We start from the raw sequence: 72,089 nt of genomic DNA on the forward strand, positions 1-72,089 counted from the left end.
TATTCACAACTGAAATACTTGAAATCCTATGTAAGAAAATAATTTACTTTGTCGTCTTCAAGTTGTCCACAAAAAATTATCAAGAACTTTTTTATTGTCATACTATTCAAAACCTGCATAAAAAAGATGCGTATATGTTATTTATGAAAACACAGTTACGAAATCAACGTGAAGAGAAGACGAAACAGAGGAAAACAGGTAAAGCTAATTTAATGATATGGATGATGAGAAGTGAAAGAGATGGAAGCAACTTCTCTAGGGGAAAAATGTGAGATGGAAGCCCTGTTGTTCACCTGATTTGGTGCAAAAGTCACTGGCCGAGAGGAGCCATCACTCTACTATTAGTCCACCATAACAGACTGCAATTTCAGGTCTCTTGCCAGTCGCAGTCCGTGCTGTTTATGAGACAGATCAGAGGAAAAGAGTTCCCAATTTTTCATGACGTGCAGCATATAGCAGCAGGTGTGGCTTTCAATCTGCGGAATGTTTGGTTGTTGGTGCATTCAGTAAGAACGCAGTCGTCCGATGATCGGAAGAGAATGAATCGAGGGGGAGCAGGAAGCAGATCAGGTCATGAGCTTTTTTGCTCATGCCAACATCGTGGCCGTCCGTTTTGTATTTTGAAAAGTTAAAATGCTGCGTGGCATTTAGGGGTGGCAAAATCTGACACGACCCGCCAACCCGATTCTTAGCCGGGTTTGGGTTTGGGTTTGGCTTAAACAGGTTCGTGTCATAAACAGGTCAACCGCCTAACCCGTTTATTAAACGGGTCGGGTTTGTGTTAGGGGTATGCGAACCCGCCAACCTGGCTGACCCGTTTAATAAACGGGTTAGGCGGGCGGGTCAACCCGTTTACCTGACCCCGACCCACCAACCCGCCCACCAACCCGTTTACCCGACCCGCCCGCCAACCCGTTTACCCGACCCAACCCGTTTATTAAAAGGGTTAACCGTGTCGTGTCGGGTTACCCGTTTAATAAATGGGTCGGGTTCGTGTTTGCCACAGCCGACCCGTTTCGGGTTCGTGTTGAGGTATGCTGACCCGCCAACCCGACCCGATTGCCACCCCTAGTGGCATTCATCCAAAATGCAAACAGACGGCCACGATGTTGGCATGAGCAAAAAAGCTCATGTTCAGCATGACCTGATCTGCTTCCATCATATCATGCATGTAACTTTCTTGCATGAGAGGTGGGCCTGTCTCTCCTGCACACATGGATACCAGACCGTTGAGCCAGCCTTCTCTCAATGGATCCTTCCTTAACGAGAGGATCATGCCTTTTATGGTCACATATCTTAGGTAAAGTGGAAATCAAAGAAAAAGTAAGAAAGAAAAATAAAAAAATTAAAGAAAGAAAAAGTGAATCGAGTGACCGGATATGTTGTTGAGTGCATCTAGTCACTTAGTGGTCCATAATAGCATTTGAATCTAAATGGTTCCAGTGACTTAGTAATTCATAATCATATTTGGATATGGTAAATAGATGATATATGGACCAATATGGCTTTGGATTAGATTTGGTTACTTAAGCCATAATGGATATGTAGTATGGATCTATAAATGAGGTGAGTCTGGCTTAGATCATACCCATTGATATGAATCAAATAGCTCTAGAGTGAGTCAAACTATTAGATTGGGTCAACTTGAATTTGATTTAAATGTTTGAATAGATCTACTTAAATCTGTTTGAATCCCGTCAAACGGGATTGAATTCAAGCATTAGCATTCAAGCTCACTAGTCTCAAATATTCAAGTGAACTGGATGGGATTTAATTGACTAGGTAGATTCATTTGAACTAGTGGGACCAGAGCTAAAACTAAACCAATGATTGATGCAGGATCCATGGATGGGATGATAGACTACTGCTTTTATGATATCAAGGTAAGTAGTCAACCTTTATTTATTTGACAACTTGGATTTATGTTAATAGGTCAAACATATGAATTTGTGGGCATTTTTTTCGTGAGATATGGTAACTTAATATTCGATCCGGATATTGAGATTTAACTTTAGAATTGTTTTGACACAAAACTCAAATTATACTTTAGATCTAGTTATGGTTTGATTGGATCGTTACTTGTTATGGGTGAGTTTGAATTCAAACTAACAATACGAGGATGCATGATTATTTAGTTTGAGTGACTATAGACATCTTAATGCATGTCCCCATTAGATGCCTTTATGGTATGGACTTGGTATTGATCTAAGTTTTAAATTTTATGATTAAAATATGATATAACTCTTGAAAATGCGTAAATTTTATTTGGTTGATGTTTAGTTATATATGCTAAGAAAAGATAAACTCTTAATTGATTATTTATCTTTGTTGAACATGGTAGTAGATCCATTGATGAAGCTAGTTTCAGAAGATGTCTTTGTAAGACATGTGAATCAAATATGACTCAAGTAAGCATAAATGAACATGAGTGGATAATCCACTTGATGTGTGAGAAATCCTAGTAATGTTAATGTTCACCCCAACCAAGTGAGATGTGTTGGATATGACTATAGGGTCTCTCACAAGAGAAATTTCAAGAGTCATTATATGGTGGACTCATTATGAATTATAATTCATTCAGTTAAGTAGGATTAATATAGATATTAATCTTGATTTAATGATTGAATGCATAACATACATGATAATTGCAAGGGTTATTCTGATTAATGAAGCACTATCTCTAAGTTAGTAGTGGAATAAATCCAATTCTCCATGGTTGCTTATATAAAATCATGGTCATGGCAGGGAAATGAGAAAAAAGCAACCATGAAGCTCTTTTGGATGATTGTGAAGAAACCCACACTTAGAGATGGGATGGAATAGCTCATTTTGGTAGTGTATGATTTCACGAGGTTGGAGGTTCTACTCCTCCTATTAGCACTTGCTCCATTATATGGTAACCCTCCACCATATTTTGGGTATGGGATCTATAAACTTTATACATTGGTGAGTGAATATGCGTATGTGAGAGTGAGAGAAAGTGTGTGTGTGTGTGATCAACGGGGGGCTCCGCTTGTATGAAGTTAGTGCACTTCACCTTGTGTTGAGATGTTGCAAGTTTGAATCCCAATGGTATGATTGTATAACTGGTAGGGGTCTGCCTTACCCCGGCTTTCTATGTCGAAAAAGAGAGACAGAATGGGATGTTTTTTATAACATTTTTGAAAAGGATTAAGAAGTAAATGACAATTATTGCCATATTTGGTGGGAGGGTAGGGAAAGGGTGAAGAGAAGCCAAGTTAGGGCACGTTTGGAAGAGAAAAAACTCTCATGGAAAAAAAAAGTTATGCCTAAGAGAGTTTTTGATATGAGAAGTTTTTCGCTTGTTTGTATAGCATGAGAAAGGCAGAGTGGGAAAATGTGAAAAAATGAGAGAGAGGACGAAGGTGGTGGTGGTATGTAGTGAGATGGGTGGAATGGAGTGTAAAAAAAAGAAATTCTCTCGGTAGGAAACATTCCTCCAACGCCCCCCCCCCCCCCCCAAATCCCATGGAGGAATGTTTCTTAAAAGTGTACTTTTTTTAAAAACTCTCAGCGAAAAAGTCTGTTGTTTGGAAGGTCGGAAAATCAGTACGGATTTTCTATTTTGCATCACTTTTCCAAAATCTTTCTCGCTTTCAAATGTGCCCTCAAGGAGATAAAGTGGAGGGAGTAATATGAAAAAAATTAGAAAAAGAGGTTTGGGTATATAATCGGTTCAGGTATGAAACGGGTTTGGGTCAGTTCGGTTTTACATTATGTGGAAACATTTGGGTCAAGTTTGAAAAACGGGTCAGGTCTAAATGGGTTTTCACTCACTGTATGTTAGAATCATGGTCCTCTCATGTATCAACCAAAATAAAAGCAACTCAACTAATACAAGAGATGCTGAACTACAAAACTCTGTTCTAGGGTAAGACTCATATATCAATAAGCAAATTCACTTCAGAGTCAGCCAATCAAATGTCAAAGAAACAACAATACGCTAAACGCCGTGGTTGCCACACGGGATCAATCTAACAGCCACTGTTTTCTATCATAACCAAAACTGATATTCTGAGGGGCAAATGCTACTGGTCGACCTTTCACTTCATGATCAAATGCCAGTTAACAGACTGACGTTTCACTTTCACCCAGTTTATTACCTAGACACACTTGCACAAATAAATTTCATTAAATTTAAGAGAAATTGTGGAAATGAAGACAGATCTTACTCCCATTAATGAAGTAATTTACACAGAAAAGAATGAAAGAAAAAATATTCTGCTTGCCCGGAAAGCACACTATGGGTCTATAGATCATCTACTGATTGTGAATCCCCAATAATAGCTTCAACTGGTGGCCTGGAAGGCTGATTTCTTCCAAGAGGGAAGTTCCAAAATGAATCGGAATTCTCAAAAAACACATAAAACACCAAAGCAGAAGCCAGGAAGAGTCCCAACAGCAGTAAATATATCTGCCATTCTGCAGAAATACACAAGTTTTGCACCAGCAATTACTCATTTAAGAACACAACTAAATGGACGTGCATGTGTGCCTGCATGAGAGAGAGAGAGAGAGAGAACCTTTCCAGTCTGCTGGAACATTAAGCCTAGTGATAACTGCTTCCGATTCCTTTGACGTGGAAAGCATCACCCTGCAACCCAACATTCTCTACTTGGTTAATTACATCCCAGTGAAGACCCTCTAAATGGATAATATCTGCATGCATATACACAAGCACACACTGCAAATGCACATTCACCCTTTTCTAGCCTATTTTGGCATCAGCAATGTCAGAAATGAATAGAACTGCCATCTTTCAAGCTTCAACAAAGATAAACATGTTCCTACCATTTGACTCCACTGCCATGGCAAGAATTGGAACAACTCCTTCCCCAAGTTCCATTATAAATAGAGTGGGTTCATGCTTTGGACTAAATTTTGGTACTTCTTTGGTGTCAGTGAACCAGAATACTTTATGGATCATATCATCCAATACCAGATCATGCAACCCATGACAGAAACCATCCAAAAAGCTTTAGAAATTGAGAGAGCTTCATACAAACTCCAAAATATGCACATTACGTATGTATAAGTCTAGATTCCAGTTAGAGTTGAATGCAAGCCTCGAAAAAACTGCCCAATTGGTAATAATTTGAAGAAATTTTATGTTGAAACAAGGGACAATTGTCACTTCATAAATGTGACTGTCCCACATGAGCACACACACACTCTCATGCACACAGACACATGAAAAATACCAAAAACGCTAGGCACTTACCCAATCTAAAATTTTGTCCCTTCTGAATACATGCACAATCTTTCACTCCAAAGTAAATTTCACTTGAAATAAATTTTAAATTATGCTTTTGCAAAAAAAAATCTTAGGAGCAAAGGTGCTATGTTGAGCCCAGTTCCTATTCGGAGCAACCAGTTTAGCAGAAAAAATAGAATATAAAACAGAAAAGAAATAAAAAGACTTGTGTAGAATGCTTCCATCATCTTCTATTCCTCATGACTTCTAACTTCTAAGCTAAGACTACTCTTTCTACTGGCCTATCTTCATCTCCTTGCCGAATTCATTTTTCAGTTTTTGCTTACTTAGAAAGGAATACCTTCGTTGTATCCAACTTATCACTTACTAGAAGTAGATGTTATAGAAAAGTTTTTGTATGACAAATCAGGGTCTATTCAGCTTATCTAAAAGAAATTTTCTTTTATAGGCAAGCAGGGGAATAACCTCTGGGGGAATCAAAACTTTAACCCCTTGGTTATGATGGTGTGACCTGACCATTCAGCTACCTCCATTGATTCCTTGTCTACAAGAAACTACAAAATATCTTGTAGAATGCCCTATAAGTGGGTCCTGGTTGCTTATGGATGTTCAAATATCATCATATGATGAGTTTTCACTGCTATAGAGAGGAAGTTCCAAAGTTGATCTCAAGAAATATGCATCGGGAAGGCATCCAATCCAATAAGCAAGCAACATAGAGGGAGAAGGAAACAGTGCAACTGGTGCTGTGTCCCTTCATAGTGTGTTATTATCAAGAACATTACTATCAAACAAATTAAAAAATAATGGCATTAAAGAGATAAGCATGAATGTATCGTTATTCAAAAAAACTCACTGAAGTTACATTTACCTTTCAGTTGGGCAAAACTCTAGGGATGATACGTGCCTTCCAAGATAAACCCTTTTAACCCATTGGCATAGCTCCATCTTCTTCACATCAACAATACCAATGTCTCCGTCATGGCTTCCCCTGTAAAACAGTAAAAGTTAATAATATGGAATATGCCAAGAAAGTTAACTGTAGATTATTTGCAGACTAAAATCCATATTTTGATAAATCACTTAAAGTAGAATAATGATATTCAAGAGTAGTAACCAAAAAAAGAGGCCAAAAGCTCATAGCTAATGTTTTTTTTTGGTGCATTCACTTTATTACTTGGATTCCAGTGCATGTTCATATTCCTCCAATCAACTACTTGTATCTTCTTTATAAGAATACTTTAGTCATCAAAAGCTTTTCATAGGCTTCTATTTGAGCTAGATCAAAGTTTTATTACAAATTGGTAATAGTTCAAGTTAAGTTAAGTTTGATTTCTGCAGTCAAAACTAGTTTTTCTATTTATGTATGAACAGAAAAAACAATGAAAGAAAACTTTGCATATTTGATTGCAAAGTTATTGGCGTTGTTGCTTGAACTGCCCATTGGTAAAGTAAAAAAGATATGTTAAGTGTATTTAACATTATGGTATGATAAGGTGTAACAGCCATCTCTGCTTTTTTTAGGCAAACTTTATCATTGATAGTAGTTCAACTAAGTTGGGACTACACCCAAAAGGGCTTTGCACACCTTGCCAAGTGGGTGAGCTTAAGGCGTTCAAGTTGAAGGATGTCAACAGTCAATACCTGGGGTGTGTTACCTTGCCACAAGGCCAAAGCCAACAGGAAACTATCCCCAGCGGGAGAGAGTACTCAGGGACTGTGGATACCAAAACAGGTCCACAGTCACCATGGCACCTCTCGGCCAATAAGGGGACATGCAAACCAAAGCAATGGTTCCCCATCTTATTTAAAAGAGAAATTTTCAAAAAGGCACCTAAAGTTTGGGCATTAATCAAAAGGCAAGTTTTTGAAAATTTTAAAAGCGCACCTTAAAAAAAATTGTGGTTAATTAAAAAGACCCAGGAGTTTACTACTGTCAAGTTTGATGTTAAATGTGTGGGATTACCATTTTACCCTCAACATCATATTTTTCAAAAAATGCACCTAAAAAAGAGGAAAGGAGTCTTTGAAGGGTTAACTAGTAAATTAACTCTCTTAACCCATATTGGGTTAGCGAAAACCTAAGTTAAATGGATGGAAGTTTGTTTTTTATTAGTGCAAAATTAGGTGCCTTTTTAAAATTTTCCAAAACTTCAGGTGCGTGTCTGAAAATTTCCCTATTTTAAAAACGTGTCAGGACTACTGCGATCAATACTCTCTCTCTCTCTTGATATATGCATAAAGAAAGCATAGAAGAAGATTCCTTATGCTTAATTGCCAAGCTATCTGGAAGGTGCTGCTTGAGTGAGTCATTGGTAAAATGAAAAAGAAAAAATATCAAATATATTGATCTCATGCAAGGATAAGATCAACCATCTCTATATTCTGTGTTTCATATCACTATCAACAATGCCCATGATCTTTGTGTTATCTTTTAAGTATACCCATCAACATTGACTTAGGCAGATGCAGCAATTACTGAGATTTTTTTTCATTTTTCTATACATCAGAGGAAAATCTTGGCAAAAATAGCACAATACTGAAATCAGCTTCAAAACTTAGTTTGTATGGCACATTTGAAGGAGGGAAAATAGGTGGAATCAAATATGCACTCATTTCAATGAAAGAGCTTATGATTACAAAAGTTGCACTAGAAAAACTACAAAAGTTGCACTAGAAAGGATATGCTTAAGTTGGACCTTTTAAGATCTTTCAGTAGCTGAATTCACAAATGAGTACCAAAAATCTCCTTTGAATAATTCAGCATGCAATATTAAATAACCAGACAACATGATTTAAAGGTTCTATTACTCACAGTGCAAGATATTTTCCATCATGACGGATAGAAAATGCAGAGACGGGCTTCTTAGATAGACTTTTGTGCCCAAGTTTATTCCATGTAATGATATCCCATACTGCAATAACCACTTTGCCACCTGCATTTTTTGAGATCAAAAGAATATAAATTCAAGATCTGCAAAATGAACGCAAAGAGATGGAATCATTGACAATGTTTATATATTTGCCAAGCCATCACAGTATGTTCTCAAAAGTAAGATAGGATACGAATTATTACAGTACCACGTTGAACAGTGCAAAAGAGAAATGGTTTAGTTCCGTCCTTGGAAAATCGACAAAATTCAATCTTCTCATCCTTTATTAAAGACATAAAAATATAAAAATTAAATCAATGCAAATTACAAGAAAAAACCAGCTAAAATAGCTGCGAAAAAAATTGATCTTTACTGAGTCACGAGTCAAGGAATGCAATGGAACACCATCAGTTGATTTCCATACTTGAGCAGAGCCATCAGTGGATGTTGAAGCTAGAAACTCAGAGTCCAAACTGGAGGGTCACAAGAATAAAACAAATAAATATTTGTGTCAATCGAAGTCAATTTTTCACATATGAATGTATCTTAAGACATAAGACAACGTACCAGAATATTTCTTGCACTTGAGAATAATGTAATACATAAATGTGTATGCACAATCATGATTTGCATTATCATAGCATGACAATATGTATGAATTATCTAGGTACATATAGCATGTTATGTAATTCAACATGGTGTCTAATGGAATTACCTAAAATCCATATCTCTGAAGGACTTGTGAGCTTTTGGTTCATCCAAAAGAATGCGAAGAGTTGGCCACTCGAATATCCTAAGATGCCCATCCTATAGATATACACATACACCCAAAAAAATACAAGGAATCAATTCACAGAGTTTATGCTGGCCAAATGCAGAAGCCACAACCAATTGGAACCGAGATAGCCTTGTTCCACAAAGAAAGATACCCTGATTATTTACTTGAGAAATTTAATTGGCAATTTGGCATGATATACATCACACGTAATGGAGACAAGTTACAGTGGCAAGTTGTTTGAAACTATTACAAATAGAAAGGCTCAGTGAATCTCAAAAATTAAGTCCACTGCATCCAAAACCATACCTCCCCGCCAGTGGCAAATTTAGATCCATCAGTACTAAATGCAAGGCATTTCTGAGGGCCCACACCTTGAAGATCTCGGAGGTCTTTTGCAACAAATTTTATACTCGGCTCCCTAGAAGACACATCAAGCAATCTGTTTTCCAATAAGTGGACGGCTTCAATGCAGTTACATTCATATAACATTTTACCTAGTAATAGTAACTCAAGATAGAATATTGATATTTTTTTAAGAAAATTATCTCCAAGATAGCATGATAAAAGAAATCATCATTAACATCCACTACCAGACACTCACATTAGCAACACATAACCACAAACCTCATGCTTGTAGCATCTAATAATGCAGTATTGGTGGCACTATTACTCATGATAATTCAAGACAATTTGTTCCTATTACTGAAGCATCAAGAAATTCTCTAAAATTTTCAAAATAATAATGCTTTGAATTTCATGATATAGAAGTTTTGTAAGAAATTCAAAATATCACAATAATGGTGACCATTAATGCACCACAATGGTAACTAAAAAGACGTGTTAGATCAAAATAGTTTTGGTGAAGTTAATCAGATATTGACAAATAATATAATGTTTAAGTGGCCTCAAAATATCAAACATTATGGATATAAAACTTTGTTTCAACTCCATTACAAGATATAACGTGGTGAGAGGTGTTTATCATTACAATTAGAAACAAGAAACATAAACACCCTCACATGTAGCTAGGCACACAACAAACCCTAACCCTCTCCCTGAACTCAAGATGGATCTGGACATGGCTGCCAACGAGTTGGATTTGGGGAAGACCTTGTCAGTTCCAGACCTGTAGCCAAGCTTAAGCCACCATTACCAGGTCCAGGTCTTGTCTAGACAGATAAGAATGATAGTCATCCTAATCAGGTAAATCCTTGCTAACCAGTTGAATTTTATTCAGACATCATGGGGGATCCGGATATGGTTTACAAACACTAAAATTAGGTCCATGTCCAACTAGTATTCTGACCTTGCAGGCCTGACAAGATAGACATATTCAATCTGCTTTGTGGCTCCAAGTCCGATTAAGCTGAAAATCCACATTTGATAGGTTCAACAACCCATATTTTGGACAGACCAACCAGCCTGTTGACAGTAGGGGTGGCAATCGGGTCGGGTTGGAGGGTTGGCGTGTCAGCATACCTCAACCCGAACCCGACCCGTTTATTAAACGGGTTGGCTGTGGCAAACACGAACCCGACCCGTTTAATAAACGGATAACCCGACACGACCCGCCAACCCATTTAATAAATGGGTTGGGTCGGGTAAACGGGTTTTCAGGTTCGCGGGTCAGGTTGGCGGGTCGGGTTGGCGGGTTGACGGATCGGGTTGGCAGGTAGGCAGGTTGGCGGGTCGGGTTGACGGGTTGACGGGTCGGGCAGACGGGTTGGCGGGTTGACACACCCGCCTAACCCGTTTATTAAACGGGTCAGCCGGGTTGGTGGGTTGGCATACCCCCAACCCGAACCCGACCTGTTTAATAAACGGGTTACACGGGTCGACCCGTTTATTAAACGGGTTGGCTTAAGCCCAACCCGAACCCGCCTAAGAGGCGGGTTGGCGGGTCGGGTTGGCGGGTCGTGTCAGAAATTGCCACCCCTAGTTGACAGGGCTGGGCCTAGGGCCAATTGGGGCCAGGCCCATGGGTGGATGCCTAGCCAATGACCTACTCATTAGGCCCATGGGCCTAATTGGGCAGGGCGGGAAAGAAAGATGCATTGTCCATAAAAAATTCATGAATCAACAACTTGTACAATGAAGGTAACTTGGAGACAGGAGACTGCACTATATACAAGGCTTCCAATCAAATGGCTATAGATAATAGTATTCTCCAGGGCTCTCCTACTTGAGATTGCGAGAGAAGGGAAAGGGGTTAAAGACATAACTAATATTCAAAAGGAAAATAATCTCTCCTAGTAGTCACCTATTGGATATTAAATAACAATAGCATTCCCAGTCGAATAATACTCATCTACTAGGCCATTTTGTTAATCCAATTAAGCATTAACTCTTTCATTATTTCACTTAAAATGGACAATTAAAACAAAAAACAAGATAAAGTTCTTACTGGGTTTTGGTTAAGCTTGACTGCATGTTCTAGTTTGTGCCTCAAACCTAGCTCACTATTAGGAAAAATTACCTAAATGACTCTCTCCCGGTTGAAATAGATCTATCCTCGGTTCACTACCATGGTGCTTGAACAGATATGTCCCTATTGTGACAAAAATTCATCCTGCGTGAAGCACCACCACATGATAACTTCAATCCCTGTGGTTTGGGAGTAGTTTTCTCCCTCATTGAGTCTCGCTACTTTCTCACAGGGTGTCAGTCTTGGACTGCTTCTATAACCAGAATTCCTTCTTTGCACATATCTTCTCAGTGGTAGCCATAGTTTCCAATAGGGATAGGCTAGAACTAGGGAACCAGGGTCTCTAGGCCTCACTGTGGTTTGAACACAAATCTTCTCGAATTAGCTATTTGTGACTCCAAAATACAGACTCAGCTACTTATCGCTCGTAAATAGGTCAGAAAATACAAAAACATCTTCACAACCATGCACATTGGTCACTCAAAGCTAAAAACATATTCAATTCTCACGGCATAAGCCATCAGTCAACACCCCTCAAAAAATTCATTCACAAACTGATACTACCACCAAGGCACCAACCTCGCAAATCACAATATTTAGGACAACCAACATCACTAAAACCACCATAAATGATGAAAAACACAAATCAACAAGAGACCATTGAACGATTTATGCAATTAAAAAAATAAGAAAATAAGAAGAGTTTCTTCTTACCTCACACCATTCCGCATCGAACAAACGATCTCGTCTCCGTTGGGATGAACAGCGACGCAAATGGGGTCTCCATTCTCGCACACATACTCGGCCTACAGAACCAAAGAAACATGACCACCATCATCTTCTTGTTTCTACTCTGTTTCTCTCATCGAAAAACTGGGATTGAATCAATGAAGAAGAGGACCAAGTAAAAGGGTACCTTGGGAGAGAGGGAGAGAGCCGTAGGATCGAAGGAAGAGATTTGCAGGATTGGCGGCAACAACCCATGTCCAGACTTGCAAAGGAGAGCGTAAATCTCGTCCCCGCGGCGAATCCACGCCGCACACTTGACGGCACCTCGATGAACCCGATCACCGTCCATCGAAAACACACCTCTTTCCTCCCTTTCTCCTTCCTCCCAACGATCGGTCCCTCTGAATTTCTAGAGAGAGAAAGAGAGGCTTTATTGAACTGGTTGATTTGATTGATGAACCAGGCTGTGTCGTAGTTAACATGGACTTAGTCAACACTCGGTGTGAAGGATATTCCCCTCAAATCACTTCAACGCGTTGACCACACATGTCACAAAGATACGGACACGTACGGGGGACTCGATTCTGGTACGATACGCTAATTGGTATTAAAAGTGTGCATCATTAAAAATATTATTAAAGTAATACAAAATTAAAAATAATATAATTTTGTTCATACGCATTATGACATGTTATCTGGTGGCTTCACGGCTCATGCATATCTCCTAAACACAGAACCCTAAACGGCGTGTCCCTGTGAAATAGGAATAAGCGGAACTGGGTTCCAGATGAGATCCATGTGCCTGCCCCTTTAACGGGTCCAGGTCTAGTGAGAATCGCGAGCACATATCTGAACTCATTTAATCAAATTCGGCAGAAATATATGGCATTCAGTTGATAATTGGATCCAGATTTGGTATTCATTTTTACATCTGAATTCGAGTCTGAGCAGAATCCAAGTCCGATAGGTAATCCAAATCCAAATACATATAATATGTATCCAAATAGCAGTTTAGGCTAGGTCAAGGGAAAAATACTTATCACAGACCGCGCATGGGCAAGCCTCCGGTTGTGGAGGTCCATCTTCTACAAATCATGCCCCCACACTGTCCTGCTGTCTGCTAAATCCATATTTGACAAAAACAATAGGCAGAGAAAAACTGTATGCCTGCATACTAGAGATCAAGGTTGTTAAATGCGATGAGGCGAAGCGAGGCGTTGAGCATGTTATGAAGCCAGGCGTAAGCCTCGAGGCATTGAAGCGTAATTCATGATCAAAATAATAAAATATATAATATTAATAAAATAGCACTGGTAAATGGTTTTTTAATATAAATATACATATATGAGTTTGTTATATACATATATGAGTTTGTTTGATGGTTGATTTAGTAAATATAAGTTTTTTGAAGGACTTGAAAAATAAATAGCTTCCAATTTTTTTAAATTACAACCTTGAATTTGTTTTCATCAAAAACGGCCTAAACAAAAAAAATTCTTACATATCAAATGCATACATACAATAGAACTATCATGAAACTATAGTTTTTCATCAATGCACTTTTGCGTACATCTCTTACTTATATACAGGTATATGTAAATTTAAGTTAGTTATACTAATGCAAGATTTTTAGTGGTTTACCACCACGCAATTAATCGGGAGATATTAATGCTATTGAAACTTGCATCAAACATTTAGCTGAAATCATAGTGAGGGCAATCCAAACAGTGTTATATTTGAAATTATTTTAGATAATTATGTATTCAAAGCAATTCCATAATGCTTCAGGTACTGAGGGTGCGCCTCAGTACCTTGAGTGTGTGCCTCGCCTGTGAGGTGTACGCTTCAAGTACTGAGGCGTACGCCTCTCACAACACTGCTAGAGATAACAATGAATCAGATTTTATATGATATCCGACCCAGTTTTATTCAATTTAGTTTCATTTGGTAATCGGATGCAGACATGGTTTTGATTTTTTCTATCGAATATAACAGGTATCTGAATCCATTTACACCTAAAAAGGCAGATTTGGTACTTATGAGCTTTTCACCATCTGAATCCAAATCCGTTTAGCCAACATCCAATTAGTCAAATATGGTATTGGTCACATCCTATCCGGATTCAAATTGTTTACATCCTTGCTTCATATGGATACACATCCTTTTGTGTTGTCTGATGTAGAGACAATCATTTGTATGAAATTTTCAATATGACTAGTATATAAGAAGATATAGAATTAACACCAACACAAAGTACCGTACCAATTGGTCTAAATGTCCCATAGATGACAATATAATCAAGAAGGCCCGATTGCTACTTCATGGGTCGTTTGAAATGCAGGATAAAACTTGCCCGCGGACAATACGATCCCTGCAGGTGGGTTGTCTCGTGTTTGGGATGCCCTGCCCCAGGGACAAAGCAGCCCCAATGGTGGTTGTTTTGTCTCAAAAAATGAGGACACACGGGCTAGACTCCCCAGGGTCCGACTCGTGTCCTGGGCATCAAACGTGCCCTCAATGGTGGGAACTTGGGAACCCTCAAGAATGGCCGCTCAAATAGGTACAATCATGCATACACTCACATTACCATGCACCTTGTTGCAGTCAAATTTAAACGGGAAATTAAAAGAATTCATTATCAAACCTCTCAGATACCAAAGGTCACACTGACTTCAGAAAATCCTCTTGCTCATGAATCAGGTTGCAAGTGTTGCAATCACACCACATCAAGGCAACTATGTTACATAGGTGCGGGTGAGGATGTGGGTGCGCGGGTATGGGTGTGGATGTGGCACTTTAAAAAAACTTGGGTGCGAGGGTGCAGGGAGAATATATATATATATATATAATTTTTAACAGTTTTAAGTTAACACTACGTGTATTTGTGTGCATTTATGTATTTATATATATAATATAGATAAAAATGGACTTTATTAGAATTAATTGAATCTACTTTTGGATAGAAATGGACTTCACCTAACACAAAGGAAGTTGTGTCCAAGTGTCACACCTACCTGGGTGCGGGTGCAGTGTCATGTTAAAAGAGTCTGTGTGACATAGCAAGGCAATATAACGAAGACAAATGAAGTTCGAATAAAAATTTATTTTCCCTTTAACCAGTAGTTGTAGTGGTTGATAGCAGAGAAATATCAGTATGCGGTTTTATCACATTCTTAACGTGTCATAAAATCCTTCATGCAATTATATTTTACAGAAAATCCTTTAAATAAGCTCATATAAAGCCACGACTGTCAACAATCAGAAAACCACTAAAATAGCTAATATAATGCACACGAACATAAACATACGAAGCAAGTTATATGTCCCCCCCCGAACAGGGCATCTCATGCTCGAGGGTCCCAAAAAACACCACGTATTTAAACATGTGTGTCTCGTATCCCCATGTTTGTCAGCATTAATTAGCGTTGGAGTTTGATGCGATTGCAAAGACTTAAGTATCCTCTCTTCCATTGGTGCCAAAAAAAATGACGGTTCTAAAAAAAGAGTGGTTGTAAAAACTTAAGTGCCCCAAAGGTGATTATTTAAGACCAAGCCTCTGCACTGCAGGATTATCCGATAAAGAAATCTCCCTTGGAGGAGGCCATGAACATCAACCCTCTCACACTCTCTCTCCCTTCTCTTTCTGCTTCTGTGCACATCCAACATAAGATCCTACATTGCTCCATCAAGCACCGACTAACCTGCACATTGACTGTTGTGGAGTCTGATTCAGAGTTTTTACCCTTACAGAAGAAGGGTTTGGGGGCTCCTCCCAGCGTGAGTAGCATTATTCAACTTGAAGAGTTGTGGTGCCTGATTCAGAGTTTTTACCCTTACAGAATAAGGGTTTGGGGGCTTCTCCCAGCGTGAGTAGCATTATTCAACTTGAAGAGTTATGGTGCCTGATTCAGAGTTTTTACCCTTACAGAAGGAGGGTCTGAGGGCTCCTCTCAGCGTGGGTAGAATCATTCAACTTGATGAGTTGTGGAGCCTGATTCAGAGTTCTTGCCCTTACAGGGGGGGGGGGGTTGGGGGCTCCTTCCAGCGTGGGTAGCATCGTCAACTTGATGAGTTGTGAAGCCTGATTCATAGTTTTTGCCCTTACAGGAGGGGGTTTGGGGGATCCTCTCAGCGTGGGGTAGCATCATTCAACTTGATGAGTTATGGAGCCTGATTTAGAGTTTTTGCCCTTACAGAAGCAGGGTCCGGGGGCTTCCCCCCGGCGTGGGTCCTGCTGTGCGGTCAGCGGGTGGGGGTTCGGGGGGGGGGGGGGGGGGGGCAGTGCCCCCCGGACCAAATTTTCTTGGGGGCCTTGTATGATTTTTTCCCTCTTTTAACTATCGAAAAAGAGCAATAAAGTGTTTTGTTTAATCGTGGGGCTCATGTTTTCTTCGGTTGTTTCTTGCTCGAAGTTTTTGTAACACCCCTTCCCACGTTTTTTCTATTTTTCTTTTTCTGTTTTTTTTTTTATGATTTTTTTAATGACTTTCCTACAACGATTTTTAGTGTTGTCGGGTCTCCAACGAGGTCTACAACAATTTGTAGTATTGTCGGGCCCTCCTATAGCAATTTGTAGCATTTTTGGGTCTCCAACCAGCTCCACAATGATTTATAGTGTTATCCAGCCTTTCAACAACGATTTGTAGTATTGTCGGGCTTTCCTATAGCGATTTGTAGTGTTATCCGGTCTCCAACGAGCCCTACAATGATTTATAGTGTCATCCGGTCTTCCAACAACGATTTGTAGTATTGTCGGGTTTTTTCTACAACGATTTATAATGTTTTGGGGTCTCCAACGAGCCTCACAATGATTTATAGTGTTATCCGGTCTTCCAATAGTGATTTGTAGTATTGTCGGGCTTTCCTATAGCGATTTATAGTGTTTTCGAGTCTTTTTTGCATTTACAGAAAGAAATAATACATAATTAGGAGAAGAGCAGAATAATGATACCCAATGAGAAGGTTTAATATCTGAAGCTCTTTTCTGAAGTAATAGTGATCTCCAAAAGAATAAACAATCTGCCTCGAAGAATTTGGTTCCCCTCAACACTGCTGGATTTCAGCATTACCCGAAGTAGAAGCCATTTTAATAGGATTCAATGATAAAAGCCATGAGTCTATGAAAGAGACCTGCTTGCATGTGAAAGTTTCAATGATGAATGAGAAACAAACATAACAATTCAGATGAAGAGGAAATATAAAAGTCAAAGAACCATGAAGTATGTACCGAGTGATCAAAGTCATAATCATTTTGAGTATTCATGTTGCTTAATCAGTTCAATATTTTGAAATCGGACCACAAGCAGGTAAGTCAAAGGCATCTATAACCTTGGTGTCATTCTTGGGAGGGAATGGAGTAGTCATATTCCCACACTCTCGATGCAAGTGTTTCGGTAATCTTCACAAGGTTTAAAATTCAATGAATTATAACATAAGGGTGTATGATTGCAAGCATACCATTTAATCAAAAGTAACTAAATGGGTAAGCTATATAAATCATTTATGCATCCAGGTAAGACATGCATACGCATAAGTTGTGAATTTACCTAAGTTTTACACCCAGATGAAAGTTTGATCATTTAATGAGTTAAATTGACCTAAGTCCTAATTAAAAGATTGAATATTTATGCTTACATGGCGAACTGGAGTCGGTGTCGCATCGTATCCGTGCCATTGCGACTCACGTCCCCGCAAGCGTTCCTAGGGTTTAAAATGCGTTGCCGAACGGTAGTGAGAGTCTTCTCTTTTATACCGAAAGAGGAGAGACGATCTCTCTGTAGAGAGAGAGAGAGAGAGAGGGCGGGGGGTTTGAAGTCTTCTTCCTTTGATTCAGATACCGTAAGTACGCGTCCCATCGTATCGTTCTCCTTTTCCCCCTTTCGTCCTCGATCTACAGTCCTTCGTTTCTAGGGTTTTTTTCTATTTCTTCGAACTCTTTGGGGGGTTTTCTTCTTTTTGTTTTCTCATTCCTCCTAAAGCCCTGGTTTTTATCTTTTCCCACTTTATCCTGTTTTATTTTCAGGGAAGAAGATGGCGGGGAAGGAAGATATGCGCGTCTTCGTGGGGGGTTTGGCGTGGGAGACTACCGATCGGCAGCTCGTCGACACGTTCAGCCGTTTCGGCAAGGTTCTCGACGCCCAGGTACGGTCGGGATTAGGGTTAGTTTTTTCTTATCGTTCGGTATCGTTTGTTATCTCTTAGGGTTTGTCGGATTCTTTCAGTTTCTTTGTTCGTTTTAGTCTGAATATGCCCCCTTTGAGTTGCCATTGTTAGTAGCATATTTTCTTTTTTTTTCCGAAGATTTTTCTTTTCTTTTGAAAGTTTGCCATTTATTTACAGGGTTAGGTTTTGCAATTGAAGTCTTTTTAGTTTCCTCTTTTTTTTTTGCATCAATTAACTTTTTTTTTTCTTTTTTTTTGCCTGTTTGGGGTTGGAATTCTGGAACGGTCTGGTGAGGTTGATTAATTGGCTAGTGTGCTGGTGGGAACTCTACTGTTGGGTTGCTTGCGTCAGCCTTTTTTTAAACTGGATTCTGCTCTGCTTGTAGATCTTTCTCTGTGGATCTGCCTGTTTTTAGTTTCTGGGAGAGGATCGGAACGGAACTGAGAGTGCAGAGTATGTGTGCTCAGACTATGTAATCTTTAGCTTTTGTATTCTCTTGACCTTGATGCATCTCGCGGAGAGAGGGGTTGTCCTGAGGACTGTCTTATCGATTTGCGCACGTTCTCGCAGAGATTGCTTAGGTTAGTTTCTGTGTTAGATGTTCTTCGAGTTGCGGAACCGTTGTTTGTGTTGGCAGAGACAGTCATCGTCTAGCTGATGTGATCATGTTTAGTTGTATCAGAGATCGGTATGCAGAGGAGATCAGCATCTGATGTTCCTGCCATAGGATTTTGCCTTTTGGTTGTAGATTTAAAAGAGTTTGATTATGACCACCGCCATCAATCTGAACTAGAAATCGAAAACACATGGAACGGAACCTATAGACCAGATACATGTGTCAGATGGTCTTTTCTGTTTCTTTTGTTTTATATGGAAATGGCTGTGAGTAACCTTGCAGGAGGATGTGCAGCCGATAGTACTTTCAATATTTCAGAACATACAAGAACTTTCAGTGTGGCTCCGCTGTGATGTTCTTGTCATGGATAGTGTAAATTTGATTCCAAAACTTTTGGGTCATGCCTTGCAGAACGAGTCATGCCACTGTTATCCTGTCTTGCAGTCGGCCTTACCAAAAAGTTTTATTGTCTTTGATTTTTGGGTTCATTAAGATAGAAAGATACTGTGACTACAGATGCGACAGTGAAGGTAATTTGTCGAATGTTGCATGGTTGGCATGACAAGAAAGTCTTGTTTCACGGTCTAGAGCTTAGTTTGCTTTTCCGAGAGTCTCAGATCCGAGCATGCTGATGCTATTACTGTTCCACCATACTACAGTTCTGTGAACATATGTTGTAAAAAACAAGATCAATCATTGCTTTTATGGCTATGGAATCCTTTGGAAGAAGCTATTTGTACCTTGAAAGTCGAAATCATCTTGAGTTTTTGCTTATGAGTCACCAAGTTCTATTCATAAAAGTGTTGCACTGTGTACAATTCACTGTGTACAATTGTGAAGCATTTTGAAGCTACAGGCACCTTGTCACCATGACCAATCTAAGTTCTTTCTCTTCCTATTGAAGCATATTGATGACAACGTTGTCAAAGAATCAAATGCCGATCAGTATCTTCAGTGCTGCTTCTATCTTTGGTATGTGGCAGAAGAATGCAGTGGCTCATTCTACTGCATCGTGTTACACATCATATCCAATCAGTTTGAGAGAATGTTATGTGTTGCAGTTATCAAGGAAATGATGGGTGAGAACAACATTTGAATAAAAAACTGTAGTCTTAAAATCCATCAATATCGTGTTCACTTTTGTGGAGGTACTAGTTTTGTGTAATGTAATGCTCTATGGAATGTCCTTGTTAGTGACAGGAAATCCTCATAGCTTGTGATTGGCCACTGACTTTGTGTAGAGTCCCTCTTCTTTTCTATCTTTGTTGGGAAGAAAATAATATTATCTTTTCCCCTGGACACCACCTGCAGTTAGAGTCTGAAAGTGGAACACAAGCGCGACATAACTCATAAGAGAGAAAGGGAGAATTTTTTATAGTTTTGCCAAAGTTTGACAGTGCTCGGCTGTGGAAGTTGATGTTGTACTTGACCTGCTATTGTGGTTTCCGTTTCACCTTGAATGTTTGTGCGTCGATGTTGGCTTTTGCCAGAAGGTGCTGTCTCTACTTGCAGTTTGATGATGGAAAAAATGTTACATAGAGGAAGAAAGCTATTTGCTTCAGTAGAAAACTCATCTTCCACAACATTTTCTGCTTACTCATGCTAGTTTTAGTCAGTCCTGTGAAAATTTGAAGATGTTATATTTGAAGGTTGAACTTTCTGGATAATCTGCATCATTTGAGGTTGGCAAAATGCTATATTGTTCTTTCTGTTGTTTGTGTTGTGGTTTGGGGATGACACTGAATTGAAAGGAAACGAGATTTCCCACAAGTTCAGGAGCTGCTGCCTTGAGTAAGAACTCGTACTGATGATTAATAAACTCTGTCAAGCATGATTTTTGTTTACTCAAGTGGTTTCTATAATTGAACTTATTGATTAGATTGGATACTCTTTATTCAAGTTGCTGGTGGACTCATGATGGATACCCCTTTTGGAGGTTTTGCCTGATTATTGTTGGACATCGTAATCCAATAGTTGTCTTGTCATTTAACTAAGGCAGCAAGCTCTTGCTATTTCATATTTTAGCTGTGCTTCATACACTGTTAAACTCACAATTAGATGCTGCAATGCTTTCAATAAATAGTTGCTTGAAATGTTTGGTTTTCTATGATGTTTTTTAGAGAATAGTTGCATTTGTGTAGATGATTGGTTGAATATTTCTTGTTAGGAATTATGGTAACCATGTGTATTTCATCCCTGCATGCCAAGGTTACCGGACTTGGAAGCGGAACTGGGAATCGATACGAGAAGAGGAAGTGAGAAGCAATGCATTTTAAAATGTATAGGAAGCGGGAAGCGAGGAATAAAAAAAGAAATATAAGAATTGAATGAAAATCAAAATAAAACACAAATAAAAACTAAAATAAAAGTGACTAATATTAAATTTCATGATTTTTAGTGTAAGAATTAAATTTTTAACAAAATCTAAAAATGATGACTACCAATTTAGAGAAAGCACATGGATGTTAGTGAGGAGAGTGAGAGAAAACACATAAAAAACATGAAAAGTTGAGTAAGAGAACATATAAGAAGAATAGATAAAGCGTGTTGAAAGCATAGGAGAAGTGTGAGGGAATCAAGGTTCTCATCAAGTTTCGGAAGCAAGGAGTATCACCCCCTCCGAAGCGAGCTTCCCACCCATCTAAGAAGCTTCTCGTAACTTTGCTGCATGCATGGTTGCATGTGTGTGCCTGTTTATTTGAGCATGAGAAGAAAAGAAAGTTGTCAAGGTGTCTCCTGCAAATATTTAGAACAAATAGTCTAATGTTAGTGAGTGCAGTGATAAGCTCTTCACAAAAGAAACAATCCAGTTGTTATTTTAGCCATCAGCATATTAGTTGTTTATAACTTTATATCGGGGTGTTGCCTATGATAATATTTATTTTTTCACAGTTCAACTGGTGAGTTAGTTTCTTAATTTCCTGTGGTTTCGAACGTAGTGTGGTATCAGAGCACAGTTATTATAATTCTAGCAACATTTTATGTTAAAGACATTGTGATTGTGGTTTGGTCTGAATGAATCTGGGGCTGCTCTCTCCTCTGTTTGGTGATGCTAAAGTTTGGATGGTCTTGCATTGGCCTGGATCTTGATAATCCATCATATTCATAAGTTTTTTTTCCTTAATTACTGTGGTGGTCCTTCATGGACAATTGTCCTCTGTGCTGTAACTATAGCAGCAACACAATGAAAGTTAATTGCAGGTCCAAGTATAACCTCATTAACATGCATTTACTGTAAGGGGATGAGAATGAATTTTATATAAAGTTGATCATTATGATTTGGGTAATGAAAACTGTTTTGAGCATGATTAGGTTATCCTTGTTGTGCATATGAGACTTTATTCATTCTGTCTTGATTCTTTTTCTTCTGCCTTCACCAAGAATGATCGTTGAAATTACGTTCTATCCTCAATCCACTACTATGGCTCACCAAATAATTTCACATTTAGAGAATTTCAGCAAAACACAGTTGTGAAATGTATACAAGGGAGATTTTGTATTCTATTGCACCCATAGCAAATGTCTCTTTAAACATATGCCTTCGAAGCTTTCTGTGCTTCAAATGCTTTTGTTACTTTCAGATGATGAATTGTTATTTTGCTGTCCGGCTCGCTAGCTCGGGCTTCACCAGCTCAGCAGTTTAAAGTTCAACATTATTGACAAATCATAAAAGAAATAGTAATTTTCAGGAAGCTATGCATATGCTACACGATAAAGAGTGGGAAAGCATAAGTTTTAGTAGGATTATACCTGAATCAAAGAACTGTAAAATCGTTGGCATTGGTATCTGGAAACTATTTTTGTAATGTTGATGGCTCCAACCATGACAAATAGACTTGAATGACCAAGCCAACTTGAATTTTTGTCTGTTCTTCAGAACAAGAGGTCTTTAAATTCTCCCAGTCACATTAAGGGCATGTTTGCATTTCCCTGTGATTCTTGGATTTTCTTATGACCTGTGATTGTAAATCACAATCACAACACTTTCTCAAGGTTAGTGAAACATGAAAATATATAAGTTATGATTGTAGTTGCCAGCTAAGATTGCTTTTGCCTTGAATCTTGTGAAAGTTGATCACTGGATTGACCTTGTGACCAACAATCACAGCTTCTACTTTCTCAGCTGTTATTGTTGACCTGTGACCAAAGCATAAGATATGGTCCTTTCTAGAATGTGGTATTATTGTCTGTTTCCTTTCAATGATTGGTACAAATATTCAAAAGTATAAGATTAGATCCTTATTATCTACCCTAGGAAAAATGAATAATGGTTGCATTGTCTGGTGACTAGGTCTTCCAATGAATAGAGCATCAATTTTCAGTAAGGTAGCTTCTAAGGGCTTAAGGTATTGCTGAACATCAAGGTATCACAGGGTATAGGTAAATGCCAATTAGCGTGTACTGTCTTTTTGAATCAAGGCATGATTTTGTTGTTGTTCTTTTTGGTTTCGTAGCATAGGTTCTAATTCTGATAAAGAATAGAGCGTGATGTTAAACTATGAGTTCCATATGTTTTGTGGGTCTTGACTGAATTCCTTCTCTCCATGCGTGAAGAGTGGAGCAAAGAAATCAGTTGTTTGCTTGTCTCCCACTATGAATCATCGTCCTTTTAATTCTAGTCTTTTCCCATTGATTGCTGAGTAGTTGTCCAAACATGTATATTAGATTTTTCTTTTCTTTCCTTTCTCCTTGATGCTATGACTTGTTGCAAACAGCATTGTGGATGAAACATTTGGTGTGTTGGAATCACAGAATTTATTTTAATAATGTACTGATATTGCAACGGTTTCTGCTTGAAAGTTTAGCTTGTAGATCTTGTTGATGGGATGATACTATGCTCGTCATTCTTTTTGTGTGGATTGGTAGATAAACATGATCTACTTTGCAGGTCATGCTGGAAAGGGGTACAAATCGCCCACGTGGGTTTGGGTTCGTGACGTTTGCAGATCGGCAGGGGATGGAAGCAGCCATCGATGACCTGCATGGCAGGGAACTGAATGGGCGAATTATCTCTGTGAATCGGGCTGAGCCCAAGCTTGGGGATAATGGCTCAGGATATGGTGGTGGGGGCCGTGGAAGCTATGGAGGGGGAGATAGGGGTGATAGGGGCTCTGTTGGACGTTCCGAGTGCTTCAAGTGTGGTCGCTCTGGCCATTGGGCCCGTGAATGCCCCTCTGCTGTTGGTGGTGACGACGGACGCTTCTCATCCAGATCAAGGTATCCTGGAGGCCGTGGTGACCGCTTTGGAGGCGACCGCTATAGTGACAATCACTATGATGGTGGCCGCTATGGTGATAGAGACCGTATAGATGGTAGAGATAGCAGATATGGAGGCCGTGAGGCTCGTGACCGCTATCCAAGTGACAGATACCCAACTGGTGGTGACCGTCTTGGTGTCGATCGCTATGGTGGTTCGGATAGATATCCGCAGAATGGATATAACAAGGACAAGAGCTATGAAAGGGATGGTGGGAGAGGCTCAGATCGTTTTGGTAGTGGAGGCCCTGCACGCTATGAAGGAGGAAGCTATAGAGACAGGCCAGGTCCCTACGACCGCCCTGCACGTGGGCGACCACCATCCTTTGAGGATCGTTACTGAAGATGATGGCCTTCCTCTCTGCAGAGGCCTACATTTCTATTTGATTTGCCGTTACTAGATGCTAGTCTATATGCGTATCAGAAGCTTGACTATTTCTCTGGGCATAAATATAAGGATAGTGAGTGGTGGTGGAGGGTTAGTGTGGTTGTTTCTGTTATATTTACAGAACCTTCTGTTTGCTAGTTTTTCCTGACAACAAAAACTTTGTTACCTTGCTGCACTGTTGAAGTAATGAGCACAACCATGTCTTTGTTTCTTTTAACTCGTGTCACTGTTTAGGACCTGGAAGTAAGACTGTCAAGAACTACTCAGAATTGGAAATGGTCTCGTGAGAAACTGTGGCGGTAAGTAACATGCCATTACTAATATAAAGATAATGGATGGCCAGTAAGGGCTCCACCTTTCTGGTTAGGGGCCACCCTGGTTTGTCATCCGACATAGGACAATCAATGGTTCAAAACTCAGAGTGCGAAGCCAGGTGTACTTGGTGATCAGAGGGGAGGGTTTTACCAATTGAAGGCCAGCCATTTTGTGGTCGATGATTGAGGGGTTTTCCCTTGGTCTAGCCAGAAAAAAAAAAGATTAGTATGCATAATGTTTTAGTACCAAGGACACTGAAAACACCGGTGATGGCGAGTATCATGCAATTTAAGCTCTGTCTGGAAGCTGGTGTTGGAATGGAGATGGGAGGGGTGATGGACGTGGAGAAGAAAATGGGAGATGAGGCTGGAGTTGCCAACTACATCCATCCTTGTGAGGATGTAGTTGAAAATGGTCCATCTCCTACCCTATCTCCATTCGGAACACCATTCTCATCTCCCAAAACAGTATTTCCAAACACCAGTGTGAATAGGCGATATTAATTACACCTTCGTTACCCATCTCAGGCCCCTAAACAGAGCCTTGAAGAATTTTGAGTCAAAGGGGCCATAACTCATGGCTTCCAAGTCCATGCCATTGTAACAGACCTGAACTCAAGGTCAAGAACTCCCTTTCCTACAAAAGGAATTCATAGATCCTCAAAGAGCAGATATTCGTGGATTTCCCATTTTGAACTCCCTTTCCTACCAAACCGCACCAAGCAAGTCTTTTTCATGTATTAATTTGATTGGTTTATTTACAAAATAAACTTGCACACTTTATATAAGTAACAATTGTGAAGAAAAGGTTGTTTGGATGGAAAATGGTTTATAACTTGAAATAAAAAGCATGTTTGGATGTTGACAGATTGATCGATGATCAGCAGATCTAAACATACTTAAGACGGTCCAGGACTGTCCCAAAATGTTCTTGGATCTAAACTTGCTTAGAGTTGAGCTTATAGTTTCAAACATATTTTCGGTTAAATTGCTTTAGCTTTACACACATCGGTACCACAGTTTGATGCAGCTCTTGCTAAAAAGTGATTGGGTTATTTCACTAAACTCATCCAACCAACTCCAATACTTTAATCGATTTCACAAATTCATTTTCACTTAATTCTTGACTTTTAGATCTAGATCTGGATCCAAGTCCAACTCTAACTGACCATAGGTAATCAAGCTTGGTTTGGTTTAGAGATGCGGATCAACCGTGAAAGAAAAGCAGTTAGATCTTGGGAATCTGTCACGGACAGTCAAGAACATTAATTTGTGTGTGTGCATGCATGCATACATGTGTTTGTAAGATCAGGCGATTCATTGTCAAGTTCAATTACTCGTTCTCTTTGAAGTTCTAAGAGAGCCCCACGCATTCCACAGGGGGCATTTGTTCTTTTTCTCCTTCAGTGATTTCTTGAGGTTGCAGTAGTATCTCATTCTCTTCCTTGTTTACAAGATACTTCCCCTGCAATTGGAAGGCTTTCCATGAACACAATAATGAAATAGCACAAAATATGCTGTTCTTTCTTTCTTTCTTTTTAGGCAGACCCCTACCATGTAACATTGGGATTCGAACTTCCAACGGACGTGCATTACCTGCTCCTGCTATCTTTTTTTACAACGAGGAACCCTTGCCGAAGCGAAGATGCAATGACCAGGCCTAATATTGAATAGGGTCTAAAACTTAAACTCAAACTCAAACCCAAACCAGCATAATTGGGTATACTTTATGCCTCAGCTTCAATATGCTGACCATCCATCTTAACATTTCTCGAGGTGGATACCCAACACATCATAAAGCATGTTGAGATGGACAGTTGTCTAGAAGGTCGCCAACATCCGGTGACACTGCATATAATGCGCAGTCTATTATTTATTTTGGAACCACAATGGGTTGCCGTGTTTGGGTATAGACCTGTCTAATGTTATGGTCCAGAATATGACAATAGATTTAAATCTAATACCCCGGATCTAGATGCCACCTCTAGAGCCCTATGAAGGTCGACCAACACAGTGTGGGTCTCAGGTTGATGACATAGCAGCATGACTTCTCTAATGGATGACAAGTCAAAGATCAAGAGTTCAAAGCAAGAAAATAAAAAATAAGGCACATATCAAGCATAAGAGGCAAGCCAATTAAGAAGCGGGGTTCACCTAGGAGCTGTCATGTTGGAGAGTCCTAAGGGACGTCCCTTAGTTTTAGAAGCTGATTAGATTCATTAGTTTAGTTAATTAATTATAGAGTCATTAGTTGATTTGTTCTTATGAGGAGTCCTTATTAGAGGAGTCTTGTTAGAAGAAGGATACAAGAATCTTTGTTCAGTCTTTATTTTTTAATCGGATTCTTTATGCCTTAGGATAGGTGATTGAGTAGGGATTCTATCTCAGGCATCTTGTCTATAAATAAATGATATAAGGTTTTCTTTTATGAATTATTGATTAATGAAATTTAGTTATTAGAACTCTCTTTAACATATTTCTCTCTTTTCTTTCTTTCTTGTTTTTCTCTCTACTCTCACACCTTTCTGGTCCTCCCTAATTATCAACATACCAGGCTTCTTAGGGTGGAAGTATAGACTCTTTCAGGAGCCTCAGCTCTCTCAATGTCCTAAATCATGTGTTTTTGCTATCCAAGTGAGTCGAGTGATGTTTTTCGTATTGCAGATCATGTGTCAAAATTTTAAAACATGAAAAACTCCATCTCAGCTTGGTAAACACCTCCAATATACCTCTACAACCCTTCCTTAACCTTATAATAACTTTTGTTGATTTTTTAAACCCAAAACCCAAAACAATATCTTGTTGGGTACCCGAAATACCTGAATTTACTAATTCGATAACCCCTGACTTTCAATAGTTTTTTCTTATGTTTAGAACATATCTCAGACCTTTACACGTGTCTCTAGGTGACCCTAGAAGCTCTAGATCAAGTCATTTCAGTTTTGGACCGAAAATGCACTCGAAACGATTACCGAGTCCAAATTGCACCTACCTGATTTAGTCATTTAACCTTGTTTTTTCTGTTTTGCCCAATCCACAACCAGGGGCGTAGCTAGGGGGGGGCAGGACTGGGCTGCCTCCCCAAACAGTTAATTTTTTTTTTTAAAAGCCCAGTCCTAGCCCTGCCCTGATTTCATATGAAATAGATTTTTATCCATTTTTTAGCCCAGCCCTTACTGCAGCAAATAGTTTGATTTGTCCATATGAAATAGATTTTTATTAATAATTGTAGCCATTTTTTATTTTATCTCAAAAAAAAAAATTTTTCGGGAGGCGCTGCCCCCGAACCCCCGACTATCACACAATTTTTTTTCTTTCTACACCCTGTTTGCCCCCCCCCCCCCCTCACATGAATCCTAGCTACGCCCCTGTCCACAACGATGAGATACTTGTCTTTTTTCTCACCATCTCCAGTAGGGTTCTTCACCCCTGATATGTGTACAACATGTCCCACGATCAGAGAATCACATGTTTGATCCTCTTGAGTCCATTGAAATCAAACTGAAATTCTCGTCCATCAAAAAATCCTGACCTACCTTATGAGCTTTCCTGCAAACTACCTGTTTCTGAAATTCCGAAAAGTCTAACATCTAAGCACGTGACATAAAGTAAAACAAGGTTGTTAAGAAGAGGGTAGATGAGGTAAACCACTTTATGTAACGCTTAGAGTATAAATTTGTGGTAGTTGATGAACTCCTACCACAAAAAGACTGAAAAACCTTTTGTTTTCATTGCTTTTTTTTTGGTTGGATAACCGGAAAAGAACCATCTCGTTCACTGAATTCATTGACATAGAACCCTAGGCCTCTGCCCACCAAGGAGTATACCCAGCTTCAGCCTCACAGCAAAAAACACGGACCCATGGGTTTCAAACTCCAACTTGGTGAGGTTCACAAGTCACTAGGGGAGACCTTTTGGAAAAAGATTGAAAAGTTTACTTCTCCTAAGTGTGTAACTGGATCAAATAAACCCTATCCAAACTGTGAAAATGAACAGTTTAGATTGGACCCAATCAATCTTAATAGATTCATGGGTCAAGTTGGGTTCAAAACTTGGACCCATTTCCAAAGCGAGTTGCTTCTTGGGTATCATGAAAATCTACAACTTGAACTCATTTGTACCCACTATGTCTCTGATCCCGGGGGTGGTTTCTCCGTTCTTCATGGGAAAAACCCATTTCTATACCCGATCCATTAGTTTTGCACAATTATATGCATTCAAACTAACCTGAGTTTGAACCCGAACCCGAACCCGAACCAAATGTATAGTCAAGCTCAGTTTGTACCTGATCCAATATATACTTGTTCACATAACAACCTGAACCAGCTAGAACTACCCAAACTGATTTAAACAAAAATGGATCGAAAACTAAATAATTTGCACCAAAACTTATTTAAACCTTAAGGGGATACGTTTTATTCTAGATTAGTTGCACTTGAATTTATGAAGCTTTATAGACAAGTTCAACCTTCTTAACCCAGTTCAAGCTCAACTCAATTTCCAACTTAGCGAAGCCGAACACAAATTGCTTATAGACCCCAACCAATCAGAACCCACACTGTATACTCATAACCCAGTTTATTTCCAGACCGAACCTAGTCTGTCTTCTTTAAGGCTCTACTAGGTATATATCTAACCAACCTGTTTATACTTGACCTTATGGAGGAGAAGATGCTAGGGATGCCTGTGAAAGGGCAATACATCCTTTCCTTCTTACTGACTCCAGTAAGCTGGAAGATCTATGTCTCAAGGACATGTCTAAAAGGACACAGGACACACCTTTTCTTGTATGACTTACTTTCCATCTTTCTCATGATCAGGGTGGGAGAGCCACTTACATTAGCCAATAAAGACTTGAAACTTATAAAAACCTATCCATGCATCGGAATCAAATGATCCAAGAACTGATTCGTATAAAAAACAAGTGTATAGATCACATCTGTACCATAGGAATTTTGAAAAAACAAACAAAAAATCTTATAAAACGTCCATTGAAGAGGTTTGAGAGGGTTTTTCATTGAGGAGGTTTTCATTTCCCCTTAGCATACATAATAAAATGATTGGAGGATATTAATGCATAAATTGTCCATGTTACTTTAAAACTTATTCTTTGTTATGAAATGGTTAGTGTATGCTTTTGTGTGGGGCCACCGCTGAGACTACTTCCCTTTCTTCCAGGCCCTTGCCATCCGGGAATAGTCTTTCGCAAGGGACCCGATTCTACTTCCTAAGTTCAGTTCGCAGAGTAGCAGGTGGTTCTTTATTTGGAGGTGTTGGCTGTTCACAGACTAGTGGGTCATATGGAATGAACATATGCCAGAATTTTTTAGGGCAGGTCCCCGAGGGTGGGTGTGTTGATCAAGCACATCTTGACTGACATTAAGGCAAGCTGGGGTTAGGCAGAACCCTACCAGTTATACAACTATACCTTGGGGTTTTGAACCTGCAACGTCCCAACACACAGTGTGGTGACGTGCACCAGCTGCTCCTACCAGACAAGCGGAGCCCCGGTTGATGTAACTAGTTTGCCTTGACAAAATTATTTTGCTCATCTTTCAAAAAAAAAAAATGAATAACATCTACCAAAGGCCATGGAAGTTAACATACCTCTCTCTCTCTTTCTCTCTTAGTTATTATAAGTTCTAATGATGGTGAAGTTTTACGCCACCGACATGAGCCAGCCCGACCAGGTCTTCGCGCCAGGTGCGGTTTCTTTGGGTTGTAAATTGAAAAAACAAAAAATTATGGTGGATTGGAGTAAGAGATTTATCATCCCTTAGGCCGGCCAAATCACCTGCAAACTGCACAATCTTACAAGAAGATCAAGCTGGTACACCCCAACTGCATTTTTAGGGTTATCCTTATGTTTCCATATACTATTTGATCTTGACCAATGGCATGGATGTTGGATGAGTTCCATAATGAAGCTCCTTAAAAATCTAAAGTAAAGTGTATGACCTTTCTTGTGGGGCATTTCATGCATGAAATATGAATAATTAATTAAGATCCATGCGTGCACTTTAATTAAGGACTAGAAAAGGCTAAAAAGGCCAATAATGTGAAAGAACCTTAACCATGCAGTCTTACTCTTAGCATGACCAGACAAGAGAGAGAGAGAAAAGCAGACCATACAACTTTTCAATTGAAAAGATGAGAAAAAAAAAGCAAAGAAAATAGGCACTTTGTTGTTTTTTTGGTGGTGTTCTCATTGAATTATTGGACATTCTCTTTCTCTTTGTGTTGGGCAGAAAAAAGGGTTGCAGTGCATAAGGCGCAAAACCTAATTAAGGCAGAAAGGAGATCTTTGTGGAATGCCTCTTTCGGAAAGTACATTCGAGTAATATATATATTTGAAAAGACTATGGATGATACAAGTGGATAAGTTGTGCACGACTTATGTTTAGCTCCACTTTACTCCTCAATGTTGTTAGAATCTATGGTGATATAGAAATTATTTTAATCAAATCCGAAGCAAGAGTTTCATTCATTGTCTTTTGAAGATTCATGAATTAGACGAGTGTTCTCATATTTGTTATAGATTAAATTGTCTCATTTCAATCATAAACCTATATAAATATGGGACTTGAGAGATTGAATAAAATGAAAAAGAAAAAAGCGTGTTCTTATGTAAAAGTAGGCATTTGGCCAAACCACATATACGTGGTTATTTTCTCTTTTTATTTTCTATTTTTTTTAATTTAGTCAATTCTATATTTTTCATAGACGTAGGTAATGAGACCTTATCTTCTTAGCATGATTTCATAAGCAGTTTTATTTCACTCACATAACAGTCTGGTTCAGTTCATTTTAAACTACAACAAGAGATAGATAAAGACACATAATAGGAGCAATTTCTAATCCTATACAAATAGTTAATAGTTTGTCATTACCTATGTTTTGTATCCTCATTAACTATCCCTCACCCTACTTAAAAATAAAATATCATTAACAATCAGTTAATGCCATTAGATATGTCATATTATCCACTACAAGCCGCTGGCTGTAGTTAAAGATTATTTACTATAATTTTTTCAGCATTAACTAGGACCATCAGCCGTAATTAATAGTACAAAATTTTGTAGTGAGAAAGAAATTGCAACAAAAAACCATCCACATTTCTGTCATTGCATGGAGAATAGGAGTAACATAATCTCTTAGATGAGTTGAAGTCTAAAAAATATGTAAGAGAAGGAATTGTTTGTTTATGAACAATTTTTTTTTGGATATTTAGGAAGACAAACTATCCTCAGGATCAAAGACCTAGCCGCACTGGCTCTGCTTGCCATACTTACCAGTTTTTTGATATATTAGATCTCAAAGAGAAGAAAATAAGCATAAATACCAATAGCCATATTGGGCAAAATGCTACATGTCCAAAGAAATATTTGCCATGATCTAGAATCCTCTTGATTCTACAAGGCAATGCACTCAATTAGGTTTGTGAAAAGCACTCCTCGCCCGGTAGTGATCCTATTGCTTCGGCCTTCTCTCGCAAGGGACACACACCACAGGTATTGAACTCTCCACATAGATTGACAAGCAATTGATGAGTCTATTTTATGACATTGTTATATTTAATAAGGTAAGTTTGTGCAGGATCTCTAGCTTGGTGAAGAACTTTTCTTGAGCTTGTGTTGAGTCAAAATGAACCAAGCTTAGTCATTCCACATTTCCACTTGTTTAATTCTTTTGATTTAATTGGTCATTATAATTAATTCACTTGATTAAACTGAAAGAAGGAGGACCATGAACATCTCACCGTCCTAACTCTTTCACTTTGTGTGTTATCTTGTCAGTACATAAGGCATTTATTTCCCCCCCCCCCAATCAAGATTAAGTACAATGTGAAGCACGCAAAATCTTTGACTGACCCCCCCCCCCAAAAAAAAAAAAAAAAAAAATTCAATATATTAGTACAATGTGTATACCCATGTTGATTCTTATTGCCACCAACTTTGTTATATATATATATATATATATATATATATATATATATATATATATATATATATATATATATATATATATATATATATATATATATAGTTGTATCCCCCATACTCATATTTTTTGAAACTATCTTTCCGTATACTCTGTGCTCACGCCCGCACCCAAGTGACATAGGGTTTAAAGGCACTAAGGTTTTTCAAATCAATCTAAAGTAGGCAAATGATTATGAAGCCCCCAATTTTAGAAAAAGGTGTTGCCAACAATGGCTTTTTACTTGATTGATAAAGGCTAAAAATGAGATAGGGTACAGAGCTTTTGCTTTTATGATGGTCGGCAATAACCATCTACTTTAGTTTGGAGAAACTCATTGTGAGATAAAAGAGAAAGGCAATCTTGTCACTCAAGATAACCAAAAGCTCACATCTTTGAATTTGAGGCGAATCTGCTGCGCCAAATGCTTTTTTTTTTTTTTTTTTCTTAGATAACAGAAAAAGGCTGATCTTTTGTAAAACCACAAGAGAACACCCAGAACACCAAACGGACTCCCCAACTTCATCCTTGAGGACACCTGCCTGGATTGTCCAGCAGCAGTAGGGCTGGAGAGAAGGCGCTGAATATGAATTTGGACAAAGGTATTCTACCAAAATCAACGGTATTTGTGATAAATTTCCAAAATAAATTAACATTATTTTTTTGTGTTGAACTATTCTGAGATGTTATATATATATATATATATATATATATATATATATATATATATATATATATATATATATATATATATTACACGGAGAAACCACCCTTGTTTTGCTTGCCGTACTTATGATCGTTGTCCTTACTGCGTAAAACTCCGTAGAATTATCCCTTGCCCGCAGAAAGATAGACTTAGATGGTTATATGAGGGAGGGTGGTGTATGTTCGCCCCCGATGACCCACGTCTGTGTTCGGGGGATCGAATGAGCGCCACGTATTCATGCACATGGGGCTCGTATTCCCGTATATGTTGACATGCTTTGCATTGGACTCTGGTGCTGTTGCAAAGACTTAATCACCCTTGCCCTGAAATGGACAAACATTGAGATACGAGACGCACATGCTTACATACGTGGTGCTCTTTGGGACCCCGAACATGAGATGTAGCTAACTGCCCTTAACTGCCCTGTTCAGGGGAGGAACATATAACCTGCTTTGGTTATGTGAAGGTAAAGCCTGCTCACTTTCAGCCAGCTTCATCGTTCCCCAAAACAATAAAAAATTATTATATGTCAATCATTACATGGCACTTGTTAAAACCATTAAAAGTAATTTAAAAATAATATTTTGGTAAATTTTTTTTACATTTATTGAAATTAACCGTCTTGGCCTTGCTTAAGCAATCTTTGTGACCTTCAAACTTAAATAAGAAAAAATATATGAGAATTAAGTTGGAGTTAGGGATGGCAGTGGACCAGGGAAAATGAGCCCCTGCTCCGCCTCGCCCTGTTTGGAGGTGAGGTGGGGATGGACTTACGATTTTCTCTCGCCCCATTTCCGATCTTCGTTAGTAAAATGTTAAAATACTCTTTAGAGATGGTAATGGACTGAAGGCAACCGGGCCCGTTCCGCTCATCTTGTTTGGACCGGAAATGAAGGCAGGGATAGACGTTAAAATCAGAACCCCAGCGAGAATAGAGGCTGAATTTTGAGGTAGGGCAGATGGGGAGACCTTGTCTCCGGCCTCCACATCGGTCCACTGCCATCCTTATTGGGGTCCAAAACAAATTGAAAGAGTAGTTAACTGTCAAATATCACATGCATGAAAAAACGGGTATTTCGTGTTCCCAAAGCCATAATTTGGTGGAATATGACGCATTATGCGTGTAATCATCATTTCTCAAAGTATAGTTTACTTCTCTAACATCTATACGTCACAATGTGACGTTATGTTGTTTTTTTCCATTATCTTAAGTTTATACTACTACTACTACTAATAATAATAATAATAATCACCCATAAGGACTTCACCAGTTTGCAACCTACAGGGGGAGTTCCTTAATGCAAGTCTACTCTCCAGTAATGGACCCTAGGGGTTTACTTTTTACCAACTAGAGTCTTACCAAACTAGAAAGAGGAAGGAAAATAAAGCGAGAAGCAATGTATTTTAGAATTTAAAAGCAAAAACAAGAATAAAAAATTGATATAAGGTTGAATGAGAAGCAAAATACTAATTGAACTAGAAGGAAAAATAAAAACTAAAATAAAAATGATAATTCTTAAATTTCATGACTTTTTAGTGTAAGTATTAAATTCTTTTGAGAACTTAAAAATGACGACGAACAAGTTAAAAAAAAGTACATGAGAAGTGAGTAAGAATCCTGAAAGGTAGCACATGAAAACATGAAAAGAAACATGACAAAAGCGCATATGAAGCATGTAGGGAATAAGGAAAAAAATATGTGAGAATCATAAGAGAAGCATGAGAATCAAGATTCCCATCAAGTTTCAGAAGTTAGGTCTTTCGCGCGTTTGAAATGTGCTTAATCCATAAACTCTAGATCATAATGGGATTTTAACCTAACCTCAATAATAATAATAATAAATTAATAAATAAAATGATAATGATGACTAATTAATTATGAATATTGAAACCAGTCAAGATCAATATACGATTGTTTGCTAATGAACATGTTGATAAAGTGGTAAATGAGAGTACGGTGTCAATGGGTCAGGTTTGGTTCAAACCCAATTGGAATAGACTTAGACCCAATTTTCAGGTAAGGTATTGGGTTTGGACCGGGGTCTAATCGAGTCCACTATAAGAGAAACCATACCCAGACTCGATAAGAACTACATTAACCAAACTCGAATACCTGATTTATTTTACATTGAAAAATTGCAGGTCTTAATCGAAACTCGGGTCGAGCCTGTGTCTGGTATAAAATTTCACAAACTATATCAGAATCCATGTATTAATTGAACCTTCGGGTCCAAACCCAAGTCTTAATTGGGTCTTCTTATTTATCACCATACCTGAACACTATAGGATTTGGCATGGGTCAGGTCCGGATAAACCCGACCCGTTGATACACCTAAATGGGAGAGAGCACCCTTTTCACATAGACACTCTTATATTATAATAACTAAAAGTAGCAGGATTTATGACACAAAAATTATGGAGATAATTGCATGCTTTTCTCATGACCTCGGTTAATGGAGGTATATGGCAGGATTTATGGCCTTAAATGCAGAGTTTTATGTCAAGTGGTAAGCAATTAGGCTTGTCCATATCCCTGTTTTTTATTTATTTATTTATTTATTTATTATTTATTCTCTCTTACTTTTGGGTACGTTAAATTATATACATATCAAAAAAAGGTTGGCAATAAGCAGTATTATCAGGAAGAGCCCGTATAGATTTATGGACTACATTAGTCTATGGCCATCATATTACAAGAATGTTGGTTACAACCAACATAGTTTTTCCAAATTTTTGTTTGCTATCACCCTTGGGATCATAGACCTAGCCCCGCTGTTTCAATTTGAGAAACTTTTTGGGGGAAAGGAAGGAGGTACCTTGGAGAGTTTTATATCAGGAACAACCAAACAGTGGCCCGGGCCAGTATATATACTTACGGGTGGCAATCGGGTCGGGTTGGTGGGTTGGCGTGTCAGCATACCTCAACCCGAACCCGAACCCGACCCGTTTATTAAACGGATTGGCTGTGGCAAACACGAACCCGGCCCGTTTAATAAACGGGTAACCTGACACGACCTGCCAACCCATTTAATAAATGGGTTGGGTCGGGTAAACGGGTTCTCAGGTTGGCGGGTTGGCAGACGAGTTGGCGGGTCGGGTTGGCGGGTCGTGTCAGGTTTTGTCACCCCTATATATACTTGGCCCGAAGCTAACCTACATGGGGCAAGGTCATGATTTGCGCATCTGCGGTACTTGTGTATAGTTATGGCAGATGTTGCACAATCACAATACTTGTTTGTTCCTTGTGTCGGTAGGGAAGGTCATGGTTTGCATATGGTGAACAACTATGTCCCATGTTGCACGATAACAACACTTGCTCGTCTCTTGTGTTTGTAGGCAAGGTCCCAGTCCAGTCTGTTATTATATATAATATAATATACAAAATGCATAAAAACCAGTGAGTGGTAGTTGTATGATCACTTGTGAGCATGACCAAAATGAACTTCCACAGAGCGTTCATTGGCACGCGTGATTGACGCTCAGCGAAAGGTTTTTCGTGCTGGCAACAAAAGTCGCTGCTAAAAGTCTCGTTACATAGACTTTTAGTCACAACTTTTGTCATCGCTAAAGGTGTTGATTGAAAGAACACAGAGCGTCAGTGGCGGAGCCAGGGGTGGGCATGGGTGGGCGGTCGCCCACCCCAGAATTAGAAACCGAGTCGAAATATGATACGACTCGGGTCTTCTTCTTCATTCCCCATGATTTGGAGGTTGCATTCTTTCCTTGTGAATGCTTGTCGAAGAAGATCAGAGCAGGGTCGTGCAAGAGTGGAGATCACGCCTCCCTGCGATACAGAGTTGCTCTGCCTCGATGCTGTGGCGAGGACCGTCCCCTTCGAGAGAGAGCTGAGGAGGCACCTCAGTTGGAAGACCTTCGGCTTGTTGCTGGATCACCACCGAGAAGGAGGTGGCTCAACTAGCGAAACATGCTTTCAATCTCGATGTATGATCTTCACCACCATGGAAGCTTCGTGCCACTGCGCCACCGACAGAGGTCGATGATCACCACCCGAAGTCTGCCCACCCAACAAAAAACTTCTGGCTCCGCCACTGCGGAGCGTCCATCATGTGAGCGATGGACACTCCACGCGAGTTCGTTTTATTCATGTTCAAAAAGTGATCACGCAGCTACTACTTTTCCTAATAAAACTACACCTGGAAATCAACTCGCCTATGTCACAAAGATACTACATCATATGCTAAGCTTCTAGGAGACAATCGGATTCTAAAAAAGAAAAAGAAAACAATTTTTAAAATTTCAATCAACAAATTTTTTAATATATAAAACATATATTATTGTTAAAAACTTATTAAAAACATTACATGTTATAAAAATATTAAAATAATATTATACATGTAAGTGTCTAAATCCGTGTGTTATCACGTGTCCGGTCATGTCATCAAGAGCATGCCGCCGGAGTCCGGTGTCTCTGTGACAACAATACACTTAAGGTGTGGATAACACGATAAAAGAAACATGTTTTCCACATGCTGACTGGCAAGTTACAATATATACACACAAAGTGAAGCAGATAGGTAGGCTGAGACGAAATATATTCCAGCCAAGTCCGTGCCATGGAAACCATTCATCCAAAAACCTATGGTTGGATGACCTTTTTGGTACTGAATGCGTGGTAGAGATGCAAACCGATCGGATTGCATCATGTATCTGACCCATTTGCTCTCTCTCTCTCTCTCTCTCTCTCTCTCTCTCTATATATATATATATATATATATATATATATATAGAGAGAGAGAGAGAGAGAGAGAGAGAGAGATGAAAACCTCCCCAATAAAAAGCCCTCCCAAACCTATTCAATGAAGGTTTTATTGGATTTTTAGTATTTTTTTAAACAAAGAATGTTTGTAGAACAGGTAGTTAAGGAAGTTGATTAGTGTCTCGAAGAGGATTCAGTCTCAATGTGGAATAAGATAGCGGGTGGCATGAAAAAGGTGGCTAAGGAGGTATTGGATGAGTCTAAAGGCGATGCACCACTAGATAAGGATACATCATGGTGGAACGAGGATGTCAAATTAGCTATTAAGGTTAAAATAGAGTGCTATAGAAATCTAAGTAAGAGTCGTGATAATGAGAATTTGGAGAAGTATATGATAGCAAAGAAGGAAGCTAAAAAAATAGTTCGAAATGTGAGGGATAAGGTATATAAAGAAGTTTATGACAAGTTGGATACCAAAGAGGGTGATAAGGATATTTATAAGCTTGCAAAGATAAGAGATAAGAAATCGAGGGATCTGGGTATGATTAGATGTATCAAAGATGAAACACAAAGGGTTTTAGTCAAAGATGAGGAGATTAAGGAGAGATAAAAATATTATTTTGATAAGCTATTTAATGGAAGTCATGCTCAAGATCTTGGAAACTTGTCAATTCCTTTTCATGAGATGAATCGTGACTTCATGCGCAAGATTCAAAAGAAAGAAATTGCAGAGGCTTTGAAGAAAATAAAATCAAGAAGAGCAGTTGACCTAGATGGTATACCTATCGAAGCTTGAAAATGCTTAGGAGAGAAAGATTTAGAATGGTTGACAAATATTTTTAACAAGATTTGACAGACAAATAAAATGCCTAATGAGTGGAGGAAGAGTACTTTGGTGCCTCTATATAAGAATAAGGGTGATATACAAGATTACACAAACTATCGTGGTATAAAACTCAGGAGTCATACTATGAAACTTTGGGAAAGGGTGATTGAGTCTAGGTTGAGGAAGGTTGTCATGATATCAGAGAATCAATTTGGTTTGATGCCTCGGAGATCAACTATGGAAGCTATATATCTTCTTAGACAACTTATTGAGAGAAATAAAGAGAGGAACAAAGATTTGCATATGGTTTTTATTGATTTGGAGAAGGCATACGATAAAGTACCTAGGGACGTTTTCTGGTGGACAATGATGAAGAAAGGTGTTTCTCCCAAGTATATTAGTATAATTAAGGATATGTATGAAGGAGTAGTAACCAATGTCCGCACTTGTGGAGGGGTGATAACCAATTTTTCTATAACGGTTGTGTTACATCAAGGATTTGCTTTAAGCCCTTTCCTATTTGTTATAGTGATGGATGGGTTTATGAGATCAATTCAAGAAAATATGTCGTGGTGTATGTTGTTTGCTGATGATATTGTTTTGATTGATGAGTCTAGAGCTGGGGTTAATGTTAAGTTAGAATTATGGAGACAGACATTAGAAGCAAGAGGTTTTAAGTTTAGTAAGAGTAAGACAGAATATATGGAATGTCGGTTTAGTAAGCAACGAAGTAGTGATGGGAGTGTAGTGAAGCTTGGTGAGCAAGAAATACCGATGGATGATTGTTTCAAATATTTGGGATCTATTATTCAAAAGTATCGAGAAATTGATGGAGATGTAAATCATAGGATAAAGGTTGGGTGGATGAAATGGAAAAGTGCAACTGGAGTGTTGTGCGATCGTAGAATGCCATTGCGGTTGAAGGAAAAGTTTTATATGACGACTATTAGGCTCGCTTTACTATATGGTACAAAATGTTGGGCTGCCAAGAGACATCATATTCAAAAAATGAGTGTAGCTGAGATGCGTATGCTTAGATGGATGCGTGAAAATACAATAAACGATAAGATTCAGAACGAGGAGATACATAAGAAGGTAGGTGTTGCACCCATTGAAAATAAGATGAGAGAGAATCGTTTACGGTGATTTGGACATATTCGGCGAAGGCCTAATGATTCTCTAGTTAGAAGGATGGAGAAATGGAAAAATATATTTGTTAAAAGAGGTCGGGGTAGGCCTAAGAAGACTTGGATGGAGATGATAGGAAAGGATATGAATGCTTTGAACCTCACCGAGGACTTGACATTGGATAAAAATGATTGGAGGAGAAGGATTCATGTGGAAGACCTAGAATGATTTTCTTTTTTGATTCATATCGCCGACCCCAATTGTTTTGAGATGAAGGCGTTGTTGTTGTTGTTGTATTTTTTTTTAATTCCAACCGTACATATGTAATCTATATGCTTGTTTTTATAGGAATCAGGTCTTGTAGCATTTGATTCCGATGCATGGATATGTTTTATAAGTTTTAAAATCAACGGTGTATAATTTTCATAAATTTTTGAGGCTCCTGATATCATTTTGTCTATTCAAATTTCATGAATCATGCTAAACAAATCTGTACTGTCAGAATTAAAAAAAATACTAAAAAAATTTCATTGGAAAGGTTTGGAAGGGTTTCCATTGAGGATGTTTTCATATATATATATATATATAAACCTGCCTAATAAAAAACCTTCTAAACCTACCCAATAAAAAATATTTATCTAATTTTTGGTGTTTTTTTCAAAATTCTGCCCTTACAGATATGATATATGCGCTTGTTTTTATAGGAATCAATTCTTGGAGCATTTGATGCAGATGCATGAATACGTTCTTATAAGATTTCAAAAATCAATGGCCTACATTTTCACAAATTTTAGAGGCCCCAGATACCATTTTTTCCTTCGAAAATGCATGACTCAAGTATTGATTTCTGGCAAATCAAGGATGTTGAAAATATCTGTATTGTCAGAATTTTGAAAAAACACCAAAAATCTGATAAATATTTTTTATTGGGTAGTTTTTGGAGGTTTTCTACTGGGTAGATTTTCATTTTCCTATATGTATACTAAGAAAAATCAATTTACAATAATCTTACTAAAAGCAAACTAATGCATATATACTAAGAAAAATCCCAAGAGATAAACCTACAAAATAAAATAAAAATCCAAGACCAAATTAAATGTTAATGATTTAGTGGCTCTATATTTTTATTAACTCTGGACCTAACATCAAAAGATCCATGACTTATAAAGGTTCCCCCATTAACTTATAAGGGTATAAGATAGAAATCCTTTTTTCAAAATATATAGAAACTTAAGTACCCAAATTAAGAGTCATCCGGAATATCTATCTGTTGATTCTCTTTATCCTCCAAAATAATAAGATTAAAGTGAGTTTTTTTTAGATTTATGACTCCAAGAAACGCCCCTGGCACGAACACCTGGTTACCCTGGCTTAGCCTGTGGTCATCGTGCCGGCAGCGTAAGAGCCTATGCTGGGTGTTGGCTTGTGCAGGGAGGTGACACTTATGAGGATTAAACCTTAACCACTGGTATAATAGCCAAGACCCATCCCCACTACGCCAACCCCCTCTGGGAAGAGGCATGGTGTTGGTTGCCACAATAAAACTCATGAGATTTTGATTTTTTTAAATCACATTTTTTGGCAAAATATAAGCAATAAATAATTATTTTTTATAAGAACATATAAATAAAAATATTAAAAAAACCACACAATTTTTGCGATAAATAGCTGTTAAAAACGTAAATATCACATTTAAATCATGATATTTATGTTTTGCCAAAACAATCACGATAGTTTGAATATATCACAAGAAATTATCATTTTTAACTTTCAGGTAATTTCTCACGATAATATCACATGATTTTCATAAATCTAGCGATATTTGTCACTATGATTGTAAACTCATTCTCTGTGAAAAAGATGATAGGGCTGGCATTAAATGCTATCATGCATTCCACTATAGCACCTTAACGCCATTCATCGTGAAGATATATGAACGATATTCTACACTGCCTATTAGAGGTACTCATCGTCATTAGGGATGCACAATGAGTCGAGCCGGTTCGGGCTTGGCTCATCCCATGAATGAGCCGAGCCTGAACTAAGTTTTGAAGCTTGATCGAGCAAATGAGCTGAGCCTGATCAGCCTACCGAGCTCGCTAAGGCTCGGATCATATTATATTTTATATAATATAAAATATATAATATATATAATAATTAAAAAACATAGATGGTTTGTTCTGCCCCCACCTTGAGCCCCCCGCACCGGCCTCTACCACCGCTCCCCCACCTCGACTCCCATGTCAGAACCTCGAGCCCCTTTCCTCTCTCCTGTAACAGCGCCTAGCCGCTCAACGCCTTGCTTCGCCTCATCGCATTTAACAACCTTGGTGCCTACAAAGGCCACATCTCTCTCTCTCTCCCCCCCCCCCCCTAAAGAAATGTGGCAGCAAGATGGCGGTTCAGATGGAGAAGTTCAACGTTAAGGATCCTCTTGCTGCGGGGTAATCTCTCTTTCTCTTTGCCTGCTGAGCCCAGACCGAGCTTGGGCTGAGCTCGGCTTGGCTCGATACTCGGCATGAGCCGAGCTCAAGCTGAGCCTGTACACCAAGTTATGTGAGAGCCAGCTTGAACATAGCTCGACTCGTGTGCATCCCTAATCGTCACCATCATCATGACGATGAAACCTTATCTTCTATATTGGGTACGACCTGATGCATGACTCAAGTTCATGGCGTGGAATAAAAAATGCAACATGACAAGATCGTTTGTTTTTTAACATATAAAAATTATAATTTTATATTTTAATATATAAAAATGTTTTCTTATTGTAATATAATAAAATTTATCCAAAAAATATGAAAATATACATAAATAATGTTCATACATGTTTGAGTCTTGTCAATGGAGTAACGTGTAGGTTACAGACCATTTAATTATCTCTTAGACCATTACAGATTTCTTTTTAAAAAATGCCCTTACATGTATTTTTAATTTGATACAAACCTACAAATGTGTTTATCATTACTTATTCTCCAAGAACCATGCTTACATCAAATCAATTTAACAAATTTTTTATTTATTTTTAATTAACCAAAATTTTCATTTAATATAAATGGATGAATCTTCCGTTGAGCTAACAACACTTGTAAACATGAAAATTGTTTAAACTAATACACATTTTTTACTATAAATAAGACATATAGATCATATTTTTGGATTTAAATTATAAAAATACATGCAAATATATTTTTTAAAAGAGTCAAAAATTATCTAAAAGATAAATGGTCTGGCACTTACACATTACTCCTTGTCAGTGTGTCTAATTAGCATTATACAACAAAAGTGGCGTATCACCTAATATCTCAACTATACCACTACAAGAAAAATATGTATTAGTAACGAACGCTATCCGTCGCTAATACGTTGCAACATTCATCGCTAATGTGTTTAGCGACGGCTTAGCGATGAATCATGTCCATCGCATAATTTTAATCGTTAAACTGCGATAAATTTTATCTGTCGTTAATCCATTGCTAATTAGCGACGAACATGATCCATCGCTAATCTGAGACTGATTTGATTATGCGACGGATTATATAATAGCGACGAAATATAATTCATCGCAAAATATCAAAAATTCATATTAACAACGGATATTATCCGTTGCTAATTCGTCACCAAATTTCAAAAAAAAAATTAAAAAAGAGAGCCTCGATGCGTGTGCCTCATATACGCCTTGAGGCGCGCCTCAAAATTTTTTTTTCTTGCGGAATGGATTGAAGACTGGGTCTTTCATTTTTTCGATAAGATGCTCAATCTCTGCATTCACACACCAAAAGTTAGATGCAAGGTTAAGAATGTGGAATCTGCAGAGGCTGAGAAAATATTTAGCAGAACTGAAAAAGAAAACAAAAGATAGAACTCTTAATATTTCTTTTCTTTCAAGAGAGAAGAAGAAAAAACCTGAAGAGAAAATCACCAACGACACATTGGTTTGACCGGGCCCTCCTATTCTGAAACCAATTATACACATTGGTTTCTGAAATTGGTCCATGCTGCAATAGTTCAGAGGCTATTTCTTTTATCTTTTGCTTGCTAGGTGTTCCATTTCCTTGTTCAAAGATATTCCCAAGTACTTGAAGTTGTATCTGGCTTGGTGTCCAACGCTATCTCATGATGATTTTATGGCCAACAACCATCAATGGATCACAATACATATTCCCCAGCCTCATTCCTGAAACACCACAAAATGGAATCAATATAAGGAAGGCACTAGTGAAATTAATATTAGCTCAAGAATCTCAATGGATATATAAATAATCACAATTCGCCCGAATATTAGAAAAAATAGAGGAAAATAGAAAAAATGTCACATAGGCAGGAGCAAAAAATATTTTACAAGACCATGTGATCATGACAAAAAAAATGCAGAACATAAAATCCTAATATCAGTTTTCAAACTAAAGATACCCTTGGAGCAGGGGAAAATCTTGGTAAAGATCACTAGAGAGTTACCAAAAGCATGCCCTCAGCTAGACTATCCAAACAAATTAAAAATAAATATTCAATAAAAAATTAGCATTAAAGTTAACAAGAGTAGCTTCTGTAATAAAATGCCCAAGCAAGCACAAGAAAATAAAACTAGGATCTATGAATGGACTGGATCTCTCAACGTAGTGAGGTCTTTGATAGACTTTTGGAGGCGAAGTTTGCTGCAAACTATCCAAGTCCTAAATACAACTTAAGCAGATTATTTAGTAAAGATATCATCTCTTATGCAGTACTCACAACAATCTTGTAACAAACCATCCATCTCAAGGAGCAAGGAACAATGTTCGCTAAAAAAAGAGCATTTCAAATCAAAATTGAAAATCTATAACAAAGATATACGTAATAGAACTCCAGCAAATATGCTATTAGAAACAGATGCATGACTCTCTATCATCGTTGCAGTAATTTTACTTCATAAATGCAATGCAAGCAAAATCATTTGCAATCTCAACTACTAGATCTATCATCACTAATTTCACTATGGAACATCCATGAAAGCAAAAAATATTGCATGAATCAACAATGTACGAACTATCCAAGACCTTGTACCACACAAAATGCTCCAAAGGCACAATTACAAGCATTAGTTCTTCACATCCTCCACTCATTGACTCAGAGAACCCAACTAAAAGATCTCTTTTAAGCAGAAACAACTACAAACATGGGAAAACACTATCATCCGAGTGGGGAAACACAAAACAACTCAGACCAAACAAATACGGTTAAGAAACCAAATTGATGAGAAAAAAAGACCGAAAAACCAGAGGAAAACGGGCGGACCGGCGGAATCACGCGGGCAGGGATGGATACCCCCTCCACCGACCCCCGATGGATGGGGAGGGCCCTAACAGGGGTATGTCTGCCCTCAAGCAACTATCGAAAGAAAAGGGGAGGGTTTGACAGAGGCCACCGCCCCCCTGTCGAACCCCGACAACCCCAGGGAAAGGGGAGGCTCCAATAGAGGACACTGGTTCTTTGTCAGTCCTCCGACGATCCCAAAAAAAAGTGGAAAAAGGCGAGAGGGGGTCACAGGGTTTACTTGAGAGACCCCAGAGAAGACAGTGGCGGTAGGGCTGGCACGAAGAACCGGCTTGTAGGAGCTCGCGGATGGGGAACAGAGAAAACAACGATCGTGAGGCACACTGGGGACTGCAGCGATGACACCAAAAAGGGGGGAGCACGAAGACCGTGACCGAGAGGTCGCTGGTGTGTCGACGGCAGAGGCGGTGATTCTGCTCGTAGGGTTTGCCGAACGGGAGCAGAGGGGAGTACTCGGGGTCACCGGTAGCTTCGGTTGGCGGCGTCTGCTGAGAAGGGGGACGGTGGTCGCTGGTAGCACACCGTCAGTGGCTAACGAAGAGGGAGACGACGACACTGGGGTTTGCTGGCCGAAGATGAACGCGGCAGACTAGGGTTTGGTTTTGGAGAAAATCAGAGAGGGGGGAGAGAGAATGTCGCGGCTTAGAGGGGCTTATATCGAAAAATAGTGACGGATTTGCGACAGACTTATTCTGCCGCCAATTCCATCACTAAGTAACGACTTTCGTAGCGATGGATGCCTTTTGTCGCTAATCTATCGCTAAGTTGCGACAGAGTCTGAGATCATTTTTTTGTCATCATTAATCCGTCGTTATTTACCGACGGATTAGCGATGGACAAATTCTATCGCTAATCCATCACTATTTATCGACGAATTAGCGATGAACAAATACCGTCGCTAATTATCGATGAATTAACGATGAATAGTTGTTTTTAGCTAATCCGTCTAAATTACAACTGTCACAAATTTCCATAGCTAATTGCAGTTTTTCTTATAGTGTACATGGTTGGCCTTCTTGGCTAGAGGTGATCATGGTTTAATTAAGATCTGTGATAAGTCAGACATGATTTGAAACTCCCCAAAAATCTAGAAAGGCCAAAGCTGAGTGTTCTTTCTAGGAATAATAAGGGTTTTATTAGATGGAGGCCAGCCAATTTGCAGTATGTATTGGAGAAGTTTTCCCTTTGACCTAGTCAAAAGAAAAGAAAGAAGCAAAATACAAAGAATTTTTTTTTTTAATGAAGAGGAACCCTCACCAAGAATTGGGCCACTTAGGGCAGTGGTGCATTCAATACTATTCTTAAAAATATCACCAAATCTCGCAATAAAACCATTCATTCCTAGGATGTCACCGAGAAAGCTACCGAATATAGCTGTTCCTCTCATTTCATTAAGATAACTAAGACTTATTCTACCATAACTTGTTACTGCCTGAAAAAAAGTGCAGCACCAATAAATACATGAGAGATTATTTTGTAAAATGGCTCCATTGAGTCCCGCATCGGTTATAGAATTGCTGTCCGCGGGACGAACAAAGAATGGGCCACATGTGCGTCTGAGCGCCCACGCAAACACTGAATGCGCGGACACAGTATTGGTGTGTTCCCCTGACGGTTATTTGATGTCTGCCATTGCTTCATGCCCCCCACGGAACAACGGAGAAGGGACACTCTCGAACAAAAAGTTCATTTTTTTGGGGGGGTACGTGAACAGGGCAGGACAGTGTGTCATGTCCTATTCGTGGATGTGTTTGGACATTTCAGTACATCCTGTCCAAGCGAGTCCGTGATTCAAACACGCCATTAATGGGCCCGCCCCATGCAAGATAAACCCAGAGTAGGGGGCAGGGACTTGTTGGTGTTTGATGGTGCCAAGTCAAAGCAGTAGCTGGTCAAGCTTGGTGGGTGAGCCAACTGAATGCCGTAGAAAATTGATATGCATCTTCCTGGTAAGTTCCTACTTCCAATAGCATATAAAAATGGCAATGTGGTGTTAGTTCAGTATCTTTCCAGCCAAGTTAATTCTATCGAACAAGTAGTACATGAAAATGATTTTCAATAAATGAAAGGCGTAATTATATTATCTATATTATTTGTATGCCGAATCCTCTTTGTCTTTATTGACTGAATTTTAATGAAACCTTCTTCTAGGTTTAAATAAATAAATAAATGTATAGCACGTTTCTAGAATACTTTAATTATGAGACATACCATTTTAATCTTCCAAACTGACTATGGATGTATTAGTTTATGCAAGTGTCTAATTTGATGATGTATGGACTATAGAGGTTCCCCACATTTGCAAGCATCGCAATATGGTTGATAAAGATGGAGTTGGGAGTAGGTACCGGGGGTGTCAACGGGTGGGATTTGGTTCGGACCCTGGTGGTACCAGACTTGGACCACATTTTTGGGCATGGTATCGGGGTTCGGACCTGGGTCTAATTGGGTCTAGTATAAGATAATCCATACCCAGATCCGATAAGAACTACATGAATCAGACCCAGTAAAACCATATTTGTTATCATTTTTACACTAAAAAATTGCGGGTCTTAATCAAAACTCGGGTCAGGTATAAAATTTTACAAACTATACCTGGGTCCATGTATTAATCAGACCTTTGGGTCTGAAATCGGGTCTTATTATTTATCACCATACCCGGACCCTACAGGGTTTGGTTCAGGTTGGGTCTGGGTAAACCAGGCCTGTTGACACCCCTAGGTACATAACACAATTACGAGGTGTCAAAGGGTCCGGTTTGGTTCGGACCCAGGTGGAACCAGACCTAGCTTCGATTTTTGGGTATGGTATCGAGTTTGGACCCAACTCTAATCAGACTCACCATAAGAGAAATCATACCTGGACCCGATAAGAACTACATGAATCACCCCCGGGCCATACTAGGCAAAACAATATTTTTTTTATCATTTTTACATTGAAAAATTGTGGATCTTAATCAGAACTTGGATCGGGTCTGAGCCTTGTATAAAATTTCATAAACTATACCCAGATCCATGTAATAATCTGACTTTCGGATTCGGACCTGGGTATTAATCGTGTCTTCTTATTTATCACCATACCTGTACCCTACAGGGCTTGGTACGGGTATTTTTAATTATAAACATTTACAAAAATTATAAACCGGCTATTTTTAATTCCATAAAAAGCTGCTCCCTTATTGTATTCAGATGATATAAGAGGTTAGAGCTGTCAACGGGTCAAGTTTGTATCAGGTACTCGACTCAACCTGAACCCAAATTTCTGGGTCTGGGCATGAAAAATGCCAACCAAAGCAATATGCTAGCTGGATTTGGGTAATGATTTTTTTGGGGTATCCATAACCCTAGTATTTTATTAGTATTTTTAAGAAAAAAAAAATCTAAAATTATGTGGGTCTGAGTCTGGAATTCTATTTTGAGGACCCACACAGCCTGAACCTAGTGATTTGTTATTTGGGTGGGTTCAGATATACCCTAATGGATCGGGTGCACGATCCGTTGAGACAGCCCTATGTATGGTCAGATTTACAAAAGAATTGCAAAGCTATTGAGAAATATCCTATTATATTTATTAGTTCGTATCTACATGTAAGGTTTGATAATACCCACATTTCAATTTAATTTAAATAAATTACAGTCCTCAAAAATATGATTATTGATGCTATGTTCCTTCAATTTTCAGGGTTTTACCCGAATAGATCTGATGCAACAATCAGTTTTGGACCCGACAAGGCTGGTCCAATAAGATAATAAGGTTGGGTTGGTACGATCATAACATGAATTGTATAGGATCCTCCATCCCTATGTATGGTCAGATTTGCAAAAGAATTGCAAAGCTATTGAGAAATATCCTATTCACTATATATGGAAATGAAACCTACAAAATGGGTACAATGATAAATAAAACATGCAAATGGATTTTCGGTGTTTTTTTTTTTCAAAATTCTGACCCCATAGATGTATTCAGCATGATTGATTTACTACATAGATCATGCATTTTGGATGAAAAAAATGATAATTTTGAGCCTCAAAAATTTATAAAAATTGTGGCCATTGTTTTTTTGAAATATTATAAAAACCTATCCATTGCTCTAAGAAGTGATTATTATAAAATAAGTCAAAATTTGAAAAAAGCAATGAAAACCCAATAACATGTTTCATTTAGCAACATGCCTATTTTAGAAACTGGAACCTACAGAATGGGCACGATGCTAAATAAAACATGCTGACCGATTTTTGGTGTTTTTTATTTTTAAATTCTGACCCATAGATGTGTTTAGCATGATAAATTTACTAAAAAATTGACATTTGAATCATGCATTTTGGATGAAAAAATGGTATGTTGAGCCTTAAAAAATTTATAAAAATAAGCCATTGATTTTTGAAACCTTATAAAAACTTATTCATGCTTCTTAATCAAATGCTTCGAAAAGTGATTCTTATAAAAACAAGCATATAGATCATAATTGTATGGTCAAAATTTTGAAAAGGCACTGAAATTCTGATAGCATATTCTATTTAGCATCGGGCCTATTTTATTTTCCATTATATATATATATATAGGTAAATATTGACTACTATTCAAGGAAAAAAACTAATGACTAGAACTCATGATTTTCTTCAAAAATTTCTATTTTATTAGATCAAGGATGTACATATTTTATTTAGTAGAAAACTTGTTTTTGATAACGTGCTTAATTATGACAAGTAATGAGTCGATACAGCGTGCTAACCAACAGGACTTTGGAAGTGTTTTTCTCATTTTTTACTTAAATCTGACTATATAGATATGTTGGACATGATCGATTTACTAGGAAAAGATATTTCGATCATATTTTTTTTTATAAAAAAAACATAATTTCTTAAGTTTTAAATATTTAGAAAAATCTCACCATGCAGATCTGATCTACATGCTTGATACTATAGGAAACAACTCTTGGATCTTCGGATTCTAACACATAGTTAGGTTTTTATAAAATTTAAAAATCAATGGTTTATAACAAAGTTTGACCTTAGCCTAATTTCAACTAAGGGTGGGGCAATGAGCCGGCTGGCCCAGCCCGCTGGGCGCCTATAATATATATTAAAATATGATAAAAATAGTTTCTGTAAATTAAAAATTCTTAAAAACCATGACTTATTTTTCAACAAAAAAATCAAACTCTAACACGAATCCAAGCCTTTATAGAGCCCATATGTTATATATATAACATAGAATATATGTTATATATAGTATAATATAATAGGTTTGGACCAGCCCTATTAGCCTAACGGGCAAGCCGTGGGGCCATAAATTTATTCAATCTCCACACAAAGCTTAAGCTTTTCATAGCCTACTTTCAACCAAATCCAAATTGCGACCCACTTGCTTCCTCACAAAATAAAACCAAACTGTTTATGGAGACTTGTTATCCAAATCAATGAAAACCAACCCAATGGAACACTCGACCACATACGACTGGACTCAATTCACATCTAAGGTCCAAACCGAACGAGATCCACCAACCAAGCATTTGAGTCAATGCCTCCCTATATTTACTTGAACATAATAATGCTTATACGTGTGGTTCGCCCGAGTGGCAGTGAGACTGGGGATAAGTGCTGACCTCTTTGTTTCAAGTTTGACTCACACCGGGTGTGCTGATGCCGTTATGGGCTCTATAAAGGCTTGGATTCGTGTTATATCTTGATTTTTTTTGTTGAAAAATAAGTCATGGTTTTTAAGAATTTTTAAATTTACAAAAACTATTTTATCATATTATAATATACAAAAATATACTTTCATTAAAATTCTATTAAAAACATTAAAATAGTCAGGACATGCAACCCAAAATGGCACGTTCCACAGAAAACCATGTGCGGTGAAAGGAGGTACAACAACCACTACGCCTTCATCTCAAAACAATTGGGGTCGGCGATATGAACCAAAAAAGAAAATCATTTTGGGTCTTCCACATGAATCCTTCTCGTCCAATCATTTATATCCAATGCCATGTCCTCGGTGAGGTTCAAAGCATTCATATTCTTTCCTATCATCTCCATCCATGTCTTCTTAGGCCTACTCCGACCTCTTTTAACTAATATATTTTTTCATTTCTTCATCCTTCTAACTGGAGCATCATTAGGCTTTGACCGAATATGTCCAAACCACTGTAAACGATTCTCTCTCATCTTATTTTCAATGGATGCAACGCCTACCTTCTTACGTATCTCCTTGTTCCGAATCTTAACTTTTATTGTATTTTCACACATCCATCTCAGCATACGCATCTCAGATACACTCATTTTTTGAATATGATGTCTCTTGACAACTTAACATTTCGTACCATATAGTAAAGCGGGTCTAATAGTCGTCCTATAAAACTTTTCCTTCAACCACAATGGCATTCTACGATCGCACAACACTTCAGTTGCACTCTTCCATTTCATGATTTACATCTCCATCAATTTGTCCGTACTGTCAAAAAGTTGGACCTGCACTGAACTTAGATCCGACTTTGGTTTAACCCAGCCTAACATAAGCAGAGCAAGACCTGGTCTGGACATGGGGCAACATATGTCAGACCAAGTAAAACATTAAATTTATATATTTTTACATTGACAAAATATGGTTCTTATTCGATACTCGGGTCAAACCTATGTCTGGTATAAAAACTTACAAACCAGACTCATGTCCATACGCTACAAGGATCTATTGCCTATGACCCAACTAACTGTTCAGGCTTACTTCAGTGGCATCAAATCCCGGTCTTATGAGGACCCAACCCGGTTAATAAGGATATCAATCAATCGGATTTTATCCAATACCTGACTGAATTTGAATCCATTTAGCCCAACTCCAATTAGTCAGATCAAAACTATTCAGGTCAAAATTCGTGTACTGTACGAGTTCTTTTCCTTGCAAATCCCAACTAACTTAGATCCCAATTAGCCAATATTCAGTTAATCGACTATAATACTCAAATCATATTCTACCCGAATCCGAACCGTTTGCAGGTTTACATCCCTGATTTTTACTTCTTCCTTCCTTCCTGGTAGCCGTGGGGAGGTAAAAAGTAAATACAAAAAGTTGTCGCGTGTTTGGAAAATAATGGTGGATACTAAGGGGTTGAAAGCGAAAAGATGAAAGAAAAGAAGAGGGAGAAGGGGTCGGTAAAAAGACGATCCATGCAAAACTCGCCCTCGACGCGGGAGCGTAAATTCCACGAAATCTCTCTCTCTCTAGAAGGCATCTCTTTCCTCTCTTCTCTCTCTTAGAGAGAGAAAGAGAGGGATGGTGGGGGAAGGTGTTCCCAGTAAGAGAGAGAGGGCGGTCTCATTTTTAAACGGAGTCGGCCGTTGACGTTGCCATGTCCGATGTCATCACCCCCTTCCCTCCTTTTCTCTCTCTCTCTCTCTCTCTCTCTCTCTCTCTCTCTCTCTCTCTCTCTCTCCTAACCTAACCCCTCTCTAACCAGGACCACCTTCCTGCTGATTCTCCCGTTTGTTTCCCCTTCTACCTCGTTCGTTTGTTTTTCCTTCCCCGTCTCCTCCTTTGGTTGGCGTTAGGGAGGATGATGATGTTGCCGAGGCGCGGATTCCTTGCTATCGGCCTTCTCCTCGCTGGATTTCTCGCCGTCTCCGGCGAGTCGGTGTTTCCGATGGTGCTGACGCTGCAGCGGGCTTTTCCGGTGCACGGAGGCGAGTGGTTGGCGGCGGCCAGGGCGAGGGACATGGCACGGCACCGCCGGATTCTGCAGAACGTCGTCGATTTCCCCGTCCAGGGCTCTGGCGATCCGTTCGTCGTCGGGTACGACCGGTGTCCGACTCCTCGGTTTTGTTTTAGGGGAATTGGATGGGGAAGGATGAGTTTTTTTGGTTGTTTTGAAGGGAATTGGGGTTGGAAGAGGGAAATTAGCGGGTTTGTTGATTTCTTGGTTTGGGCTTGCGGTTCCTGAATTCAACTCTCATTTTGAGCTTTTTTTTTTCCTCTTTTTTCTTTTTCTTTTTCTTTTCCTTTTCTTGTTTCTGGGGGACAATTGGATGCGCTAGCTTATTCAGAAAAGTTGGATAAAGTGGGAAATTGCGTTTCTGAAATGCACAGCAATTACCCAACTTTTCCTGGTTGTTCTGGATGTGAGTGGATCCAAACACACGGTAATTTACGGGAATTGGATTGCAAGGGACGCTCATGGTTCACTTTGGGTCTCCTTTTTTTCCCTTTTATTTTGGCATTCCAGTTTCACAATTGGATAAATATCCTTTTTGGTGTAAAGAATTCCTTTCGAGAAAATTAAACAGGGAGGAGGGCAACTAAGTTTTCCTTTTGGTTTCGATAATTGGTTCGAGTTTTCTGTGCGGTTTGAATCGGTGGTCTTCTGTTTTTCTTATTTTAACAATGAAAAATCGTGAAGCGACCTTGGGAATTTGTTTTTAGATTTGGTTCCTTCATCTTTTGAATGCTTTCAAGGAATTTTTATGATTTCGTTTGGATTTTTTTGCTGATTGGATTCATTCTGTTTTGTTATTTAAGTGCAAATGACGGAGAAAGAAAGTCCGAACATTATTTTTTACATGTTCCGTTCCTTCATGACTTAAATTGTTCCGAATTCTGTAATAACTTTTTCGACTTTTTTTTTCTCTTTATCTTGAATCGACTTCATTTGATTTTTTGAAAAGGTGATAATTTTTTGGATTCCCCGTATAGGCTTTATTATACGACTGTGAAGCTGGGTACTCCTCCGAAGGATTACTATGTACAGATAGACACCGGAAGTGATATACTGTGGGTTAGCTGTGGTGCGTGCACCAGTTGCCCCAGTTCGAGTGGATTAGGCGTAAGTATTCTCCCCCTTGTCCTCCTCATCCTTCCCCTCATCACCGTCATCATATGTAATCGAATAGTATTTGTTCATCCATTGTTTTCCAACTTGTTATTCTTCATTTTATGACAAGTTTGCTAAATTTAAAGATGGAGTTTGATTTGTTTTTATCTGTGTGAAGAATCTTCCACACATGCCATCAGCTCATCTCAATCTCATATATTTATTATGTGATTTTGATTTAAGTTACAGTCTACGATGAATGGTGAATTCAAATTATTTGGTTGTCAAAAGGGAAGTGATATAATTTCTCTCTAATACCAATTATTATGCTTAAAACTCTAAATTGTGTTCTTTACTGAAAGTTAATCATGGCAGTCATCTATGTCCAATTTTTTGTTGTCATTAATTATCCTAGGATCATAAATCAAATGTTAAGAAAAGACGTTTTACAATGGAAAAAGTGGTAAAAATACTATGTCATCTAATGCAGAGAAGTTTCAATAGAACTAGGAGAAAAGTAGTAAGTCATTACTGTGACAGAAAGTGAAGCATATACTTTTTACTTTTTGCTACGTCTTAATTTGATTTCCATTTGAATTATGTATCTTATTTTTGAGAAATTATTTCACATTGTTCATTGTAGATTACGCTAAAGTTGTATGACCCACAAAAATCATCAACCTCATCTACACTGTCTTGTTCAGACGCAAAATGTGTTTCGGCTATAGCGACGCAAGAGTCAAAGTGTGATTCTCAGGGCTGTGGTTACTTGTTTCGATATGGTGATGGCAGTGCATCAACTGGTTATTATGTGACAGATGATTTGACCTTCGATACGGTGGTGGCAAATGATGCCACTTCAAATTCTTCAGCAAAAGTGGTATTCGGGTCAGATTGATGAAATGGATTTGCATGATACTTGTACTTTCCATTTTTATTCTGGCACCTTTTTTTTTTCTGGTAATTGGAACACAACTGATGTTGTTGGTGACATGGTGTTGTTCGAAAAACAGATGCAGTACTACTGTTTCTGGTGATTTGACAAAGCCGGATAGGGCAGTTGATGGAATAATTGGTTTTGGTCAAAATCATCTCTCCGTGATTTCTCAACTTGTATCACAAAACTTAGCTCCCAATGCTTTCTCTCATTGCCTGAGAGGGTCAGATAATGGTGGTGGCATATTTGTTCTTGGAAAGATCATAGATCCAGGGCTTGTTTATACTCCTCTTGTGCAATCAATGTAAGCCATCTTTATTATCTCAACTCTTCATGATGAGTGTGTCACTGTTTTTATTTTTTGTGTCTGCAAAGTTTGTATTTGTATTTCTATTTTATAGCCAATTTATTAGTAAGTATCCAAGGTGTACATTATTCTCAGCCTTAAAAGAGAGGCAGGAGATTTAGATAATGACAGCATGGTTTCTGTTTCCTGGCATGCTTGTTATTTTCAAAAGTTTTAGAGCATTTGGCTTCTTTATATGTCACGTCGATACTGCAACTTAGCATGAGTGTCTTGCATCCAGATAACACGACATTGGACACAATATTTGACAAGCCACAGCACTTCAGGGACACAGTTAAACTCGCCATAATCCTATCTTTGCCATTTTTGTTCTATCAAATTGAAAAGGAGGTCATTCTATTAGTGAATAATCTAATTTGATGTTTTAGCAGCTGGTTGGGATGCCAATAACTAGGAAATATCACTCTGCCTGCCTTGCACATTTAACTAAGATTGACAGTCTGCCATATGTATCCTAGAATGTGATATTTCTGATCAGTTCTTGAGGTATTTACTTATTCAAAGTTGTAAAGGAACAGTTCACTTGAAACAGTACCAAAATTCAAATACAATTTCAGTCTTCTCACAGAGTGCAACATTATTAAATGACAAAGTCGACATGGTCTTCTTAGGTATTTGCAACAGAATCTACTTTGAAAGCTCAAAATTTCAATTGTTATAAATGAAACAGGGAACTAATTTATGAAATCCGACATTTGTCTTTCGTGGTCAGTCTTAAGTCTGCATGTAAGCATGGTAGCAGCTGGATTTGGTTCAATAAACATTTGCGAACTCAAAGTATTTGGAACGGAATAAAGTAAGAAAGATAATTAATTTGGCTTGGGGCAAATGTCAACAAGGTATATGTCAATGCTAAATACTCAAATTCTTTTGAGAAAGCAATAACAAAAAGAAAAGATTTAGTAAATTATATGTGCTTTGAAATGCCAATCACGTCTGCTGGTACTTCTGGGTATGGACGCTGACATAGATACAAATATGAATATTTCACACAATATATGTTACATCTTATATTTATGTGCACACATGCACAAACAGCCATCATTCCCACACCCACCCACAATTCTGTACCCTCGCCCCTTTAAAAATACCTTTTTTTTGTTTCAAACACACGTGCGAGTGTTCATCTGACATTTATAACAAATGCTTCCATTTAGAGTCTTTAGATTTCATGTTCATATTGGCACTTCTTATGTTTGTGGTTTCACTCTCTACAGGTGTTTTTTTTGGGTGATTTCATTGATTGAATTTAGGTAAAAGCATTGCATTGTGTTTGCTTACCAGCAAAGGATCCAATATGGCTGGCAAAAACCATGCCTTATTGGCTTCATCAGTAATTTGTTATTTATCTAATGTACTTGAATTTCATTTTTGCATGTTTTTATATTTTCTGAGCTTGGCTGTTATTTTTCTGCTTCATATTTTGGATTACAGTCTCAAAGCCTTCTTTTGACTTATTCATAAGCACTTTTGCATGTGCTGATGCTGTTTTTTTTTGCTTGTTTATATGATTTTTGCAGAGCACCACACCTGGCTGTAATTACATGTTTCTGTATAGAAATTATTCCATGATAGAAGAAAGTTGCAGGTCCTGATAAGATGTCTGGACAATTGATACTTTGTCAAGTAATGCAATTGAGAATCAAACAATCATACATCATAAGTATCTCAAAGAGAAAAAAATAAATAAATTACTAAACCATGTAACAAACCATGTTGAATTTCTTTTTTCAGCAGATCATAAAATTCTGTGCATAAATTTATGTATAGATGTCCTAGAATCCTTATCTAGTTGTGGTATAAATTGGTTCTATTATTAGAATCTCCAGCTTCGAGTTGTAGTACTAGGATGAAATTTCACTCAATTGAGAAATTCTTAGTTTCATATGAGTAGGGGCAAGGGTGGGCAAGGATTGTGTCAATTTCGTGCTTGTGATGGACCCCCGAGAGCTTATCAAGCCTGGGGAAAGGCCAAGCCTAACCAAGACCAGACTGTTTCTAGTCAAGCTCAGACCAAGCCGCATTCCCAATGTGGCTTTGGCCCCATAAATGGCTTGATTGCATCTCTGATCAGATTAGTCTGGAAAAAGGCCAGGCCTTATTTATTCAAAAAGAGTTCCCACCTAAGGGCACTAAGTCCAGTGGATTGTTTACACGGTCATGCCTGGGGCTAGGTAAGACTGTCTTGGGGACAAAATTAGGGCCCTGGCCAAGTTCATAATGGACATGTAGGCATTAATAGGGATGGATTTGAGAGTATCCATGGAGGCTATGGTATAGGAGAAAGAAACGAAAGTGGAGAAAAGATTTTAGATTTTGGTTTGTCCTATGATATGACCTTAGCAAACACTTGGTTTAGGAAGAGGGAGTCTCACCTAGTAACATTTAAAAGTGGGGTTAATACGAGTCAGATAGATTTTTTCCTACTTAGAAAGAGAGATAGGGGTTGTTGCATCGATTGTAAGGTTATACCGGGAGAAAGTGTAGCTACACAACATAGAGTCTTAATTTTAGATCTTAGAATTAGACAATGCCGCAAAAGGGATAGACATATGATAGATCATAGAATTAAGTGGTGGGCAATGAAAGGAGCTAAACAAGGAATGTTTATAGGGCAGATAGTTAAGGAAGCTGATTGGTATCTCGAGGAGGATTCAGAATCAATGTGGAATAAAATAGCAGGTGGCATGAGAAAGGTGGCTAAGGAGGTATTGGGTGAGTCTAAAGGCAATGCACCGCTAGGTAATGATACATCATGGTGGAATGAGGATGTCAAATTAGCTATTAATGTTAAAAGAGAGTGTTATAGAAATCTAAGTAAGTCGTGATAATGAGAATTTGGAGAAGTATATGATAGCAAAGAAGGAAGCTAAAAAAGTAGTTCGAAACGCGAGGGATAAGGTATATAAGGAGGTTTATGATAAGTTGGATACCAAAGAGGGCGAAAATGATATTTATAGGCTTGCAAAAATGAGAGATAGGAAATCGAGGGATCTGGGTATGGTTAGATGTATCAAAGATGAAACACAAAGGGTTTTAGTCAAAGATGAGGAGATTAAGGAGAGATGGAAAAATTATTTTGATAAGCTATTTAATAGAAGTCATGCTTAGGATCTACATTAGTATAATTAAAGATATGTATGAAGGAGTAGTAACCAATGTCCGCACTTGTGGAGGAGTGACAACCAATTTTCCTATAACGGTTGGGTTACATCAAAGATCTGCTTTAAGCCCTTTCCTATTTGCTATAGTGATGGATGAGCTTACAAGATCAATTCAAGAAAATGTGCCATGGTGTATGTTGTTTGCTGATGATATTGTTTTGATTGATGAGTCTAGAGCTGGGGTTAGTGCTAAGTTAGAATTATGGAGACAAACATTGGAAGCAAGAGGTTTTAAGTTGAGTAAGAGTAGGACAGAATATATGGAATGTCCGTTTAGTAAGCAACAAAGTAGTGATGAGAGTGTACTGAAGCTTGGTGAGCAAGAAATACCGGTGGATGATTGTTTCAAATATTTGGGATCTATCATTCAAAAGTATGGAGAAATTGATGGAGATGTAAATCATAGGATAAAGGTTGGGTGGATGAAACGGAAAAGTGCAACTGGAGTGTTGTGCGATCGTAGAATGCCATTGCGGTTGAAGGGAAAGTTTTATAGGACGACTATTAGGCCCGCTTTACTATATGGTACGGAATGTTGGGCTGCCAAGAGACATCATATTAAAAAAATGAGTGTAGCTGAGATGCGTATGCTTAGATGGATGTGTGGAAATACAATAAAAGATAAGATTCGGAACAAGGAGATATGTAAGAAGGTAGGCGTTGCACCAATTGAAAATAAGATAAGAGAGAATCGTTTACGGTGGTTTGGACATATTCGGCGAAGGCCTGATGATGCTCCAGTTAGAAGGATGGAGAAATGGGAAAATATATTAGTTAAAAGAGGTCGGAGTAGGCCTAGGAAGACTTGGTTGGAAATGATAGGAAAGGATATGAATGCTTTGAACCTCACCGAGGACATGGCATTGGATAGAAATGATTGGAGGAGAAGGATTCATGTGGAAGACCCAAAATGATTTTCTTTTTTGATTCATATCGCCGACCCCAATTGTTTTGGGATGAAGGCGTAGTTGTTGTTGTTGTTGGGCCACATGTCCCAATAGCCACATACTTTTGAGCATATTTCTTCCTGTAGCATGTGAGTTTTTCTTGCATCTTTCTGATGCATGAATTGATTTTACATCTTTCTGTAGATCTTTATGAACTATTCAGTGGCCCGTATGAGCTATATTGGTGTCCTCTTATTAAGAAATGTTTCTATTTTTAGAAAAATATAATTGCTGAAGTTGTTTTATAAATTTACAATTCTAAATTTTCAGGCCTCACTACAACTTGAATCTAGAAAGTATTTCTGTGAATGGACAAACATTGTCCATTGAGCCATCAGTTTTTGCAACAGCAAGTAGTAGTGGAACCATAATCGATTCTGGAACAACACTGGCATACCTTGCAGAACAAGCTTATGATCCTTTTGTTAATGCTGTAAGTTAACATTTCATACTTTTCTATGAGCTTATAAGTTAGCATTTTATCGGCAATTTGTGTGCTACTGTACCCACACTTGATGTATGTGTTCTCACAGATAGTTTCTTACGCTTCGGGAAGCATTCAGTCGGTTAATACAAGGGGGAGCCAGTGCTTCTTGATTGTGACCAGGTTTTGATCTCTGCTCTTTACATATATATATGCAGGCATAGATGCACACACACACACATGTGTGTGTGTGTTCATTCTTGCGGTTACATGAGAAACTTTCATTTGAATGGGCAGTTTAACTTATTTTTGCTTATTCTTATGTATTCAGTGTTGAGCAGGTTTTCCCTTCTGTCTCATTAAACTTCAAGGGTGCTTCCATGGTATTGAATCCTCAAGATTACCTTCTTAAGCAATCAGTGGTAAGCCTTATATTCACCTATTTCTCGGAAAACATGCCTTTGAAGATGGAGTAAATACATCCTTCTTTTTTACTACAAGATGCTATAAATAATCCCTAAGAAAGAGTATGCTCATTTGAACAGGGTGGTGTTCCAGTTTGGTGCATTGGGTGGCAGAAAATGCAGGGATCAATGACCATCTTAGGAGGTATGGTTGTTGGACTACAATAGTTAGTTCTTTTCATTGTGAGAACATGCCTATGCTTGCATGCATGCATATGAATTGTGTGTGTGGTGTGTCCCACTAAGCTTTCTTATGCTTGTGGGCTGCATCAGCCATAAATGTCATACTTGTTGAAGCTGTCATAGAGGTAAGTAATAACTTTGTGAAATAGAGGAAGAAGTGGACACAGGGAAGGAATTCAGTGTAGCCCCTAATTGCCTCGTGTGGGCATCCCTTAACAGATTTACATTTCAATGCAATCATGAACATACCACTACAGATGGTGTGAGGATAAATATTACAGAAATGCTATCACCACCCTGGGCGTGTTTGACGCTGCCAAAAATTTCTCCATTTCTTCATCAAGGAAATTTTTTTGGCTTTTGGTGGGCCCCACATCTTCCTCCACTTTTACCGCTATTTTCGGAATTGGGAGCTAAAATCTCTCAGCGAACACACCCTCTAATGTGAAATATTGCAGAGTTGTCACTAATGGGTGTTACCAGCTAAATCTGATAAAATTACAAGTATGCTGCTGCCATCCTTACATGAACATTGCATGACTGCCACTAACAGGCAGCAGCAAATAGTAACTACGAGTCTAGGACAGTACATGACCTGAGCGTCACACTTGGCTGGCTTGTTCAAACTTATCTTCATAAAGCTTCAGTATGTATTGAGCTTGGATAACAGGACTTATGCTTGGCTTGCTTCTGCTTGAGCACAGCTGAATATTGTATGGTTACCACAAATAGGCAGCAGCTATTATTAATTAGGACAGTACATGAGTTGATCATTTACTTGACTGGCCTATTCATGCTTAACTTGATAAAGTTTGAGCTTGAGTTGACCTTGGACAACAGTCCTGAAGCTTGGTTTGGTTCTGCTTGACTGGAGCTCAAGCTAGGCTAAGCTTGGGAAACCATTTCAGTTTTTTCCTATGTTTTTCTTAAAGGTAGGTTTTGAATTTATCTCTTCTATGAGCGGGAGAAGGATTTCAACTATGTTAACAACAATTTTGTAGTAAAATATGCGTGCATGCACGTGAATGGATTCATTATTGCTATTAGATTCTAACCATAGTCACCAATATCGTTCTTGGCAAGGTTTTCCTCAGGAGTTTTTTTTTTCAAAAAGTTGTTTTTCTTGGAAAAAACTTGGGAATCATCAGAAATTTTAAAATTTGAAAAATATATAATGAACAATAAAAAAGGTAAGAAATAAATAGGTTTTATAGTAATTTTGTTGCAAAAATATAAAGCAACAATTAGAAAAGTTTTTAAAATATAAAAAAAGATACATAAAATATATAAAAAAGATGTTTTTGAAAAACTGAGGAATATCTCAAGGAAATCTCGGAAAAATATCGCAATAATATCATGGTATCTAAGGTTCTGGTGACATTTTGAAAATCTTGAGAAAATATTGGCTGACCTTGAAATAATGATAATGTCACAATATTTTCAAAATATTGGCGATATCGGTCACTATGATTCTAACCAAACTAGCAGATGGCGTGCTGTGTGTGTGTACATATATGTGTACTGTACACGTAAATATATCCAGACTGCCCCCCTAATAGAGGCTTTAGGTCAAAATGTGAAGATAATTAAAAGAAAGAACGTAATTACTTTTAAACAAAATAAAGTTACTATTTTGCCTAATAGTGAATTCAGATAAGTCAAACTATCAAACTTTAGAAGGATCCCACTATTTTAATCGCTGAAAATTTGGGATAAGAGTAAGAGGTAGATGTTTCTTAATCTAAAGGAAAACAAAAAATTAATGACATTATATCTCTAAGGATCTGGATTTCCTATATCATTTTTTGTAACTTTTATAGGCCAAATGGTTTTTGTACCAAAGTATCCTTGCACCAGTTGTTATAAGTGTTCATGACACACACACACAAAACTATACACTCGTTAATGAGTTTACCAAGCTCTTAGTCTACATAGACTTGTTCTTGAGCTTTAACTTGTGTACTAAGTGAACCTCAATGAAGTTTCATGCTCAGCTTCTTTCTTAAATGAGCACGCTTGCACCAAGCTTTTACTCAGCTGCACTAAACGTCTCAAGTGGCTTAGCTTGTTGACACCAGAGTTACCAGAAGTTTCTTATACAGGTGGGAAGCCCGCTTCCTGAAAATTCGCTTCGGAAGTGTGATACTCCTCACTTCTGAAACTTGATGGGAATCTCCATTCTCCCATGTTTTTCCTATGCTTCCCGTACACTTCATTCATGTTTCCTGCATGTTTCTTATATGTCCTCTCACACTTCTTTTCATGTTTCTATGTGTTTCATCTCATGCTTCTACTCACTTCCCCTGTGCTTTCTCTAAATATGTGACCATCATTTTTAGATTTTGACAAAAGTTTAATTCTTACACTAAAAAATCATGAAATTAAAGAAGTCATTTTTATTTTAATTTTTATTTGCTTCCCATTTGATTCCTATTTTACTTCCCACTCGATTCTAATATCGCTTCCTGTTTGATTTCGATTTCATTTTCAAATTGATTCCTCGCTTCCCGCTTCTTATAAATTTTAAAATGCCTCGCCTCTCCTTTCCGTATAGTTTCCTGCTTCCGCTTCTTGGTGTGGCAACCTTGGTTGACACTCCTATGGGTAATTGACATGATTACGTATTATGATGGCTGCCTTTGGACATTAAAGCTCTCTGCTGTGGGTCACTATGATCCTCTTCCATCTATTTCCAGGTTTTCATACATTTTTATCGTTGTACAATTTTCCCAAGAGGCCCAGAAAGGAAAAATCCAAGGGCTATGGCTTTTTCGGGGGGCACATTATGATTCTAATTGCTTCATCAAGAGTGATATCTGAGATGAACTTTGGACTCCGTGGGGAGTGTTGGGAAGCCACGTATTATCAGCAACTACAATTTGAGGCTCCAGTTATGTCCTCAGAAGGTCAACTGGGCTATGTGATGCTTGATTGGTAGTATCTTCTTTTGTCAGACTTCTGACCAATATTGCAAGAACTTTCCATAGCCTCAAGTCAGTATCTAGTTCTATTCAGGGGAGGCATCTCTGACTTGATTGCCAAGTCCTGTGCACTGGAGGTGATTCATGGTGCCAAAAACCTGCCTATGTAATATACATGATGCTCTTTTTATAACCAATAAGCACCTTTTTTAAATTTTATCACTTAGAGAAATGAAAGTACTAAAAGCCTGAAAATTACACTTGCTTATGTTCATTAATACAAAAGGAAACTTTACGAGTATATGCACATTCATAGATGATTCTATTATTTCATATGTTTAGATGCTTGTTAGGTGATTCAATTATACATTGAGCTTTTGCAAGTCTGTTCAATCATATATTTCTCTTCCTCATTCCACCCCTTGCTACGATGACATCAAGTTCTCCCTTGTCCTTCACGTGGTGGAAGATCTTTAGCAGTCGCTGCCTCCTTCGGCCATTAATCCTAGGCTGTCTTTTTCAGTCACGTTTCCTTCATTGATAACTGCAGTGGTATGCTAATGAATGGTTCTCTTTCCAGACATGTATTTCAATGAATCATCTCTACTGCATTTTCCTCCTGATTGATTGTAAGCTGTCATTTTTTCATTCCAGGAGCCTTTAGGAGTCATGTAGTTTCTTTTATGTTTAGCTAGTTGGCAACTATAGCCAATATCTCTTTTGTCACAAGAACACTGTAGGTATCTAACGACATATATTCAACTTTTAGCTTGTAAATTTCATTGGAAAAATAAGGAACTATTTCTTCCTATGCAATTAAACCAAATTGCACTGCAGGTATTTCATACTGGTGTAGCTGACATACATTAAACATCATCACTGCAGAAATCTTCAAACGCTATCCTCCCTGATCTTGCTGAATGTTGCCCTATTTGTGAAAGTGTGATTTGCAAAATACCTACTATCCCATTCATATCTGATTTTTCATTTCATTGTTGTCAGTAATGTAATTATATTTTGATAGCATATACAAGTCCAGCTATGTTGGAATTTGAAGTTGTATGGAAGCTTTTTCCAGGAGCAAGCAGTTGGTATATTAGATGTAGTAAGAGAACATATCGCTCATCCTTCTATTTTTTTTGTGTTCTGATCACTAATGTTATTTTAAATGCTAATGCATGTGAGCAAAATCTATATTGAACTGAGCTGCTATTTCGCATTAAGCAATTCGGCATGTAGTTTTTGCATATATAAAATAATACCGGAATTCCAATATCTTGGGAACAAAATAATTTTAATGTCTCTTTGCAGATATTGTCTTAAAGGACAAGATATTTGTTTATGATCTAGATGGACAACAAGTAGGGTGGACCAACTATGACTGTAAGTCTTTGCATGCACAGCAAGCCTTCCGTTTTCTGAACTCTTGAAAAAAAAATTGTGAATGACTACTTGTGTTTTATTTCCTTTTCAGGCTCCAAGGCTGTCAATGCCACTTCATCAGCTGGAAAGAGTGCATTTGTTCAAGATAATTCTCAAGCACGCAGCAGTGGAAGTTCACCACGTTTGGTATTTGATAATCTTATTCTGTGTAGCATTCTGGCCTTTATTCTGCACACCTTTTTCGGTTTCCAATTTGTATCTTTTTATACAAAATATTGAAATTCATTCTTTATTGAGATAGGAGTGATATTTTTTTTTATTTACCTCCCTGCTGATCCAATTTATTTATGAGTGAGCTGTATATCTAAATAAAATTTCATTGTTAGCACTCTTTCTAAATCTTAAGCTTGAGTCCTGCTGAGTTCAATTTCACTGTATATGGCCTTTTGTATCGTTAATTAGATTGATCAAAGGCATCCCATTGTGGCTGTTACCATTCAAGACCTACATTGTTACTCTGTACTGGTCTTTTTTTTATGACGATCGATAGTCCACTGATCCTCATGCCTTACGGGGACCGACTGGTGAAAGCATTGGGGTACTCTGTACTGTATATGCGACAATGGATGAGGGAAACTTCAGCAGTTGGGTCTATCAAGTATGTAAAGTTAAGGCGATAATAAAAAAAGTCTGTAAAGTTAAGGGGGTCGGATGAGATAGTTGGATGGCTAGGTCCACTATCATAACCAAGGGGTCTCAGGTTCTAATCCCACGGGGTTATCCCCCAGCTTGCCTATCAAGAAAAAAGTCTGTAAAGTTGCAGAGTATGAGGATGAAACTCATACTTTCTGGAGAGTTGCTTCCTACCTTGCTCGAGCAGTATGTTGCCTTGGTTCAATATGATGCTTGCCTTGTTTGATCGGAATGGTTCCTCTCTCTCCTTGGTATACTGCTTATTCCAATTATCGATCATTAAAGCAATGTGTTGTGACAGAACATACACACACACACACACACACAGAGAGAGAGAGAGAGAGAGAGAGAGAGAGAGAGAGAGAGAGAGAGAGAGAGAGAGTTCAACATTACCACCTCGCATGAAGATCAACAAAATGTTGAACCCATGAACTGAACAAGAGCAAAAGCCAAGCAAATAAAGAAAGCAGAAGAGAAACATCAGACAGACAAAACGAGCTCACGCAGGAGCCGCAGGCCTAGAGGACGGCAAAAGAGAGGGAGCGTCAGTAGGAGGGAACGGAAGATCACTTAGATGCATGCGCAGGATCGCATAAACATCTACCAAGATTTTATGCACCAGGTTATGAATGTTAACCGGAATTTGATGAAAATGAGCATCATTTTGCGCCATCCAAACAAACCACCAAGCGGTAAGCAACCACGTTCGCCAGATCAACCTCCATCTCGTGCTACACCTAATACAAACAGGGCCCAATATCAAATCCAGCACAAACAACTCTTCTTTAACAAATACTTCCGGATGTCTCCAGGTCCTGCTAAAGAGTTCCACAAATATTGGGCAAGACCAGAACAAGTGAAACGCAGATTCTTTCGTAGCCTGACAAAGTACGCACCAACTCCGGAGCTTAATGCCCCACTTTTTTAAATTACTGTGGGTCTGGATCCTATCATACAAAATTAGCCAAGCTAGGACTCGAGAACGGGGAGAAGGGCCTTTCGCCCAAATCACATTCTCGGGTAACCAATCAGCCCCTGGGGGGAGCAACGATCTATAGACTTTTGAGGTGAGGAACTCTCTGCTTGGCGCCAGCGCCCACTGCAACCACTGACCAAAATTTCTGGAGTCCTTAAAATGGTCTCTGAAGAAGGCTAAAACCCTCAACCACGATTTATGCAAGTGCGAGAATGCCAAACCCCTGATTCCCAGACGAACTGAGATAAGAGTAAGAGCCTCATATTTAGCAAGAAGCAAACAAACACAAGGGTTATCTGATTGGTGGGCCAACCAAAATTGCTTAGCGACAAGAACAATGCTCCGCAGTCTGGGCGCATGAATGCCTAAACCAACTATACGCCGATGTAAGATCACCGAACGCCAACTAATCAAGTGACGCTTACCCTTGAGTTGACACCCAGACCAAAGAAAACTTGCTAGCAAGTGCGTCAGCTGCTTCTCTACTCCCACAAGCATCACAAACATAGACATGAAAAATTCTGGGATAGTGGAAAGAACATGTCTGACTAAAGTCAGGAGAGAGAGAGAGAGAGAGAGAGAGAGAGAGAGAGAGAGAGAGAGAGAGAGACTATCTAACCAAAAAAAACCTGTTTAGTTGGATTTGGGTTGGATGAAAATTAAAAGTTGGGGGAATGGGAATGTCAAGGTTGAATATCTTACCAGCCATAATCTGTTTACTTAGATTTTGACCTGGTATTTTCAGGTCTGGTTGAAGATGTTCATTGGGTTATGTGTTCTTAAATCTTAAAACAGATGAATATAAGAGAGAGAGAGAGAGGCTATCTGACCAAACAAAACCTGTTTAGTTGGATGAAAATTAAAAGTCGGGGGAATGGGAATGTCAAGGTTGAATATCTTACCAGCCATAATCTGTTTACTTAGATTTTGACCTGGTTTTTTCAGGTCTGGTTGAAGATGTTCATTGAGTTATGGGTTCTTAAATCTGAAAACAGATGAATATAATATCCAAGGTGAAAAAATATCTTGGTTGGATTCAGATACATCTCTGTACTCTAGAAATGTGTCCAATTCAGACCACCTGGTTAGCTCCGATTTGATTGTCAACATTCGTATGGAATCTGAATCTTCTTGTCTATCCCTAATGACCACGTTGAAATCAATGGACTACAATTGGCTTGAAGATTGGATTCGAACTCAGGACCCCTCCGTTATGATGTGCAACCCAACCATCCAGCTATCTCATTCGTCCCTGATCCATCAAAGCATAATTGCACCAATGGTTTTCTTTAAGACATCAAAAGCATTTGTGTTCAGTTGATCTAATAAAGTAAAACCGAGTTTTGCGACATTAATCTTATCTCTAGCATGCATGTTAAGACAAGTATCGACGTTAAAAGTGTTAAAAAAGGCAATTAGCTTGGTAATAATGGCTTATCAAGAGCTCACAAATAGTGTGGGGAGGTGAAATTCGAAGATCAACGCAACGAGAAAAGCTGTGAACAAAAAAAATAAATAGAGGATCACAGAAATTTCCTGCTGAGGCCACGAAGGAATACATGGGTCATTGAAAACACTTCCTAAACTTTATGGCTTGTTTGACCACGGATCCAGTAATTTGGAAAATGCTTGAACACAGTTCCGTCTTCTGGTCTTGATCAAGCATACAAAAGATTGGATCTTGGGTGCAATAGAACCTGTCCAACTTTACCCTTTACCCGCCAATAAAGCTTAGATCAGAATATGGTTCGACAGAAACTGAACCCACTTTTTTTTTTATATTTACATGGAGAAACCACTCCCAAGATCAGAAACCTATCCACACTGGCTTTGCCTGCTGTACTTACGATCATTGTCCTAGCAGCGTAAACTTCCGTGGGCTTATATCCCTTGCCCCCAGAGAGTCGCCACACTTCGGTTTGCACAAGAGGTTACCTCATTTTTTTCTTTTCTCATCGAAAAAAAGAGGCAAGTGGTTTAAGTTTCTGTCGAACTACATTCTGGTGGCTCCACCTGGTTGACCACTATGTGGATTGACCCTGTCAAAATAGATCTAGATTCGGTTAGCCCTGCAGATAGTTGGGTCTAGAACTAGATCATGATCTACATGGGTCTAACTCTAGGTCAACGCATTGACCGCTCGGTAGCGCCGTGGGCTCTCAAATATGATTTTCCAAATGGTGATCTAAGTGGAGTACTTCAGCATTGTTTGATGGATGGCACAAGAGTCCTCCAGAATCACGCAACAGCAGAATAGAGATTAGGTCAAGAAGGAGAAGAAGATATGTTAGTGTTGTCAAGGTTTGCTTTGAGAGGCTTTCTGTTGTGTTGTTCACACACCCATGACTGCTGAGCTTGTTCTAATTTATAGATTGCATCTCTCGGTTTTCCTTTGGCTCAGCTTTTGCAGATAAGCTCAGCGAGATTGTTGGATCAGGCAAAAACAAAACAATTAGGTAAAGGTTTTATTTGAAAGCGGTTTTGAAAACTGCCCAAGCATATCCATGAACGGGCCCTGGTCATGGATATGCGGATTATGGCCACACACCCCAACATCTCCCACTTGACCATAAATTTGCCGGTCTTGCTTCCACTATTGTGGGCTTCCCATGTACTGATTATGGATTTTTCATAAGGATTTGCCTCGTAATCACAAGTATCTTAATCCCATATGTGCCACATATTTTGTAAACAGATCCTTAGGGATCTCTTTTGTGAGAGGATCTACTACCATGTCTGACAATGGTAGATAATCAACGGTTATTTCATTTCGTTCAATCATATCATATATATAGTGATATTTTACCATTATATCTTACTCTTAGAGCTATCTGCTCCACTCTTCATCAGAGAGATGGCAGTCAGGTTATCACAAAAAAGGTGTACAGATTCAAATACAAGATTTAGTTTCAAATCACAGATGAACCTTCTAAACCACACTGCAAAGGTTGTGGCTGTATTATATGCAATATACTCAGCTTTCTGAGTATGCAGGGCCACACAACCATGCTTTTTACATGACCAGGCTACTACACCTCTTCCAAACAGGAAGATATAGCCAGAGGTAGACTTGTTGTCATTTTTGCATCCTGCAAAGTCCGCATCCGAATACCTGATCAAATCAAGTTTATCAGATTGAAGGCTCAACTGTAATCCTTTTGAGCCTTTTAAATATTGAAAAATTCTTTTGACAGCCTGCCAGTGAGGCCAACCAGGATTACTTTGATATCTGCTAACAAGACCTACTGCAAAACTTATATCAGGTCTTATACAAAGCATAATGTACATTAAGCTTCCAACAACTTGAGCATAAGGCACATCTAATCTTTGTTGGCCTTCACCTGAACAATCATTTTTACTTAAGTTCACTCTTTTAACAACATGAGTTCCAATGGGTTTTGAGTCATGCATTCTATATTTCTTCAAAATATAGTTAATATATCTTTCTTGACTCAAACTGAAATTTTTTTATTCTCAATTTCTGGTAATTTTGATTCCTAGAATGTATGAGGCTTCACCAATATCTTTCATTTTGAAGTTGGTATACAACCAACTCTTTGTGTTGACTATTATATCATTATCATTTCCAGTCAACAATATATCATCAACATAAAGAGATAAAATGCAAAAGTGTCTCCCACTTTTCTAGACATATACATAATGGTCTAATTGATTGACTTCATATCCAATCTTGGTTATTGCTTTATAAAAAGCCAAATACCACTGTCTTGGTGACTGCTTAAGCCCGTACAAGGATTTTTTCAACTTGTATACTTTGTCACTATCTGTGACATATCCCTCTGGCTGAAACATATAAATGATTTCTTTTAAGTCACCATTCAAGAAGGCAATTTTTATATCTATCTGCCACACATCCAGATTATAATGAGTTGCTATGGATAATATTATTCTAATGGTTGCACACTTAGTAACTGGTGAGTAGGTTTAAGTGTAATCAACACCTTTTCTTTGGGAAAAACCTTTGGCTACCAGTCTTGCTTTGAATTTGTCTATTGACCCATCAACCTTGTACTTCTTTTTAAGAACCCATTTACAACCAACTGGTTTCCTTCCTTTAGGAAGATCAGTTAATTCCCATACTTGATTCTTTTCAATGGATTCTATTTCTTCATCCATAGCCCTTTTCCATTCTGATGCTTAATGCGATTTAATAGCATCGAAATATGATAAATTGTCAGTCATTTTATCTATATCTACTGAATAACATAACTCTTCAGTTAGATACACATAATAATCATCCAAATAGGATGGAGGAGCTCTAGTCCTCTTATGACTGCTTAAATTTTGAGAAGTAGAGGAGTCTGAATCAATTGGTTCTTTGCTTGACTGATCCACAGTTGGTTCATTGCCAAACTGTTCATCTTGATCATCAAGATCATCCAGTAAATCAAAGAGATCCTAAATAGGATCATTGGATTCATTGTTGAGTCCTTTTAGGAACTCAACATCTCTACTCTCAATCAGTCCCAACCTTTCATGATATAACCTGTAGCCTTTTGATCTTTTAGGATATCCGATAAAAATACCTCTAACAGATCTATTGTCCAACTTATCCATAGTTGGATCCAAGATTTTAGCATGTGCTACAGATCTCCATCTCCTGAGATGGCTTAAATCTGGTTTCATACCAGTCCATCTTTCATACGGAGTTATTGAGATAGCTTTGCAGGGCACTCCATTCAGGGTATACATTGTTGTATTTACAATTTCACCCCAAAATTTTGAGTAATTGTGCTCTTGCTAACATGGTCCTAACCATGTTCAAGAGGGTTCTATCGCACTTCTCTGCAACACCATTTTGTTGTGGAGTTCTTGGCATGGTTCTTTACCTGTTAATGCTAAAATCTTTACAAAATTCACAAAACTCATTCGAGGTGTATTCACCTCCCCTGTCTGACCTAATTATTTTAATATATCTTTCAAGTTGTCTTTCAACTTCACTTTTAAATTCTTTAAATTTCTCAAGAGCTTCTGATTTATGTTTAATCAGGTATAGATAATCGTATCTTGAGAAATCATTAATAAATGTTATAAAATATAACATTCCACTGTGAGTTTGGACTCTGAATGGTCCACAAATATCATTATGAATTATTTCTAATAATTCTTTAGCATGTACAACATTTGGTGAAAAGGGTTTTTAGCCATCTTTTCATATATACAAGTTTCACATTTTTCAAAGTGTGATTAATTGAATGTAGAAATTATTCCTTGTTGTGCTAAATTTTTCATTTTCTTTATGCTTATATGTCTAAGTCTTTTATGCCATGCATTTACATCAATGTTAAATGCAAAATCAATATAAGCAGAAACTGATTCTTTATTATCACACAACTTAGACATACAATGTTCTTTGACA

The 72,089-nt window shown here is 38.3% G+C and overlaps 3 protein-coding genes across 5 annotated transcripts; 2 read left to right on the forward strand and 1 right to left on the reverse strand.

Moving 5' to 3' along the window:
* Positions 1–4,134: 4,134 nt before the first annotated feature.
* On the reverse strand, positions 4,135–12,438 carry LOC149830560 (SEC12-like protein 1). Of its 2 annotated transcripts, none has more exons than XM_090015854.1 (10): positions 12,229–12,438; positions 12,027–12,118; positions 9,194–9,326; positions 8,825–8,916; positions 8,534–8,582; positions 8,318–8,390; positions 8,052–8,172; positions 6,108–6,227; positions 4,545–4,615; positions 4,135–4,443 (listed from the first exon to the last, which is right to left on the reverse strand). In XM_090015854.1, exons 1-10 carry the CDS (start codon positions 12,388–12,390, stop codon positions 4,271–4,273), a joined length of 1,086 nt encoding a protein of 361 aa, XP_089871980.1. In that variant the 5' UTR covers positions 12,391–12,438; the 3' UTR covers positions 4,135–4,270. The 2 variants fall into 2 exon arrangements, with proteins under 2 accessions (XP_089871980.1, XP_089871979.1); XM_090015853.1 differs by having other exon boundaries at positions 8,483–8,582.
* Positions 12,439–17,762: 5,324 nt separating this feature from the next.
* On the forward strand, positions 17,763–24,680 carry LOC149830561 (glycine-rich RNA-binding protein RZ1C-like). 2 transcript variants are annotated; one of them, XM_090016611.1, is made up of 3 exons: positions 17,763–17,879; positions 18,064–18,182; positions 23,708–24,680. In XM_090016611.1, exons 2-3 carry the CDS (start codon positions 18,072–18,074, stop codon positions 24,416–24,418), a joined length of 822 nt encoding a protein of 273 aa, XP_089872737.1. In that variant the 5' UTR covers positions 17,763–17,879; positions 18,064–18,071; the 3' UTR covers positions 24,419–24,680. The 2 variants fall into 2 exon arrangements, with proteins under 2 accessions (XP_089872737.1, XP_089872738.1); XM_090016612.1 differs by having other exon boundaries at positions 17,790–17,879; positions 18,064–20,610.
* Positions 24,681–52,630: 27,950 nt separating this feature from the next.
* On the forward strand, positions 52,631–65,439 carry LOC149830562 (aspartic proteinase 36-like). The gene is made up of 10 exons (XM_090016613.1): positions 52,631–53,235; positions 54,133–54,262; positions 54,894–55,138; positions 55,264–55,491; positions 59,936–60,098; positions 60,199–60,272; positions 60,421–60,511; positions 60,635–60,698; positions 64,969–65,040; positions 65,132–65,439. Exons 1-10 carry the CDS (start codon positions 53,000–53,002, stop codon positions 65,317–65,319), a joined length of 1,491 nt encoding a protein of 496 aa, XP_089872739.1. The 5' UTR covers positions 52,631–52,999; the 3' UTR covers positions 65,320–65,439.
* The last annotated feature ends 6,650 nt before the right edge of the window (positions 65,440–72,089 follow it).

Source organism: Nuphar pumila, chromosome 8 (genome assembly GCF_984573655.1).
Source record: "Nuphar pumila chromosome 8, dmNupPumi1.hap1.1, whole genome shotgun sequence".
NCBI lineage: Eukaryota > Viridiplantae > Streptophyta > Magnoliopsida > Nymphaeales > Nymphaeaceae > Nuphar > Nuphar pumila.

Bases quoted from the DNA above. Each gene is read 5' to 3' on its own strand.
- LOC149830560 (XM_090015853.1), bottom strand. From the start codon at position 12,390: ATGGACGGTGATCGGGTTCATCGAGGTGCCGTCAAGTGTGCGGCGTGG. The intron at 6,228-8,051 runs GTGAGTAATAGA...ACTGTTTTACAG, and splicing joins GATGGAAAATATCTTGCACT to GGGAAGCCATGACGGAGACA. The intron at 4,616-6,107 runs GTAAATGTAACT...GTTGGGTTGCAG, and splicing joins GAGTTTTGCCCAACTGAAAG to GGTGATGCTTTCCACGTCAA.
- LOC149830561 (XM_090016611.1), top strand. From the start codon at position 18,072: ATGGCGGGGAAGGAAGATATGCGCGTCTTCGTGGGGGGTTTGGCGTGG. The intron at 18,183-23,707 runs GTACGGTCGGGA...TCTACTTTGCAG, and splicing joins GCAAGGTTCTCGACGCCCAG to GTCATGCTGGAAAGGGGTAC.
- LOC149830562 (XM_090016613.1), top strand. From the start codon at position 53,000: ATGATGATGTTGCCGAGGCGCGGATTCCTTGCTATCGGCCTTCTCCTC. The intron at 53,236-54,132 runs GTACGACCGGTG...TTCCCCGTATAG, and splicing joins GGCGATCCGTTCGTCGTCGG to GCTTTATTATACGACTGTGA. The intron at 55,492-59,935 runs GTAAGCCATCTT...CTAAATTTTCAG, and splicing joins ACTCCTCTTGTGCAATCAAT to GCCTCACTACAACTTGAATC.